Source organism: Acomys minous (genome assembly GCF_964271855.1).
Source record: "Acomys minous genome assembly, chromosome: 11".
Lineage (NCBI taxonomy): Eukaryota > Metazoa > Chordata > Mammalia > Rodentia > Muridae > Acomys > Acomys minous.
Window position 1 is genome coordinate 55,537,509 of NC_140492.1, and position 72,089 is coordinate 55,609,597.

Consider the following 72,089-nt stretch of genomic DNA (forward strand, 5'->3'; position numbering starts at 1 on the left):
AGATGGCTACTGAGCCACTATGTGGTTGCTGGGAACTGAACTCGGGACCTCTGGAAGAGCAGCTAGAGCTCTTAACCGCTGACCCATCTCTCCAGCCAGCTGCCTCTTTCTTACTAACATATTCCCATAAGAAACAATAATAGAATAAAGGAGGAAGAGCGTCATCGCAGGCCAGTAGGGTGCGCAACGTAAAACGTTGCTCCAGCTCCCAGAATTCCCTCTTGTCTGATTGACAGCCTGGGCCGTTGGGCCGGCGGCTGCAGGGGTGCTGAGGCATTGAGGCCCTCTCCTCGGACGCTGAGTGCTCATTTCGACTCAGTGGCTCCCTCTGCTCACCATGGCGGAACCTGGCGCTGGAGGACAACCCGCTGGTTCGAGACAGGTGGTTACCGAGCAGGGATCCCCGAGTCCAGGAGAAAGTGGGTTGGAGATGAATATCATGATTATAATGGAGTTGATGAAGATGATGCGGCAGACGATGGAGATGGTAGAGAAGGTCTTCTTCCAGCAAGACTCAAGAAGGTACAGCCCTAGCTCAGCGAACTTCTCTCCAATAAACGAAAGAAAACGAGCGTGTATTTCAGATGATTGTATGGAAACCGGCTCTGGAGAACGACCCGCTGGTCCGAGACAGGCGGTTACCGAGCAGGGATCCCCTAGTCCAGGAGAAAGTGGGTTGGAGATGAATATCATGATTATAATGGAGTTGATGAAGATGATGAGGCAGACGATGGAGATAGTCGAGAAGATCTTCCAGCAAGACTTAAAAAGATACAGTCCTAGCTCAGCGAATTTCTCTCCAGTGAACAAAAGAAGACGAGCATCTATTCCAGACGAGGTTATGGAAACAGTCGCAGAACAACCACCTGCTGGTCCAAGACAACCGATTCCTGGACAGGGACCCCTGAGTGTAGGAAAAAGTGAAAATACAGCAGATGATGATGTCATGGGGCAAATGGTGAGTGAAGAAGCTGCGCAGAGAGGCGGTGTGATCAGCAAACCGTTGGAGGATGAAGACAGACGTGCCAAAGCAGCCCCAGCCGCCGCCGCAGCCGAGCAAAGCTCAACTCAGGAAGACCAGACCGCACCTCTTGAAGATTTAAAAACAGCCCGAGGTCACTTTGACTGGGATAAGTATTTGAAAGAGACTGGGTCTATAAGTGCTCCTTCAGAATACTTCAAAACAGAGCCACCACTGCCACCCCTAAACAACTTTAAAGTCGGCATGAAGCTTGAGGCTGTCAATAGAAAAGATCCGCTGATGATCTGTCCTGCCACAATTGGCGCTGTGAAGGGCGATGAAGTTCTTATTACTTTTGATGGATGGGGTGGAATTCTTGATTATTGGTGCAAATATGACTCCCGGGACATCTTTCCAGTTGGATGGTGTTCCCTCACAGGAGATGTATTGCAGCCACCAGGAAATATTGCTAAGAGAACACGCAGGGCCAAAACAGTCAGCAAACGTTAGGAAGACTGGACAGCACCTTCTGAAAAAGACGACAAAGTCGCCTGAGGAAATTGATGGGAAAGGTCTACAACCACCGCGTAGGGCTGAAGCTAGGACCACCGTTAAAACTGTGTTACCACATTGAAAAGTTCAGAGACGCTAAATATAATTGAAGATACGCAAATTTAGTTTAGAGATTGGTCTTGGGGATGCTGAAAACATTTTATTTTAAAAGTTGTTTCCTTATCAGAAATGTTTTATTTCTGAGAAGGTTTCTATAAAAATGTTTTATCAAAATTGTACAATTATATTGATAGAATAATCTTACTCTTCAAACACCATTTAATATGTTTATCTTAGCATACTTAAAACTGTCTATTATTTATTACTTTTTTTGTTGTGTTTACAAGTATACTTAATGTAGCAAACAGGAAAATGTTTTATTTGGATTAGTCTTTATTAATCTTTATATCTGAGACCAAACAATTAAAACCCAAAAGGAAAGCTACCAGCAACTTAACCTCTATTACAAAAACATGAGAATTTTTCCTCAAAAAAGAATTTAAAGATGCACTTAAGCTCTCATCTCTGTCTCAGTTATTTTATATGTCTGATTTTACATATATATCATATGTAAATCATTTCCTTTCTGTCAGTGCCCTTGGAGTTGTATTTGCTCATACTAAAGGGGGAAAGCAAGTTTATAAGCTTACATAAAGCAGTCTTTGATATTTTTTCCAGATTTTAAAAATTCATTTTATTCTTTATTCATATGGATACTTAAGCATATTTATACACTATTCTATATCTGTGCGAATACACAGAGACCTTATGAATTTAATATGGAACTTTACGCTGCCACAGAGGTGATAAAGAATTCTATATAGATGTTTATTCCACAAAAGGCATGTACATCATTTTGTTATCACCAACACCTCTCAGAGTATTACTCAAGTGATAGGAAGCTCTCCATAGATAAAGAAGCTCTTTATCCCATGCACTGTTTCTAATTAATTTTTTTTTTAGTTCTGAGCCATCAACTCTAATTCTTACATTAGAGCTTCATTTTTACGAATGAGAGCTTTCATGGAAAATGGTGCTATACGTTATTGCTTCATATAGTGGTGTCATGCATATGAGCTTTGAGAATCAGTTACGCATGTGATAGATATTCGTTCTAAATGTCAACAAAACGTCCACCAGGACAAGAATGTACATTTTCTCTTTAGATACCAAGTGTGCTGTAGACAACAATGCAAATGTGTAAGAGATTACCTCACTTCTGTCACTTCAGGTACAACTAGATTCTGACATAAAGTTTATCTCATTGAAAATGTTTGTATGAAAATGCTATGTCCAGTTGAATGGTCCCCAGGTGTTTATAATACTGTTTTACAATCTTCAGCTTTTAAGAATATAATAAAGTTAAATAACAACAGCAATTTAAAACGAGAGAGGGAAGCCGGGCGTGGTGGCACACGCCTTTAATCCTAGCACTAGGAAGGCAGAGGCAGGCGGATCACTGTGAGTTCGAGGCCAGCCTGGTCTACAAAGCGAGTCCAGGACAGCCAGGGATACACAGAGAAACCCTGTCTCAAAAAACCAAAAAATAAAAAAATAAAAAAAATAAAACGAGAGAGGGAATAAAGGAATAACATCCTAATTAGCCTAAGAATAAGAGTTGGTTATGAGAGAATGAAAGACAGATTTACACAAGCTTCTTTTTAAGCTTTTTTAAATATATGGTTTTTATTTGTATTAAAAACAATAGCCAGATGTGGTAGCACATGGGGCTGGAGAGTTGGTTCAGCATTTAAGAGCACCCCAGTTCAGTCCAAGTACCTCATCTGAAACTCCAGTCCCAGAGCTCCAAGACCCTCTTCTGAACCCTGCAGACACCAGACCAACTTGTAGTGTACATACATACATACATACGTACATATACATACATACAGACATACAGACAGACAGACAGGCAAAATACACATACACATAAAAATTAAACATTTGAGTTCCCATGCCTGGCTTTAAATAATAATTGTTTGACATTTAATATCTCAATGTTTTAATATACAATTATAATCTGTACTGTTAGGGCTGGAGAGATGGCTCAGTGCTTAAGAGCGCTGTCTACTCTTCCAGAGATCCTGAGTTCAATTCTCAGCAACCACATGGTGGCTCACTACCATCTATAATGGGATCTGATGCCCTTTTCTGGCAGATAAGACACTCATACACAAATAAAGTACTTTTTTTTTTTCAAATCTATACTGTTGCCACCCTCCCTGCCCCGCCCCACCACATGCAATAGGCAAAGAGACAGCTTGGTGGTGGTGGTGTCTCGGGGCACAGCAGAGGGCAGTCCTTTGTTCTTCCTAGCTTGATGCCTGACTTGATGGCCAAAGCTCTCTTATGCTTAGGACTCATAAAAATAAAATCCAGGCAGTGCAGCACAGGAAGAGGAAGACAGACCTACAGACCACCGTGGCACCCACAGGCCTGCCCTCCAGTGCACAGCGTAGGTGAAGCGTAGACACCGCTTGCCCCACGCCAGCCTGAAGTGGAAGCCATGACAGTGTGCAATATGTAGTGGTGAGATGGGAAAGAAACACGTAGAACATGATGAAGCATTATGAAGGGAGATGGAACCGGAGGCTCCAGGGTGGAGAGAAATAGCCTGTTGTGAGTGGCTAGCCAGCTGGGGCCATGGTGAGGTCCCAGCCCAAGATGCTCCTGAGTGCCATGACTTGAGTCTATGGCTATGCAGCGGCAGAGGTCAGTATCGATGCCCTGGCTCGTGTTACCGCTAGAGAGCATGGCGCTGTCCCTGGTCAGAGCAGCCGGCTAGGACCACGTGGATGTCCAGGGGCTGTGCAGAACTGGCCCTGGGTGCCTTGCTCTGGAGATCTTGCCCCTTTTCTCACCAGCGGCAACACTCTGCGAAGGGCGGATATAAGGGGATGGAGAGATAAGAGGGGCTGGGGTGCATGATGTGAAACAAAGAACAAAAAGGACTTTTTTAACCTGTAAGTTTTAATACAGAAAATTAGTTTAAACGGTAGGTAGAAATCATAGCCAAGAGATCTGCCGCCATCTAGTGGAGCTTCTCTAAATTGCAGGAGAAGCCTCAGGGGAATCAAGAAATTCCTTCCAAGTTTTCCCTTCAGAAATTTTTATTTTGTACTGATACATAAAATTTTGACTTTTCTTGTTAGGATGAGACGAAAAGAGTAAGGAGAGGAAGGGAGTGGTAAAATGGGAGTAAAAAGAAACAATAATACACAAATGACATGAACATATAATTTGTCATTACGAGAAGAAACATCTGTATAGCAAACAGGTTCCTGTCCACTGTACTGTAAGCAGACTTCTACAGTCACTGCTCTGATTTTTTTTTTTTGGAGACATGATCGCTCTATGTAGCCTTAGCCATCCTGGAACTCAGTATGTAGAAGAGGCTCGGCTGGGTATATGGCTCCATAGGTAAAGTGGGCTCTATGCAAGCACGAAGGAGCCCTACTTTCTAATCTCTAGAACTCCTGTAAAGGCCGGGCATGGTAGCACATCTGTAATCCCACTGCCTCTCCGGGGAGATGGGAGCTTGCAGGCCAACTGGATCCCCTATTCTTAGAGGCAAAACAGCAGAGCGCTCACTAAGAACAAGGTGCAGAATCACCTCCAAGGAACTGAGTCTAAAAAGATCTATATCCTCTGTCCCTACCAACCTTTTTCTCCTACCTAAGGTCAGTGGGTTGGCAGGGAGGTAGAAGCATTAAAGAATCCTAAATAAAGTAAGTTAAAAAAAAAAAAACAAAGCCTATAGAGTCCAGCTTCCTGGATGAATAGCAGTTGAAGCAGAGGAAAGCCCCAGTTGCACATCTTGTGTTGGCATTCCTTTTTACCTGGCTTTGCACATAATAAAGTACGCATGTGGGCTTATTGTTAAAGAGGGGGAAAATCTGTTTTTGGATCTTGTTTGATAATTCTATGATAGCTCAGCTTGACAAAGATAAGCCAGATGCCACAGGCCACTTGTCGGCACTGCTGTCTATCCGAGCTCTGTGGGATAATCTTCAGTAGTAAAAACAGCCTGTTACTAGATTTGGACAAGATGCTCTTATTTGACAGCTCAGAAAGGGACTAAATGGCCTTTAAGGGAGTGTTCAAAGCAAAGTAAAAAGTATCTGGATGCTGGGTGTGGTGGGGCACGCCTTTAATCCCAGCACTTGGGAGGCAGAGACAGGCAGATCACTGTGAGTTCGAGGCCAGCCTGGTTTACAAAGTGAGTCCAGGACAGCCATGGCTATACAGAGAAACCCTGTCTCAGAAAACCAAAAAAAAAAAAAAAAAGGATATGACATTGGCCAAAAACAGTTGTGGAAGCAATCTAGACTATTCTATTAAGAAAGATCTTCAGAGCTAGAAAGTGCTTCGAGGGTGAGAATTTCTGACATCATAACAAGAAGTAAAGTTAACTTTAAAAAAAAGCCAGACTGGCAAACATGAAGTGCCTTCTACTGTGTAGCCACGGCTGAAACGCAGCACGGGAATAACTTTATCTGAAAACACCTCTCACCATCAGAAACTGGGCTTCTGTCAGACCTGCAGCCAAGGGAACAGTGTGCCTTGAGCCCACTTAAAACTAAACTCCACCTGTCTCCCCAGCGTGTGCTCAGTCTGTATAATCTCAGTGTGCCTTTAAGAAACAATGTGACCAACCTTACTATGCCTACACTTCCCATGTAATTGCTTTTACAGCCTGTGTGAAATGCATAGCTTTCATCCTAAAACCATGTACTTTTCTATGGCAGCGATCTATAACTGTGTGCATGTGTGTGTGTGCGTATGTGTGTGTGTGTGTGTGTGTGTGTGTGTGTGTGTGTGTTGATAGTCACTTGCTAAAAGCAGCCAACAAGTTGAAAGAAAGAAAACAAATATCCATAATAATGTTGGAAGCAACTTGTAGATTTGGGCGATCATATCTGCTTGTGATTTGGGGTACTGCCATGGGTCAGCTGGGGTCAGAAACTTCCTCTCTCGTAAAACTCTGTTAACATTTTTCTGGAGAAAAAAATTCCTCATCCCTTTCCCACACCATGATTTCTGTGCTGTTCAAGAAATACAAAACAGAAAGCCCTTCATTAGAGACAGACAGACGTCAGACATACACAACAGATGACCACAGATGGTAGACAGACAGAAGACAGGGGGAAAGAGATGGATAATTCAAAGTTAAGCTGGCTCATGGCCTAAGCTACTCAGTGCTCTGCCTGCATGTATGGCTGCACATATCATGTAGGTGCTGGGAATTGAACTCAGGACCTGTGGAAGAGCAACCAGTGCTCTTAACTTCACAGTCCCTCCACTACTGTTTTTTTTGGGGGGGGTGGTTTTGGTTTTTCAAGACAGGCTTTCTCTGTGTAGCCAAGGCTGTCCTGGACTCCCTTTGTAGACCAGGCTGGCCTCGAACTCACAGAGCTCCACCTGCCTCTGCCTCCCAAGTGCTGGCATTAAAGGTGTGAGCCACCACGCCCAGCCTTCACTATCGTTCTTAAAGGAATTAATTCTCCCCAGGATTGTTCTCACACAACTGAAATTCTAAACATCTTGCAGGTATTCAGAATTGAAATTTTCCAGGGGTAAACCCCTTCTCTTATTGTTGAAGAATTTGAGTTTTCTAGGAACTCCAGATGGGACTAATTAACTGACAGACTTCCCCGAACAGCAAGTTCCAGGTAAGACCTGTTCCTGGCTTCCCCTCTGCTCTGTCTTTCTACATGAGCACTTCTCAATCTGTGGGTTGCAACTGCTTTGGGGGTCAAAGGACCCTTTCACAGGGTCACCTAAGACCATTTGCCTATCACATATGAATCGTAGTGTATTATAGCGTATAACAGTAGCAAACTACAGTAGCAAAGAAGCAATGAGAGTAAATAATTTTATGGTTAGGGTTGTCACAACATGAGGAAGTGTATTAAAGAATCTCAATGTAAGGAAGATTGAGATCCACTGGTGGACATGATCAAAACGTTAAGTGTGAGGAGGACCCCGGGCCACACCTTGCTCTTTGTTAATGCCCGGCTGGGGCTCTAACAAGCTCCACGGTAGGGTCTCTGGGGCTGGATGGGGATGCTCTTCCAGTTTGCTTCATGTCTTGGGTGGCCAGAGCTGATGGCTCAGGTAACAGATCAGGATTGAAAGAGAAAAGAGGGAAGGGGGGGGAAGAGCACAAGGTTTCTTCTCTAGGGGCTGGCTACACTGCGGCAGCAAGGAGACCTTAAACTGACCACAAGTTTCCTATGGCTGAGGCTGTAAAAGCAGCTTTTGGCTAGAAACTGCACCGGGGTCATAAAAGGAGGCCTCCTTTGTGGAGATCTCCAGTAAGCTAGTGTAAATTTAAGCTTATCAGCCATAGAAGGCTGATGGCCCTGAGTCTGCTAACTTATTTGCAAATCTACAGAGAAATAAGAAGTAAGAGAGAGATAGAAAATAAACCACTCACACACATACATTCAAGAGAAAAGATAGATGGAATTTGGCATCTTGACTTCAACTGAAGTCAGGTTTCTCAATTTCAGCACATACATTCAAGAGAAGAGGTGGATGAAGTCAGGCATCTTAACTTCAACTGAAGTTAGGCTTCCCAATTTTCCATCTGGGTTTATTGTAGAAGACCGTACTTATACTTCTGAGAAAAGGGAGTTACCTCGTAGTCAAAAGAGTACAATTAACCACAAAGACAGATGAATTCTAAAATATAACAGGTTACATGTTTTAAATCTAAGCATTTCTTATCAATGTATCCATTACATAAGTTCATAGTGAGTTCAGTTCAGAATGATGAAGATTGACAGGGTCTAAGGTTAATAGGGTCTGAAACTTACAAGAGTATACAATTTATCAGTTAGGAAGGACCTGACAATACATTATCCAGCTATCTCTTAGTTCATTATGAGCTCAGGACAATAATTTTATCTGTCTTTCATTCTAAGAAACACAGTAAATTCAGACATCTTTAGGTAGCTTCATTCCACTTAGGTTCGTGTGAAGTTTAAACAAACTTGCCCATATTTATGGTGAAATACCAGGATTCATGGTGCCATACGGAGTGGAGGCTTATCTGAAGCCACAAATCTGCTACAAGACTATCCTTAGTGAGGCATCTGGAGGTCCACAAAGGTGTTTATTGCAGCCATAAACTAACTTTAACTTTTAAAGCTATTTGAATCAAATCAGGAATTCCATAATCAGGGATTAATTCGTCTGAATAACAAACAGTGCATCTTCAACAAAATCCTGTAGGAAGTTTGCTCAATCAGAGCTAGTCAGTGCCCAGAAAATAGCAGTTCACATCAATGCCAGATGTATTTGCTTTTGGTTTTTCAAGACAGGGTTTCTCTGTGTAATCTTGGCTGTCCTAGACTTGCTTTGTAGACCAGGCTGGCCATGAATGTAGCCCTGACTGTCCTGGACTTGTTTTGTAGATCAAGCTGGCCTTAGACTCACAGTGATCCACCTGCCTCTGCCTCCCTGGGTGCTGGGATTAAAGGCATATGCCACCATGCCTGGCTCTAATGCCAGATTTTAGATAGATGCAACAAAGCACAATTGACAGGGTAGTCAGAGGTTGGAAACAATTCTGGGGTACATCATGATACAGACCTTGCAAATACCGGATCACCTCCAGAGATCTCTCATGCCTACTGGACTTCCCCAAACCAATGGCTCCTGACAGCATGTCAGAGGCTGGAAGCAGTTTGAGGGTGCATCACAGTACAGACCTTGCAAACACCAGATCACCTCCTAGACAGCCCACATGTCCAGTGAGCTCCCTTGACAGGGTGGCTCTTGGCAGCTCTTCACCCCTGTTTGCCTGAGACAAGAGCTCCACCTTTCAACAGAGATCTGAGCTGCCCCACGGTACACGTGGGTGCAAAAGACACAAGAACAAGATGGTGGGAACGCACACTTCCCATGGGTGTGCAAAATACCTAAATTGTAGCCAGCTGGGAGGCAGTGGTGACCAGAGACAACACAATTCTTCAGAAGACGGAGGGACTGTAGATGACCACCTCCGCAGAGCATCCTTCACTGTTAAGGAACCTCCTTTGGAAAAAGATGCCCTGGATTTGGTGAGCACTGAGTGTCCACAGTGAGGTGGGCCTTGAAGCTTCTGACCACACTGCCTCCTCTACTGTGGACAAGGCTGATGCAGATGCCCTGGCTTTGCCGCCATCTTTGTTTCCTCCATCCCTCAGAGATGTCTGTACATCTGGCTGTTTCCTCCTCTTAATCTGAGAAAATAATTGCAAAGGCTACTGTCATTTCAAGCAGACCCCTTGATTGATGCCTTCCTCTCCGTCTTAGATTTAATGTCTTAAACAGAAATCAGAATGTCTTTCCAACTGTGCCCTCTTCAGTGAGGGCAAGCTGACCACAGGTGTGAAAGGAGAAAAGGCCACAAAGAAGTCTAAGTAAACAGTTTCAGGTTGTGAAAATATATCTAAGAACGCTAGCAATCAAAATAATGAAGACGATATGAACCATGCAATCACAATTTTATGCTAGCCAGACACAGTCCCTCAGTGTCATGAGCAGACTGAGCCCAAGACTTATGAGGATTCTACAATCTTTGGCTTCTCAAGACATATGAAATGACATAGTATTTGTATGTAACTTACATACGTCCTCCCATAGACATTTAATCATCTCTAGATTGTATTAATATCAAATGCAGTATAAATGTTATGTAATTTATGTTATTTACAGAGTCTTTGGTGGGGGTGGGGAGTTGAGATGGGGTTTCTCTGTGTAGCCTTGGCTGTCCTGGACTCGCTCTGTAGTCCAGGCTGACTATAGACTCACAGAGATTCCCCCTGACTCTGCCTCCCTGAGTACTGGGATTAAATGGATGCACCGCCACTCCCAGCTCAGAATCATAATTAAAAACAAAAAACAAAAAGCCTCTGCTTGCTCAGTACAGAGCTATGTTTTCCAAATATTTAATTGTGTTTGTATTTATGTGTGGGTCTACGCACCAAATTCATGCAATACCCAGAGAGGCCAGAAGAGGGTGTCAAATCTCCTCACTCTGCTGTGAAAGGCTTTTGTTCTGTGATGCCCAGTGTGGGTTCTGGAATCCAAACCTAGGTCCTCTGCAGGAGCGAGTGCTCTAAACCACCGAACCCTTTCTCCAGGCCCATTTCCAATTTTTTTTTTTAATCTGACATGTGTGTGTTGAATCAACAGATATGGGATCTGAAGACAGGGAAGGTGAACCGTACTTGGATACATTTTAAAAGTTTTTTAAAAGCTTTGTTCTTTCCATACTTTCATATCTATGCAATATACATGTTGTCTTCATAGTCTGAGAAATAAAGGAATTTGGGGGTGTTGTTATCGTTGCTGTTTTTTGTGTTCCCGAACTGTTTTATGTAGCCCAGGCTAGCCTCAATTTCAGTCTGTAGTCAGGGCCGATCTCAAACTTCTGGTCCTCCTGACTATCTCCCAAGCAGTGGGATGATGACAGGGCCACCTCACTTGTCATGCTGGGCTAGAGATTGGAAACATGGCTTTGTGCATGCCAAGCAAGCACTCTGCCAACGTAGCCTCATCGCTAGCCCCTAAAGGAATGTTATTTAATATTTTAATTGTAATCTAGTGGGCAGAGGCATTCATGCGCCATGACACATGAATGGAGAGGGCAAGCTCTCTCACCCACTAAGCCATCTCTCTGACCCCAAAGAAGTGTTAAACAGCTGACGTGACTCAGCAGGTAAAGGCATCTACACCCAAGTCTGATGACCTGACTTCAGCCCCCTGGACCACATGGTGGAAAGATAGAACCAGTTCATTCAAATTGTCCTCCACACTCCACTGGGTACCATGGCATGTTTGTGTGTGCACACTTGCATGCACACGTACACACATACAAATAAATAAGTATAATTTTTTTTTTAAAAAATCAATAAATACAAGGCTAAACATAGTTGGTCACGATGGCTCACATCTATAATCCCAGCCCTTGGGACGATGAGCAAGAACAATCATAAATTTGAGACCAGGCTATGTAACAGGATCAGAGTAGCCTGTGCTACATAGCCACAGCTCTGTCTCAGAATAAACAAAGTGGGGGCTGGAGAGATGTGTCAGCAGTTAAGAGCACTTACCACTCTTGCAGAGGACTGGGGTTCAGTTCCCAGAACCCACCTGGAGGCTCATAACTGTAGCTTCAATTCCGAGGATCCTGACGCCCTCCTGTGGCCTCCACAGGCAACACACACGTGGTACACTCATGTTCATGCAGACAAAAACACTCATACATATAAAATATAAGTGACGAAATCTTCAAAAATAAATAAGCAAACAACTAACTACCTGAAAGCACTTACAAGGTTATGATTTGTGCACTGTGTGTGCACACTGACCCAATCAAGAGCAAGGACCCATACGGCCATCATTAAGGACAGAAGCTACTCTAGAGACCATCTTAGGGTGTGGCTGGGCATCCTCGATCCTCAAATAAACCATCATAATTACATCTCCTGGTTGTCCTCGGAAAATTAATAAAAGCGTTTTGTAAATCACTAACATGTTAATTTCAGACCCAAAGGACACTGTGGCCCCTGTTGTCCTGTCTTCTCCCACAAGGCCACAGACCAAACTCTGTGTTTGATTGGGGGGGAGGGGGCTGTTTTGGGTTTGATGTTGTTGTTTTCTTTGCTTTACTTTGCTTTGTGCCGTTTAGTTTTAAGACAGGCTCTTACAGCCAGGCTAATCTCACTATGAGGCCCAGACTGGCCTCAAACTCAAGTGCTAGCATTAGAGTATGCCACCTAACCTAGCTCTGAATTCGCCATGCAGGCTGTTAGCATTCTGTCTTACTGAGTGACTCATCAGTCACCTGCCTGGAAATCTGGTGTGACTACTTACTCTGGATTTTAAAACTGCCTGGCTCCTCCCCGTGTCTCCAGGCTTTGGTCACACACCCCCACACCACCCTGTGGAAAGTCAACAGATCCCCTGTCTTGCTCGGGCTTGCAGGAAAGAGAAAATGGTGTCACTGTGCCCAGAGGGAGGCACAGCAACTGGTTTCCAACATAACCAGTAAAGGATTATGAGAACTCCCCATCACTGCTGGCAGCTTTCTTCTTCTTCTTTTTCTTCTTCTTCTTCTTCTTCTTCTTCTTCTTCTTCTCCTCCTCCTCCTCCTCCTCCTCCTCCTCCTCTTCCTCCTCCTCTTCTTCTTCTTCTTCTCTTCTTCTTCTGTATTTGAGACAGGGTTTTTCCGTATAGCCTTGGCTGTCCTGGACTTGCTGTTGAGTGCTGGCATTAGATGGTTCAGCGGTTAAGAGTCCTGGCCACTCTTCCAAAGGACCTGGGTTCAATTCCCAGTACCCACATGGCAGCTCACAACTGTCTGTAACTCCAGTTCCAGGGGATCTGACACCCTCACACACATACAAGCAGAACATCAATATACATAAAGTAAAAATAAATCACTTTTTAAAAATGACTCTCCTGCTGGGCACAGTGGTGCACTCCTGTAAATGGCAGCACTCAGGATGCAGAGGCAGGAGGATTTCTGTGAGTTCAAGGCCAGACTGGTCTATGAAGAAAGTCCAGCATCAGCTATGTAGCAAGTTTGATACTAACCTGGGCTACATGAGAGTCTGTGGCTGTCAACACAAAAACCATACCTAGAAATAAAAACCTGCTACTTTCCATGTGTGCAATGGTGCCCAGATGTGTGGTGCACACCACGTCACTACCCAACATAAATTTTCCACATCATTCTCACACCTGTGAGGTAGTTTTCATCATCTCCATTTTACAGACAGAGAAATGTGTGGTCAAAGGAAAAGGTAGCTTGCCAAGGGCTACAAAGCGGCACAGAACCATTAACTAACTGGGTTCTATTTCTGGTTTAAAGCTCATGTTATTGACCACAATGCTAGTGACCTCCAGCAAGCCTTCCTTTTGAGAACTGAAATAAATTTAAATCCATCAAATATAAGCCTTCTTACCCCCTCATATGTTTTCACTGAAAAAGAATTACGTATCCATAATTTTAAAAATTCTCACAAACGTAGGCTCCATGTAACCCTGTGAGGTTATTGACTTGAATCATATTACCAAACCCCCGACTTAAGTGAGACCTAGTACACAGCCGTTGGAGGCACAAATGTCCTTTCACCCACAGAGTCCAAGAAAACCAGGAATGTTAAATACACAAGGCCTCTCACCAATGAAGGAGATAAAATACCTGTTTTTCTGCCCAGAAAGCTGAGAGTGGCTTTGTTAGTGACCTGGTGGCTTTTTGCTATTTGCGGAGGAGACCTCACCCAAAGCCCCCAGAATGGTTATCCCAGACTCTCCCCTCCCTAGACCATTAACCATCCTTAGGGAGGTTGTCGCTTGTGGGTTGTGACTTGCTGACCTCTTTGCTATCGGTCAGAGACCACACCTCAGTCCAGCCCTTTAGCTGTAGAACCCACCCTCAGGGTCACATGTACTTTGAGAAAGAAGGAGTTTCTGTGTAGTCACACCTTCGGCTTTATTGTGCACCCGGTATTGGACTGGTTGTTCCCTGGAAACCTTCTCCTAACGTGTACTGAGTTTCATATATGCTGACAATGAACTGCCTGGCATTAGACACTCCCCCCGCCCCCTCCCCCCGACCCAACCCCCAAGTCTGATCCAGGTTGACAAAGTCAATCTGCATCCAGTTTTTATTTTCATCTCTTCATGTGGTTCTCTTTCCTGCCTGGATACCTGCAGGAACCCCCTCACGCAGGCTACCAAACTCACACTCCCACCTACAAGAACAGATGGCACATGCCTGTAATCTCAGCGTTTGACACTGAGGTGGGAGGATTGTTTCAAGTTCAAGGCCAGCTTGGGTTACACAGTGAGTACCAGGCCAGCTATAGCTGTGTAACAAGACACTCTCAAACATCAACCAATGAGTGCATGAACTGGCAGCTACGTCTAGGTTCAGTTCTCTGCCTGGCAAGTTTTTGTGAACTCTGATTCTAGGTTTTCTTGACTGCAAAATGGAAAACTTGACTAAAGCAAGTTCATCCAGTAGCCTTCAAGGACTCCAAATATCCACCTGGGCCGCCTTCGCCCATAAGACAGTGGTAGATCTGGGACTTTGCTCTCACGCTTGCTAAGCAACTGTGATGTTGATAATCTAGTAGCTTGGATGAGGTGACAACAGTCAAGACAGCAGTCTGCATGGAAGAGATTACAGTGAGTTCCTAGAGAGGAGATGTTACACGTAAGGAACAGAGAACATACAGGGATGACTGAGGTAATATATCTGGAGTTGGTCTTGTGCACTGTGTATTCAGATGCTGATGCCTGTGGGTGTCATTTCTATGAAGAATCTCATAGAAGGTTGTGTAACAGTTGTTATCCATCATCTCTGGTTGGTCAATACGGAGCTAATTGAGCCTATAGCTGGGCAAGAGAGGACAGGAGGCAGGACTACCGATCCAAGTCAGGGACCTCAAATAGGGACCACAAGGAAGGAGGGGGGAGGGGAGAGAAGACCGCCATGAGGCGTTCACTATGAGCACCAGCAGTTGGGGCGGAATCTGCCAAGGCGAGACTAATACGGCAATTAACTTGGGTCATATGACTGGGAAGTAGCCAGGCTAGTATAGACAGGTTAGAGTAGACCAATATCCGCCCAGCCGTAAAGCTATTAAAGCTTTTAATAAGCCTAATAGGTCTCTGTGTCATGATTTGGGAGCTGGGGCAGGTGACAGGAAAAGCACAGTAAGAGACATGCATGGTGTAAGCCGAGAACTAGGGGGAACCAGAGAAGGTATAGGAAATGTGAGTAGGAAAGCAGAATGGGATGTAAATTGGTGGAAAGAGGAAGGATGCCATCTTTAGGGGGCTGAGGGGTGGCCAAGGTGGTGGGGGCAAAGGTGAACCAAGGAAGGGGTAGGGTGCTAGGCCAGCTGGGAGGGATTTCTAAGAGACAGCTGGTTCAAAATGACCCTTGAGTATTTGAACTATATTCTCCGAATTTAAAATAGACTTGATGGGTAGCAGAAAGCATGCATCCATGGTAGACATAAGGTTACTGTGTAGTTTAAACTCTGATTTCTGTCTCAATGTTGTGTAAACTGCTCGCCAGTTGTTCTCTTGTATGCCAATAAAGCAGCTTACAGCCAATCACTGAGCAAGAAAGAAAATAGGGCTGGACTTCCTGCCAGCCATGGGAGGAGTTAGAGGAGGAAGTAGGGGATTCAGCCACAGGTAGAGGTGCGGGAGACTTGAAGAAGATTCACCTGGGACAAAGAAAGAAGTAAAAAGCAAGAAACTTGGGGAATTTGGCAAGGATGGAGTCAGGGTAGCATAGATGGTTAAGAACAGACTTAAACTATTCAAGATTGTGTTGTAAGGGCTGTATAAACAAATATAAAAGTCTCAATTATTTGTGCAATAGCTGGGTTAAGAGAGAAGCTAAGAAAACCAAACACAGTTTTATAAAAATAACTGCAACACATCATAGAGAGGACTATGTTATTTTTAAGTGTATGAGAATGTGTGTGTGTGTGTGTGTGTGAGAGAGAGAGAGAGAGAGAGAGAGAGAGAGAGAGAGAGAGAGAGAGAGGAGTTAAATAGGTGGGACGTGACCAGGGTGTATGAGCAAGGATGAGGAGGGAGTGGTGAACACTTTAAAGAAGAAATTAGCAAGAGGAGTGAGTGGGAAAGATCTTGTGAAACCAGAATTATTGATGAGTTTGAGCAGTTTCTTACAACCCTGCCCCAAGGTATCTGTGCAACAGCTTTGAAGTTGGAGGTTTCTAGGCTTTTCGGGGCATTATGCAAGCTCTCATCCATCAGGGCAAGGCAAGTCTCAGACTGCCAACGTTGGCAATCTTTGGAAGGCTTTCTGTGAGGATGCAGGGTGGAGAGAAGGAAAGAGAAGTCTGAATATTTAACTCTTGCCTTTCTTTCTCCCCATTGGCTGGGTAGGAGCAAAGGAAAAGGACCCTTCAGCGGGTTAATTTTGGAAAATGACACAGATACTACACTTGATCTTAGCCAAAAGGCCAAGAAGCAATTGGAAATGACAGAGAAGGTAACCACAGGCCATGGATTCAGAAACATATTGAGCAGACTAGCTTTTTATTTTTGACACATAGCATTGCATATACTTACAGGAACAACTTGGCTTCTAGGTGACAATGTGGCATTTCTGTCACCTTATTTACACCCTAATGATCACAGACCTCCACCTGTCTAGGCTCAGAATCCTCAGTTGGGACTGATCCCATGGCCCTGGGCTAGGGAAAACATTGGAAGGACACTGGACCATCACAAGAACCCAGAGCTGACTTATGCCCTCTTACAAGACTGGCACACACCACCAACATCTGTTTTAGCTCTTTCTTTGGGTTCTTTCCTGTGTTTCCTTTTTTCTGAAACAGTGTTTAATCTAAAAAAAAAAAAATATTCCCGGTTTCTACACTGTCACCCTACTCCTTCCACCACAGGCTTGGGATACCAAGGTGCGAGTTACGGGGCTTCAAGGAGTGATGCCTGTGAGAATCACAAGGCCTGGTTGGAATACACACTCTGAAGAGAGTACCATGGCAGCTCAGGAATCTGCCTTGAACCCAGCATCTCAGCTCACTCTGAGGTAGGTGGGCCCCACACAGGAACATACTGATCCATATAAAAACCAAACTCATAGATTAATTCTTATCAAGAAGCCTTTGGGCTGGTGAGATGGCTCAGTGGATACAGAGCATTTGCCTAAAGCCCGGTGAGCTAACTTCAATCTCTGGGACTCACATGCTGGAAGGAGCTGACTTCTGCAGTTTTTCCTGCGACCTCCACATGCACTCTGTGGCACATGTGCATGCACACATACAAAATAAAAGGCTTTTCAAATAATCTTAAGGAAGCCTTTGAGAGTTTCTCCTCTATATTCATTTACAAACCTTTAGGCCCATTTTCCCCAGAGTATAAACTGACGTGGTTATTTTGGGAAGTGCCTTCAACTAGGAGATTCACAGTCCTCTTCCAGCGATAGATCCAACTATGCCAGTTCCATAACTCCGCTCCACCCTGACGGTTCCAATTAATCATAAAAATTGGCTAATTCAACTTCAGTATGCCAGGCCTCTTGATGAATATCCATCAAGATGAATATCCATCATGGATTAGCTCACTTCCTTCCCTCATCAACTTGCAAAACACAGCTCAACTCACAGGTCAGGCTACTGAGCCAATGTCTAGATGAATCTCTGGCTCGCATAAGCTCCTGTGAATTATTGGGGATGCACTCAGAAACCAGGCGGATGGTTGAGACTACTGGTTCTATTGACCCGTGGAAAAGCAGAAGGAAAATACTTGCTATTGCACTCAGATTAACCTAAAGTACAATCAGGGAGATTGCCCAAAGATGAATAAGAGTGGAGCATGGGAGTGGACATATCAGGCATACAGTAAACCCCATGCACTCAAGGTGGAGGCAAGAGGGAGGTTTTTTTTTAAAGGCAACAGGATTATATTACTGATTTTGAAATGATAATTCTTGGTTACAAGAATCGGTAACATGGGTGGTGTCTGTCTGTCTTAGTCAGGGTTTTTACTGCTGTGAGGAAACAACATGACCAAAAAGCAAGTTAGGGAGCATTGTTCATCACTGAAGGAAGTCAGGACAGGAACTCAAGCACAGCAGGAAGCTGGAGGCAGGAGCTGATGCAGAGGCCACGGAGGGAGGGGTGCTGCTTTACTGGCTCAGCCTGCTTTCTGATAGCACCCAGGACCACCAGCCCAGGGATGGCACCACCACCCACTATGGCCCTCCCCCATCAATCACGAATGAAAAAAAAAATGTCTTACAGCCAGATCTTATGGAGGCATTTTCTCAATTGAGGTTCCCTCCTCTCAGCTCACTCTAGATTGTGTGTCAGGCTGACATAAGACTAGCCAGCACACAGGCATCGATAGATAATCCTTGTAGAAAGAAGTTTTTGTGGTAACCCCTGAGCAAAGTTATGGTTCTAGCATGATCTTATAAGCTTGGTTTTCTTCATCCAGTGCCTCCGAGCCTCAGTTATTTATTTGTTTAGGATTTAACAAAAGTGACTCCATTTTGGTTTTTACAACTTCTGCACTCCAAAGTAGGAAAAGCTACGGGTTGCTGGAATGTTGATGGTGGAAAATATGTGGGGTGATGAGATGACTCCCCTGTCACCAAGCCTGGGGACCAGAGTTCAGTTCCTAAACACGCATGGTGGAAGGAAAGAACCGACTTCCGTGACTTGTCCTCTGACCTACACATACACACACACACACACACACACACACACACACACACACACACACACACTATGGCACACGCATGCATATGACATGCACAATAAACACATTAAAAACATATATTTAAAAACCAAAATACTGAGCCAGGTAGTGGTGGCACACGCCTTAATCTCAGCACTTGAGAGACAGAGGCAGGCAGATCTCTACGTTCAAGGCCAGTCTACTCTACAAAGTCATTTCCAGGACAGCCAGGACCACATCGAGAAACCCTGTCTCTAAAAACAAACAAACAACAAAATACTTAACACTGCCAGGTGTAAGAGCACACGCCTTTAATCCCAGCACTCAAGGGCAGAGGCAGGTGGATCTCTGTGAGTTCAAGGCCAGCCTGGTCTACAAAGTGAGTTCAGGACAGTCAGGGCTACACAGAGAAACCCCATCTTGAAAAACAAAAACGAGTGGGAATGCAAACTAGTACAGCCACTTTGGAAATCTATCTGGTGCTATCTCAGAAAAATGGGAATAGGGCTTCCTCAAGACCCAGCTATTCCACTCCTTGGAATATACCCAGAAGATGCTCCAGCACACAACAAGAAAATTTGCTCAACCATGTTCATAGCAGCCTTATTGATAATAGCCAGAACATGGAAACAGCCTAAGTGTCCCTCTGTAGAAGAATGGATAAAGAAACTGTGGTACATATACACTACAGAATACTACTCAGCTATTAAAAACAAGGAATTCCCAAAATTTGTGGACAAATGGATTGAGCTAGAAATGATCATAATGAATGAGTTAACCCAGAAGCAGAAAGACTCAAATGGTATATACTCACTTATATCTGCATATTAGCCCAAGGGGCATGTCCCATGAAAGTCTTCACTTACCAGGAAACTGCGACAGAGAGGAGGGCATCCTATTGGGGCTCTAGATGAGAGAAGCATGGGAGAATAGCAAAGTAGAAGGATCCAGAGGGTCCTAGAAACCTACAAGTAGAACATTATGATAGGCAGATTTGGGCCCAGGGGTCCCGCTCAAACTAAGGCACCAGCCAAGGACAATACAGTCGGTAAACTTCAAACCCCTACCCAGATCTAGCCAATGGACAGAACAATCTCCACAGTTGAGTGGAGAGTGGGGTATGACTTTCACACGAACTCTAGTGCCTCACATTTGACCATGTCCCCTGGAGGGGGAGACCTGGTGGCACTCAGAGGAAGGATAGCAGGTTACCAAGAAGAGACTTGATACCCTATGAGCATATACAGGGGGAGGAAATCCCCCTCAGGAACAGTCATAGGGGAGGGGAATAAGGGGAAAATGAGAGGGAGGGAAGAATGGGAGGATACAAGGGATGGGATAACCATTGAGATGTAACAAGAATAAATTAATAAAAAAATTTAAAAAACAGAACAAACAAAATATTCAGATATTGCTATTTATGTGTCTATTAATGTACAATAGATACAGTTGTCATATAGTAAACTGTAGTAACCTAGAGTTTAAAGTTTGATCAGAATTAACAGAGATATTGACTTGTTCCCTATCATCATAAAATAACAGATTCTCTGCCATCCCTGAAACACACTCACATCTCTCTGGACTACTTTCTTGGGCAATTCTTTATCCAAATTTCATTTCCAGTCATCCAGTAACCTAGCATAGATTAACTTTCATTTTAAAAGAATTTTATAAAAATGAACAGAGTGTGAAAACTCTATGGTTTAGTTTGTATTTCATTCTGTATGATTATACACATGTCAATAACTTATTTTAATTTGGAACAGCATTCTATGTTAAATAAATAAATAACACAGTTGTTTAAAAAGAAAAGAAAAGAAAAACAAAAACGAAAACAAATAAACAAAAAAATCCAAAACAAAGCAAAAACCAAAATACTCAACATCCCAATTCAAAAAATGCCCCTCTACAAATGTCCACACCTGGCTTCCATCATTCATCCTTTGTCTCTCAGGACCCAGGAAGGTGCCTGGTGCAGACAGAACCACAGACTTGCTGGCTTTAGCAACTTCAATTCCCTCTTCACCCTCAGCTCTCCTGCAGGCGCCTCAGTTATGCTTGCCAGTCCAGAGCCCCACACACTCTTGTCCCCTTCTTTCCTTCAGTGCACCCCACCTCTAACCCCTGTAAATCCTAGGCTCTAGCCTAACGTCCAGTTTGTAACTCAGCTTCTGTGGAGCTCCTGGGCCTCACTTCTCACTGGGTCCACATGATGAGTTCCAGGGAAAAGCCAGAGCCCTCTGCAGACCACTGCCTGGGGCTGTCTAGGAGCTTGGTTACAGTTTTTTGTTTGTTTGTTTGGGTGGAGTTGGATTTTTTTGTTTGGGGGGTTGCTTTTTTGGGTGTTTTGTTTTGTTTTGTTTTGTTTTGTTTTGTTTTTCGAGACAGGGTTTCTCTGTGTAGTCTTGACTGTCCTGGACTCACTTTGTAGACCAGGCTGGGCTCAAACTAATGGTGATCCACCTGCCTCTGCCTCCCAGAGTGCTGGGATTAAAGGCGTGCACCACCAGACCCAGCTTTTGGTTACTACTTGCAATACAAAAGATTTTCTTGCAATTCCCGAAATCTCTGGTGGCCAAAGAAGTTCAGGAAAAAAATTTTTTTTCAAGGAAATTCCGAGTGCTCAGAAAGCCCTGGCGAAAACGTCTGATTATTAAGACATAAATTCCATCTGTGCTTTATTCTTGGGAGCGGGTAACCATCTACTCCAGGAAGAATCACTAATGAGGATTTTCTGTAAATATCAGCGTCTACATTGAGAACAGTCTAGAGATATTTTAATATAAATATTTGTAATTAGATGCATCTAGATGGATGCATCTAGATCCATTAGATGGATTTTCATCTTTTCTCTAGAATTATTTAACCCAACACGGGTTTCTCCACGTGTTAAATCTGCCTCCTTTCTCCTACAGCAACTTCTAAGTCTTCATCCTTGCCAGCTTCAGGCTTTGGGGATGGGTAGGGTGGGTGCCTGGAAGACACATAGGAAGAGTGATGCTTGTGGCTTATCAAGTTTTGAATCAAGAAAATACCGCTCTTCCTGTGAAAAGAGAGGCGGTTGCCTAAGTGCTGATGTCAGGGATGTCAAGAGCCCAGTTCCCAAATCACAGGATTTCTGCGTGACTCAGCACCTACTCCAGTCAAGTAAAAACCTACATGTATCCCATGGGGGTTTCCCTCACCTGTACGTAATGTTGAGTCACACAGGATCTCACGGGATTTCTGCATCCCTCAGCGTTTACTCCAGTCAAGCTACACATATTCTGGAGGGATTTTTTTTTTCTTCCCACTTGTGCATAATGCTGAGGATGTGCAAGGGATTCTCCCTCCATCACAGTTTAACAGCTGGGATGGGAAAGCAAGTGACCACAGACACCCCTAGGGAACTGGGGAAAATCAGAAACCTCACAGCTTTGTCCTCAGCAGCCCCTAAATCTGGCCTGGTGACAAGTCTGGCATTTCCACCTTTGTCAGGAGCCCCGCTGTGGGTGGGTGAGCAGGGGTAACCACACACTTGTAGAAGCCATGACTGTCTCCTTCCCCTTGCCCTACTCTGGATCTAGAGATTTCCTGGAAGGTTGTTTCCTTTTTCCCTTCCGGTGGGTCCTGGCAGGGGAGTAGGCACCAGACTACCACCCAGGTCCTAGGCCCACGATCTGTTTTCAGTGATGGCATTGAAAACACACAGTGGGAAAGAAAGCACTGGCTTTTGTCATTCTTTCCCTTTAAGTAAGCAGCCCTGGAGCATGGGCTAGCCTCCAAGACAGACACAACTGAAGGAAGACACTGCAGGCCTCTATGCATCGCAACACACACATGAAAATACACTCAATTTGAGCCGCACATTTACTGTAAAGGCTCAGACCAGACAGCGGCTATAAGAAAATGGATGAAAATGGACTTCATTGCAATCTAAAGTACAAAGTAAGAAGTAAGAAGGCAGAAGCTGGAGAGATGGCTCAGTGGTGAAGAGCACTGGCTGCTCTTCCAGAGGTCCTGAGTTCGATTCCCAGCACCCACATGGTGGCTCACAACCATCTGTAATGTGATCTAATGTCCTCTTCTGGTGTGCAGGCAACCATGATGCAGGCAAAACACTTGTATATGTAATAAATAAATAAGTCTTTAAAAAATTTAAATACTCAGAGGAAGAATAGCAGGCTACCAAGAAGAGACTTGATACCCTTTGAGCATATACAGGGGGAGGAGGTCCCCCTCAGTCACAGTCATAGGGGAGGGGAGTAAGGGGAAAATGGGAGGGAGGGAGGAATGGGAGGATACAAGGGAGGGGATAACCATTGAGATGTAATATGAAAAATTAATAAAATAAAATTTTAAAAATTTTAAATAATAAATACATAAATAAAACTTTTTAAAAATCTTAGAAAAGAAAAGAAGAAGATGAAGTAAGAAGACAAACAGTGACCAACAGGAAATGTGGTCACACACACTATTACCCAGCTTTTCATCACCATGACAAAGTACCAGAGACAATCGAGTTAAAGGGAGGAAAAGCTTGTTCCAGTGCACAGTCACTGGATCCTGTGGCTTTGGGTCAGTGGCTGCACAGTGGATCTAGGCAGGAGTAGTTCATGAAGCCAGGCAGGAATAACATGGCTCTTCACACCCAACTTCCTTTCCCTAGGCCCCAACGCCTATGTCCCCACAATCCCCAATAGTGCCACAAACTGGGCCAAGCCTTTAACAAATGGACCTTTGCAGACATTCAAAATTCTCTCTCTCTCTCTCTCTCTCCCTCCCTCCCTCCCCTGTGTGTGTGTGTGTGTGTGTGTGTGTGTGTGTGTGAGAGAGAGAGAGAGAGAGAGAGAGAGAGAGAGAGAGAGAGAGAGAGAGAACTATTACAAGTGGGCCTTTAGAGAATATTCGAAATCTAGAAAGAGAAACAGAGAGGGACAAAGAACTCATAGACAGAATTTTCCAATAGTACAGTTGGCCCTTCAGATCAGCAAGGTATGGGTTCTAGGACCCTGCATTGCTGAAATTCATGGCTGCCCAGGCCTTTTAGACTAAATGGCACAGTATCAGCACATTAGGTATGCACATCCTGCACATCCTCCTGTAAGTGCCTTGAGAGCACTTGTACTTCCTTGTACAATCCAAATACTGTATAAAAAGTTGTTGTGTTGTATTTAGAAAATCAAGATAAAACTTTTTCAAAGAGAAGTTGTTATGGAGGATATGGGCAACTTGTTGGGGGGAGGGGAGTAACAATTAAATAACTTTTAGATTCTGTCTGCTGCTATTGTTACTATTAACTTAAAAATAAATATCGTGGACCCACCATGTGATACGGCCTTTCTACTCCCAGGGAGTCACCTAAGAAATACAACTGATATATAAGGGCCCATAAGCATTTACAGCAGCATTATTTTTATAGCTAAAACCTGAAAACAACCTTTTTTCCTGTCCCTTGGCAGGTAAACCAACTGTGGTATAGCCTGTATTTAGTAAAATACTACAGGGGTAAGGAATGGAGTATTAATACAATCACTGACCAAGAAAACCCACAACATAGTTTGATCTTGGATCCCATAGTGGAAGTAGAGAGTCGGTTCCCCACAGCTGACCTCTGACCTCACCTGCATGCCCACCCCTTTCCCACACAGGAGTGATAAGTACATATGTGTTAAAGCAGCAAATGAAAAACTTTTAGCAGACTGCAGTGTCTATGATCATATGTAGATGTGTCCAAGTTACCAAAATCAACATTTTCCTGTAAGCCAATTCCATCTCAGTAAGACAGCTGTTCTTCTAAAAGTTTTCCACGATGACATGTTGAAGTGAAACTAAGTTGTCGGCCTCCAAGGCTCAGCTTAGCCATCTCTTCTTGTCCAGGGTTTTTATCCCACGCTATTTCTCACCCTGATGGGGGACATTTTCCATGCCTTCATCTTCCTTTCTGAACTGTGAGGTCCACTCAGGTGTAGAAGGCAAAGCGAGCTGTCATCTGTCCACTGGCTGATGTCCTCCCCTTACGAAAGACAAATGTCTGTGGCATCAGTAGGTTTACATGGAATGATCTAGAGGTCTCCAGCATTTCTGAGGGAAGCGCCAAGTTAGGTACAAATGATCAATAAGCAAACCTCACTCACCGACTCAGAACTCCTTGGTTTTCCGTGTCCTGGCAGTGAACACAGCAAGCCAGACTTCCCCCAGTTCATCGTCAGCCATCCTCCCAACAGGCCTGAGAAGATGGTGTGGGAAGAGGACTCACAGCCTCAGCTCACCTCATACTCTGCCAGCTCTGTCACTGGGAATATGTCACCTTGAGTAAAACACTGTCTCTCTTGACCTTGGTGTCTCTCTCAATCTGTGAAAGGACGGGCTTCATCTAAATCAGTAGCTTAATTGAAAAGAACTGGAGGGGAAGCCCACGGTCAGCTAATTCTAAAATAGAACTTCAGTGTATAAGGCCAGTAAGCGCTGCTCCAGCTGAAGTGACACAGGGAGCAGAGCCCATCGCTGCCTGCTCTCTGTCACCATCCTCTTTCCCAGCGAGAGCTGGAGGAAGCTCAGTCCCCGCTTCCCACAGCAGATGGGAGTTGTGTTGTGCAGACCTGCAGCCCGTTCCAGGTGGGGAGTGTGAGTGCAGATCTGTAGTCAGCAGGTGTTACTGCGTGTTTACATAGCAAAGGCCATTGTCCCAGGCACAGGACAGCAATGAGGAAAGTGCAGCCAGTGCTGCTCCTACAGGCGCTGTGTGCCCCTGTCTGATAGAGGAGGGCAGCCAGGGATGCAGTCTTTCACCAGACATACGTTGGTCACTTTTATGGCCTGTCAAGTATGGCCTCGGACTCAGATCTGGGAGATAACAGTTATCCCAAGCCACAAGGAGTAGAAAAACACCGATGTGAGCACGGCCTGTGATACCATAGAGAGCACTGGGAGGTGGGAGGAGTCCCCTGTTAGCAGGTGAACTTTCTGCTAAGATGCTGGGTAAGAACCCGAGAAGGGGCCTTCCTGTCTGCAGCTCAAGGGCACAGAGTGTGAGTGGAGAAGAGCTGACGCGTCCCATAAGAGCTGCATGAAGCAGGCACACCTGGAGGGCACCAGCAGGGAACCACATTGAGGTGAGGCCACAGCTAGACAAAGACAGGGCCTCAAGGCTTCATAGTCAGCCCAATGGGGTTGTGCTCTGTTCCCTCCCTCTCTCTCTCTTTCCCTCTCTCTCTCTCTCTCTCTCTCTCTCTCTCTCTCTCTCTCTCTCTTTCTCTCTCTTTCTGTGTGTGTGTGTGTGTGTGTGTGTGTGTGTGTGTGTGTGTGTGTGTGTGATTTCTCCTCTTAAAATAGTGAGGGCAAGTTCATATGAATTATACAGAAGTATGAATTCATTCAGTTTATACTTACAAAAGGTCTCATGTCTACCGTAAGAAGAACGAAAAACACATAGTAATTTTTAACAAGACAGGGCATATTTTTCCCATGGGTCAGTTTGGAACTGAGACTGTATGTAGGAGCCTGTAGCTTATGGACTGAGCTGCTGGGTAGCTGGCAGTGCCCTTAATCAGGCAGGAGGCGACTCCAGTGGGGACAGTGAATCAGTCAATGGGATAAAAAAATACATAGTAAAGTCCTTATTGGGTCAGCTTGCATTACAACTGCAACATCAACCGAATCACACCTGAGAGGCTGAAAACAAAGTGGCAGCTTGGTTCTTGAGGCTGGTTTGCCTCGGCAGTCAGAGTAGGCCCACAGCAGCTGGAAGTCCTTGCTGGAGAGGCCAGCGAGTCAGTCAGTCCATAAGGCTGGCTGCCTCTGCTGTCCAGCTCTGGCACCAAAAACCTGGAAGTTTCCTAAAGAGCCTCTTGAAGTTAGTCAACCTGATGGAAGCCTGGCAGCACTGGCTCTGCTGTCAGTGGAGGAATCAGCAGCAGCAACAGAATAAATGGACGTGAGGGCAGCGGGAAGCTGAAGCAATCAAGAGGCGCGGTGTCTGCCTTCTGCTGTGGCTCCCATGAGAAGCTGCCGCCAGCAATGAGATGGTGGTTATGCAACCAATGCAGTTCTTCAGGGACTGCTCTCTCTACCCATGGTGATTGATTCCTATCCAGGGCTATCTCGCTTTCTAGAGTTTCTAGATTCCAAACTGATATTGAAACCAACATAAATACTGAGTCGGTTAGGATGCAAGGAGGAGTTGCCAAGGCAACAGCTATGACCAAACTCAGAAAACACTTCAGAACCAAAGCCACAGCTTTTGGACCAGGTTAATGGCCACAAACCCAAATCACTCCAGCAGCTTTTATGGCTTCTGAGTCTGGCCTCTTACCTGACCCGACTGTGGGACCTCTGTGTGCATTCATTGATTCATTGATTCATTCATTCATTATTTATTTATTTATTTCCTGCCTCTTTCTCACTCCCTCATCCTTTCTTTCTTTCTTTCCTGTCTTTCTTTAAAGCAACTGTTGGAGCAACGCTGCCAAACCCCCCTCACTCGCTCCATACCCCAAAATGATATCTTCCTCCTTTGTGTCCCTGCGAGTTAGACTGTTGGAGTGTTGACTGATCCTGTTGGCTTGATCTTGTGCACAGTGGCCTTGTCACACCCAGAAGACAGTGTTTTACAGCACCCCCTACTTGTTCCCCATTGATTTTCATCTTCAATATTGTATTGTTCTCAACCATCTCTCTTCCTCTGTCACTCTCAGGAGGAGATTGTGTCTTGACTCTTACTGCACTTGCTGTCTTTATTGTATGGAAAACTACAGAGAAACAAGTTGTTGACATTCAAAGGTTGTCAGTCCCTCATGGGGGCACACACCTATAATCCTGGCACTTGAGAGGCAGAAGCAGGTGGAGTTCTGTGAGTTTGAGGCTAACCCAGTCTGCATAGTGAGTAGCCAGAGCTACACAATGAAACCCTGTTGAAAAAAAAAACCAAATAATCCAATTTAAAATGCGGTACAGCTGGACGTGGTGATGCATGACTTTAATCCCAGAATTCAGGAGGCAGAGGCAAGAGTATCACTGTGACTTTGAGGCCAGCATGGTCTACAAAGTGAGCCTAGGACAACCAAGGCTACACAGAGAAACCCTGTCTCAAAACACCAAAAAAAAAATGGGGTACAGAGCCAAACAGAATTCTCAACAGAGGAATATCAAATGTCTGAGAAACGCCTGAAGAAATGTGAAACATCCTTACTCATCAGAGAAATGCAAATCAAAACATTTGAGATTCCATCTAATACCTATCAGAAGGGCTAAAAAAAAAAAAAAAAACCTCAATTGACAGCTCATGCTGATAAGTATGTGGAGAAAGGGGAACACTCCTCCATTGCTGGTGGAAATGCAAACTTGTACAACCACTTTGAAAATCAATCTAGGGCTTTCTCAGAAAATTGGGAATAGAGCTATCTTAAGACCCAGATCTACCACTACCAGGCATATACCAGAAAGATGCTCCATCATACAGCAAGGACATTTGCTCAACTGTGTTCATAGCAGCTTTATTCATAATAGCCAGAATCTGGAAACAACCTACATATCCCTCAACTGAAGAATAGATGAAGAAATTGTGGTATATTTACACCAATTAAAAACAAAGAAATCTTGAAATTTGCAAGCAAAAGGATGGAACTAGAAAAGATCATCCTGAGTGAGGTAACTCAGAGCCAGAAAGACACTCAGGGTATATACTGACTTATAAGCGGATATTAGCCACACAATACAGGATAACCAGAGTACAATCCATAGACCTAAAGAGGGTAAGGAACAAGGAGGACCCCAGGGAGGATGCTTAACTCTCATTCAGTGGGACAAATAGAACAGACGCCAGAAGTGCTTGAAGAGAGGGAACAGACTGGAGCCTACCACACAGGTCCTCTGAGAGACGACACCCAGACGGGATTGAAGCAGATGCTGAGACTCACAGGCAAACTTTGGGTCAGAGCACAGGGAGACTTATGGAGGAGTGAGGGATAGAAGGACCCGGAGAGCACAGGAGCACCCCAAGAAGACCAAGAGGCCAGGCATAGTGATGTACCCCTATAATCCCAGCCCTTGGGAGGCAGAGGCAGGAGGATTGCTGTGAGTTCAAGGCCAGCCTGGTCTACAAAGTGAGTTCAGGACAGTCAGAGCGACATAGAGAAACCCTGTCTCAAAGGCAACAACAACAAAACAAAACAAAAAACAAAAAGAAGACCAAGAGAGCCAACAAATCTGGGCCCATCGGGGCCTGCGGAGACGGATGCACCAACCAAGCACCATGCATAGAGAGAACCCAGACCCCTGGCTCAGATGTAGTCGATAGGCAGCGCAGTCTCCATGTGAGTCCCATAAAATGGGGAGTAGGGGCTGCCTCTGCCATGGCCTCTGGTGCCCACTCATTGATCTCTTCCCCTTGCTTGGGTGGCCTTGCCAGGCCACAGAGGAAGAGGATGTAGGCAGTCCAGATGAGACTTGATAGGCTGGGGTCAGATGGTAGGGGAGGAGGGCTCCCCCTTTCTGAGGACTAGGGAAGGGAGGAGGGGGAGGGGTCAAGAGTGAAGGATGGGAGAAACTTGGAGAAGATGAGGGAGGGGGCAACAACCAGGATGTAAAGCAAATAAATTAAAAATAAACAAATTTTTTAAAATTAAAAAAGTCATCTGGGCATGGTGGCAAATGCCTTTAATCCCTGTACTCAGGAGGCAGAGGCAGGTGAATAACTTTGAGTTTGAGGGCAGCCTGGTCTACAAAGCAAGTCCAGGACAGCCAAGAGTACACAGAAAAACCCTCTCTCAAAAAACCAAAACTAAATAATTTTTAAAATATCTTTTTAAAGAAAGGTTTATCCTACTGCACTAACCAAGGACAATACAAGTAGTAAACATGAAACCCCTACTCTGATCTAGCCAATGGACAGGACATTCTCCACAGTTATGTGTACAGCGGGGACTGACTCTGACATGAACTCTGGTGCCCCATATTTGACCACCTCCCCTTCGTGGGGAGCCCTGGTGGCACTCAAAGAAAGAATAAGCAGGCTACCAAGATGAGACTTGATAGCCTATGACCATAAAGTGGGGGAGGAAATCCCCCTCAGTCATAGACCTAGGGGAGGGGAATAGGGTGAAAGAGGGAGGGAGGGAGGAATGGGAAGATATAAGTGATAGGATAACCATTGAGTTGTAATCTGAATAAATTGATTAAATAAACATTATAAAAGAAGAAACGTTTGTGAAAGAAGCAGGTCAGACTTTTGTCTCAGTGCAAAAGCGCTCATTCTCATGGTTTGTCGTGTAGGAGCATGTAGCGAGTACAACCCACCCTCCTCATTTTAAGGTTCACAGTCCTATGACAGAAGACAGCATACAAAAAAAGCCAGGCCAGTTTATGTAATCAAAGCCTTACACGACACAGGAAACTTTAGAAAGGAAGACCGAAATACCCAGGAACAGCTATCTGGTCTTAATTTGGTCCAAAATAGACAGCTAAATGCAGATGTGATTGGACAAAGAGTTTATGGCCTCCTGATGGAGGACTGGGTAGGAGAACCAGAAAGGCTGGTCAGGTCAGATTCTTGGTCGACCTGTGAGGCAGTTCCTCTCTATGGTGCTGGGCAGACCCCTCCTAGAATGAAGATTTTATGACCTACTTCAAGGCAAGGCAGGTTTGACAACTGCTCCTACGCAAAAGGGCAGGGGAAGGTTTGAACAAGGTTTCTAGGTTTTATGCATATCTTCAAGGGAACCGGTATGGTTCAATGATCTGCCTTGTGAAAGAATATTTTTTCTGGGTGTTATTAGGGATTGAACCTAGTGCCTTGAGCAAGCTTGGCATAGAGCTCTCTACCACTAGGCTATATCCCAGACCTTAATGTGTCATTTTCTGAGTCTGAACATCAGCAAAGAGGTTTACAAGAACAAGCCATTTAAAATCAGCAGATGTTAGCACTAGACACAGAGATAAGTGCTTATAATCCCAGAGTTTGAGAGGTAGATTCAAGAGGGTCCTGAGGTCAAGGTCAAGATGGGATACATGGGGAGTTCAAGGAAAGCCTGTGGGACATGATAGCAAACCCCTGTCTCTAACAAAAAACCAACTTCTAGACTCTAGTTGACCATCATGATGATCAATCCTGTCAATTTGATGGCATTTAGTTAGAAAGACCTTGGAAACAAACCTCTGGCACCTCACTGAGGAAAGTTTTAGATTGGGTCAACCGGGTTGGTAGACCCACCCTAAATATGGGGGACACCATACCATGGTCCTAGGAAGTGAGCTGACCTCCAGCATTCATTCTTCTTGGCCTCTTGACTTGAGACACGTGAGACCAGTTACCACACACACACACACACACACACACACACAGAGAGAGAGAGAGGGGGGGGGGGCACCATTGATGACCTTATCCCAGAACCATAAGCTGAAGTTTGAACTGTTACTGAAGCGCTGGCTCCTCACTGCTTGAATTCAGTGTTTATGTGATGAGAGCTGCCTGAGTGTCTGCATCATTCAGGGCACATAGCTTTGTTTTCCTCTTCTCCAAACATCAGAACATTTCAGTAGACAGCAGCCTCTCAAGCCAAGTTGAATTAACTTTTCTTTAGACAGCCATATTGCTTTGTTTGTCTTATTTTGGGTTAAGATAGGTTTTCTCTGTGTAGCCTTGGCTGTCTTGGATTCATTTTGTAGGTCAGGCTGGCCTCGAACTCACAGAGATACACCTGCCTTTGCTTCCCCCAGAGCTGGATTAAAGGCGTGCACCACTGCTCCTAGCTAGAGAACCCTATTTCTTTTCTGTAAATCAAACCTCACAGAAACCTACAGGTTGCATCAGTTGATACACAGGATTAAAAGAAAAAGTATAAGACTCTGATGTCATATAAAGATTACCAGACTCTCTGGTTCTTGTAAATCTAAAGAAAGGTTATTTGTCAGTTATTTCTTTGTGACTTGTTTTTTGTTACTGTTGTTGTTTGTTTGGGTTTGTTTTGTTTTCTTTTTAAGACAGACTCTCAGCCCACTGGTAAGAAGGATTTTGGTTGTTTCTACAACTGTTCAAAATACAGATGAACATAATAAAATAACCGACATCTATATTTCCATCACTCAGAACTGAACATGTCTACCCCTTTCTCTCTCTCTCTCTCTGGTGGAATTGCCCCAGTGGGCAGGCATTGGTGAGCAACAAGCCTCTGTCCCTTTGCTGTGCCCTATTCCCAGTTATCCCCAGAACTTCCTTCTTGACACCCAGTTATTCTAAGGAGATTCCCTACCTTTTAAGTGGTTGGGCTGGTAACTGATAGATTACCTACTGACTGCAATCCCAGCACTCTGCAGGAGAGTCAGAGGTCCAAGGCTCATAGTGAGTTCCAGGTCAGTCTAGGCTACATGAAATCCATTCTTAAAACAAAACAAAACAAAACAAAAACAAGAAAATCAACAGCCGCAGAAGAAATGAAGATGTTTGCCATTTTATTCTTTGTGTTTGGGGATAAACATTTAGAAACTATAAGTAAAAGCCCTCTGTGGACAGGGTTAATGTCTTTATCAAGTTGGGCGGATTCTAAGCAACCAGCCTTGACATTATTAAGTATTCTCTCTTCAAAGAACTCTTCAGAGTTTAACATATTTGGAAACTCTGGTTACACATATCTTTCCTCACATGACACAAAGACACAACAGGATGAAATAATTGACACATAGAGTACAGGGAGGAAACTATACCACACCCACTGCCCCCACCTCATTTGCCTATGCCATACCCACTTGCTCTCTTCCCCCCCCCACCACCACCACCCCCTCATTTCCCCCCAACTCCACTCAGCTTTTTCCTCCAAGGCTGACAATCAGACTTGCCTGAGGCCACACTCATTATTGTGGGAGGTAATGCATTACATAGGAGGAGCTTATGGGCACCTTTAAAACCCTGAGTCTCCCTGGTTGCTTGGTCACTTCATCTCAGCATCCTGCTCAGCAAAGACCGCTCACCAGAATGGTTCCTGGAGGCTTGTCAGAGGCCAGACCTGCCACACCAGAAATCCAGGAGATTGCTGACAAGGTGAGTCGATGCACTTCAGGAAAAAGCTTGATCCCGAATCAAGCTTTCATAACTTGATTCATAATTTGGCCCTGTATTAAGAGTGTGAGAAATCACAGAAACCAGGAATCTGTGGGTTTTATTCAGACTTGCATACAGATGACAGTGGAACACTAAACCTTTCAGTGAAATTCCAGCACTCCAAGAGTAAAGTCGGCCAAATCACATTGTTTACTGCAGCCTCAGTCTCCCAATTTGCTGAAGGTGAATTCACACTGGCTTGTCTCTAAACCTTTTACTTAGATGTGTGATCTTAGGAACTTGAATCCACTTATGGATGGAGTTTTGCAGTTTGACAAGTTGAAACCAATGTCATCTCAGGTTTTAAGGGTGCCTGCCTTGACTCTAAGATGCTATGTCCACCAAACCATCACAGTCAATAGAACTCAATGTTTTTTAGCAAGTCAATACATCTTGCTTAACTATCATCTATGTAATCAAAATGTACTGTGTTGCATGGTTTATAAAGGAGAAATACATGCAAATTGTAGGTGTAAGTTTGTAATCTGTCATCTTATTTTCATAGATCACTTTATTTGCCTCCCTGAGATATTGCGTCCTCCTGGCAGACAAGATCAGCCTTGTTTGTTGTTTGTTTGAGACATGGTGTTGGTGCTATGTAGTCTTGGCTCGCCTAGCAATTATGTAACCCAGGCTAAGCTCAAACTCATGACAATCCTCCTGCCTCAACTTCTAAGTTCTGGGATTATAGGTACGTACCACCATGCCAGGCACCATTGGTTTCTATGAGCCAAAGAGATGGGAGCCTTCATGCTTAAGACACAGAACATTCTAGACAGGGGTCACAGGCCTAAAATTCAGTGACCACGTATGTAAGACTGAATAGTTCTCACTCATGGCTTTATTTCTCTAAATATCTAGGGGCACTTTATTTTTATCTCCATTAGAAACCTCACATCAAGTTGGTGTCCTCCAACTTGAATGTGCACGTGAGTCCCCTACTGCTCTAGATAAAACACAGGTCTGACTGAGGAGGGCCAGACAGGCCTGCAGGTCCACAGTTCTTCCAGGCTCTCACTCTCTGTGGTTGCTCCTCCCCCTGGCTTTGCTTTCCTGTTGGACCAGATACACAGCATCACAGGAGGCCTCAGAAAGATAGGTTTAAAGTAGGATACAAAAAAATAGAAAAAAAGAAAGAAAGAAAGAAAGAGAAAAGTCCTGCATTTCATTTTCAAGAAGAAAGAGCTTAAGGACTAACTAAAATAATGTGCAGAAAAATCATCTCAAAAACCAATATGAACCAATAAGGCAAAGTTGCTGTGTATGTATGGTGCCTGAAAAATCCCCAAGATGTCCCAGGAAGCAGAGCTGTAAGAGATAGACAAGGGAATATAGTTATTGGAAATATAGAAGATAGAGCAGGTTTTAATGATTTCTAATAGTCTAGATATCACCTGGTTATCTAGAACAATTGTTCTTTTTTAAAAGGATTTATTTATTTATTATTTATCTAATATCCTGCCTGCATGTATGCCAGCTGGCCAGATGAGGGCACCAGATCTCATTACAGATGGTTGTGAGCCACCATGGGGTTGCTGGGACCTTTGGAAGAACTGCCAGTGCTCTTAACCGCTGAGGCATTTCTCCAGCCCATTTGTTTTGTTTATTTTTTTTTGAAATGGGGATCTTGTTGTTCCTCAGAGTGATCCTGACCTCACAGGTTAAGGTAACCCTCCTGCCGCTAGTCTCCCAAGTACCTGGGATTACAGGAGTGTGCCATCCTGCCTGGCTAGGATAATTCTTAAATATAATATTTTCACTAGTTCCATAAGAAGTTCATATATACACACAATGTATTTTGATCATATGATTTTTAAAACTTAAGGAGCTACCGGAAGGGCTTACCTTGCTAATGACGCCATCTGTGGGTCACATCTTCAGTAATAAAATTAATTTAGAAGTATGTTCTTGCCACTTTCAGAGAAGTAGAATGAAAAAAAAGGATATTGACCAAGTTACTTCACCAGGGGAAGGAACTTTGCTGTGTCAAAAGCCTTGACTTCCACCCCACACTCACGTGATCTTCAAAGCCCTGGGGCAGCGAGGAAACATTACATCTGTATTTAGATCATGAAAACAAGACCCAAAATGCTTGGAGCATCACCCAGCTAAGAAACTGGCCTGTCCTTTCCACTGCACAGCCTCAGCACCCTGGGGGAGCTTTGTAGGTATGAGAGGAGGGGGTGCAGCAAACTTGCCTTCTCCATGGAAGCCATGGCCTCAGGTTTATGCATCTCTGTGCAAGATGCAAAGCCGTGAACCATTTCATCACAGGGGCATTTCCTGAGTCTACCACCAGGCTACAAACTGTAAAAGCTACATAAAGGGGAATAAGGCATGGCCTCTGTGTGCCAAAAATTAACAGTGTAGAGGAAGTCAAACTATCTAGAGCATATTATAAAATAAAAACTAAGTACTTTTTCATAATCATAGTTTTAAGACCGAAAAAGACTTTGGGCATCGCTGTCAACCCTTTCCTGTTAGGTGAACAAGTGCAGTATGGTGGCTCGGTCCCCAGACATCACTCATCTGTCCTCTCTTGCAGGAGACAGCCTTGGGGGACAATTCCCAGTTAAGAGCTAGGAGGCAGAGAAGCAGGCAGGAAAGTGTATTTGAGGAGGCATTTTCCCAACTACGGCCAGCCATCACTTCCCCCTCCAAAGAAATCTAGAGGCAGATGCTAGAGAAAACCCTTGTAAAGCAGAAAAGTCAATCCACCCCTCCAAGATTATGGTCGGTTGGGTCCTGACAGTGTCAGGCCAGAGCGGGTATCACATCCCTAACGTGATTGAGGGGGTCCCAGAGAAAATCTCCACTACCTGTTATTTACTTTGTACTTTTCTTCCTTACATCTTTAATATATGTTTTACTTAAAAAAAAAAAAACTACACTGTTAAATGGTCTTAGAAGAAGAGAAAACTATTGGCTGTTCACAGACTCCCAGTAGGGAGGAGGGAAAGGAGGAAAGACAAAAGGCCCCCACGGAGAGAAGAGAAAGTTACCACAGAGATATGGCACCTTCACTTCATGACCCCGGGGAATTAAGCATCAAACCCACAGAATGGCAAGCAGAGGCTCTGGGCTTGGGAGGATGTGAGAATTTTCAGGGGAGCTGAGTATTAAAGTTTGTCATTTAGAAAACACTGGTTATCAGGTAACTAGATGGCTCAGTGCAGCAACCCACCTGATGGAGTTGATTATTGCCACATGGCAGTAGTGGCGCAAGCCTTTAATTCCAGCACTCCGGAAGCAGAAGCAGGTGGATCTCAGGGTTCAAGGCCAGCCTGGTCTACAGAGTGAGTTCTAGGACAGCCAGGGCCACACAGAGAAATCCTGTCTCAAAAAAAACAAAAAGGAAAGAAATGCTACTTATGTAGAGAGCTCTATCAGAGTTGCTAAGCAGGAAGGAGGCCATAAGATGGCTCCTGCTCTCAGGAAAATGTACAAAGTAGCTGGGAAGTAAGACTGTCACATAATGAAACGAAGAGGCATAAATATTCCCATCCTTGAAAAGCTGGTAACATGTGCAATGAAAAACCAAAGAAAAGGACGGCTCCAACAGCAGCGTCAGATGGCAGTTGGTGACCTTTTATTGTATGTGCAGGTAGCCACTCGATGAGAATTCCAACTATGCTCATCTAAGGGAAAGAAATGTTATTGTAATGATTATTTTTAGAAGCAAAGGCTATGATTACATATGCAAATGTCTGCCCACACTGCGCATGCTCATCTTCACATCCGAAGCTTGGTTGCTAAGCACCATTCCAGGCTGGCGAGCACACTAAGTATGAGTTTCGTTGGCTGGGACACCACGCCAATACCTTCTCACCACAATTGGACACACCCTGGGCTTTACCAAGTCATGGCTTCCATTGCCCTCATCAACAGACTTTGGTCCTCTATCCAACCTAGGCTTTCTGGTCAGTCACTTCTGTGGTCCATGCCCGGAGAACCTGCCATTCATCCACATCAGAGTTCTCAAGGCACCTACCCTCCCTCCATCCATCAGAGCATGCCTAGATCCTCTTGCTCACTCGTCCATGAGGGATGTTTTTCATATACTCCTCCACTCTGATTCCCACGATCCTTTGAGCTGTGACACGTTCCAACGTTCAATTAGAGACCACTCCCACTGCCCTCACTTCCGCCTCCTTCACACCTGCTCCAGGAAGTCACAGAACCACAGAAAGCTCATCACTCCAGTGTGATGAATGAATGCCCATGTCACAGCAGGACCCTGGGGACAGCAGAGCATCCATTCAGTTCTATTTGTTGTTTTTCTAGAAACCTATACCTTTGCCATGCTGTCTCCCACCCCACCCCCTCCTCCCATGGTCTCCCAGGCAGGTTTCTCAGTTCTTATTCAGCTTAGAAAATTGCTCGCATTCGGCAGAGGAAACACCCTAGGTTAGCATATCGCTTCAGGTCAAACCCCTCCCTTCAGGCCTACTCTGTCTCTCCCTCCATTCATAGTCCAGTGACTTGGTTTTCTTGTGCCCTGCATGCTTTTCTTCTTACTTCCTTCAAAACATAACAGTTGACAAATGTCCGTAAGAAATGTCCTATAACCTTAACATATTCTCATACTGTTCCCTGAATTCTCTTTTCTGATTGGACATTTTCTTAAATACTGACATCGTCTATCCATCCCCTGAAGAATGACAGGAGAATGGGGTAGTGTGCCGCTGTTGGATGCCCCCATGGCTTAAATCTTCTGAGCCTACATAGTGGAGGGGAATAAGGGGAAATGGGAGGGAGGGAAGAATGGGAGGATACAAGAGATGGGATAACCATTGCGATGTAACAAGAATAAATTAATAAAAAATTAAAAATAAATGAATAAGGGCCGGGCGTGGTGGCGCATGCCTTTAATCCCAGCACTCGGGAGGCAGAGGCAGGTGGATCGCTGTGAGTTCGAGGCCAGCCTGGTCTACAAAGTGAGTCCAGGACAGCCAAGGCTACACAGAGAGACTCTGTCTCGAAAAACAAAAAACAAAAAAAAACAAAACAAAAAAAATGAATAAAATAAAAATGTCATGGATAATAAAAAAAAAATCTTCTGAGCCTAGAAAATGGAACAATCCAGCAAGAGTCACAGCAATTGAACAGCTGGAACAACTTTAGACGATGTGCCACACGACCCTCTCTCTGACAGAGGACAACGTGACGAAGGCAGAGTTTCCAGCCACCATCAGACACCGTAGGCTATGAAAGGACAAGAGCACCTGGTACAACACAGGTTCTGTCTGACACACCAGGCTCCACAAGGACGTCCCCAGCTGGCCTCAGCCTTCTGGGTTCCTTCCTGGAGGTTCTCTCAGTGCCAAGCTACTTTCTGAATCTGAAAGTTTCACTAACAATCTCCTCACTCACCTCTTCCCCTACTTCCCAATGGCCCATCATCACTCAGGTCCGTGGAATCCCACATTAAAGGATGCGAATCTGCCTCACCACAAAGGGAGAGAGGCTGCATCTTCCACAGTGCTTGTGGTACCCGTGCTTGTTAGGACACAACCCAGAGTATTTGAAATCAAGTCTCTCATGGAAAATTCTGGACCTAGGTGGAAATACACAAATACAATGAAGAAAATACAATTGGGATCCATTCATGGGAGAGATAGAAATTAGAACTCAGTCTGCAGACACCTTTGGAAATAGTTCTCACAGTCAACTGAGGCACCAGCAGAGAAGGGTTGAGAACATCTCCCCACTGAGGGAAGGATTCAGGGGGCCTTGAGAGAACTCTGGTGCCCTGGAGGCCTGACTGAAGTTGGCCGTGTTTACATGCTTCAGCAGAGAGCAGGAGCCAACTTCTCAGTGGAGCGCCTATCTTAAGACAGAGTTAGTTTCCTCCCAGGGACAGGAAAGGGTTGACGGGGTTGAACCCATTATTAAGGTCACCGGAAACCAGCAGACACTGCCTGAAGAACAGGAACAGAAGAGAGGAGATGGAGCCTGGGAGTCGGGGAGGTTGAAGCTGAGCCGTGGAGGGCAGGGCTAAGCCTAAGCAAGAGACTCATATGGCTCAGCTGTGTATTCGATTGCTAATGGCTGGCATTGGCATTGTGAGGGCAGGACTGAGTCAGGAGACCAGGGCTCTGATGGATGTGTATGACCAGCAGCTAGCCCACCCCAGCCTTCCCCTCAGCATCCTCCATCCTGAGCTGCTGCCCCTTCTCAGCCCTGGAGCTTGGCTGCTAGCAGAAATGGACCCCAAGTGATCGCAGAAGACTCTAGCATGTCGGGTCTAGCTGAGCACCTCAAGAAGGGTGGCACAGAACACTGAGGAAACGTTTCTGCACTGAGTGTGAGACTAACTCCTTTCCGCAGTGCCAGCACCTAGCTTCTTCCATCCCCTGCCACAGACAGAAGGATGGCGCCCTAACAGCATCTGCATTTAGTCCCTGGGACCTGTGAGTATCCTGTAGCCTCACAAGGCAACAACAGTTTTCAGACGTGGTCAGATAGAAACAGGAAGATGATGAGCCCACAGCACTCACAGCGTCTGTATGAGAACTGGTTGCACATGCTATATTTTGGTTTGTAAATGGATTTTAAGGGGATTAGATGTGAAACTCTTAAGCTGTCTTATGTGTACGCTAGAACTGATTAACTACATCAATACATTGTGAATGGAAGCAGGCTTCATCCTCCATGACAGAGAAAGGAGTTACAGCCGGGCATGGTGGCACAGGCCTTTAATCCCAGCTCTTGGGAGGCAGAGGCAGGAGGATCCCTGAGTGTAAGGGCAGCTTGGTCTACAGAGTTGAGGTCCAGAAAATCCAAGGCTACACAGAGAAACCCTGCAGGAGGGTAGGGGTGGGCATTGAGAGACAACTGGAAACCTTTATAGACACCTTAGTGATAATACGTCATGTTAAAGTTCGTGGTTCTGGAATGGGTGTGGTGGGTGTGTAAGATGGAGACATTAGTGCAAACTACCACTGCTCTAAATCAGTGCAATATGTTATTTTCACCATTGACTGTGCAATCAGTTTAAAACAATAAGGAGTAATTACTGCTGTCGTGTTTTCACTTACTAATCAAGAATACATGTAATTATTGGAGCCCTCCATTGCAAACTGGTGTGTGTGTGTGTGTGTGTGTGTGTGTGTGTGTGTGTGTGTGTAGACCACAGGAAAATTTGCAGAAGTTCATTCTCTCCTTCCACCAGGTGGGTCCCAGGGATGGAAGTCAGGTTGTCATGCTCTCTTGGTGGCAAGTGACTTTACCTGCTGAGCTATTGGGCTGTCCCTAAATTATGACTGTTTCATAATACCACAGTGATCTGATATTAATCCAGCCCCATGTAATATGATTTGACTCTTTAAACTTGTGTTATGGTCTTAAGGTATTTTCTATGGGAGGAAAAAGGAGTGTATCTTCTTTAGTTTGTGGTTTTATTTTGAGTTTTGTTCCAGGGTCTTAATCTGTAGCCCCAGCTTGCCTGGAGCTTTCTATACAGCCCAAGCTGCTCTTGAACGACATCCTTCTGCCTCAGACTTCCAAGTTCTGGGCTTAGAGGCTGAGTTGCCACTGGGAGGCTCATCAGCACCTCTGAGGAGTCTCAGCAGTATGAGGGTCCCAGACTTGTAAGTCAGGTAAGCTGAGTCAACACAGCTCTAACATTGTCTCCCCTTTCTCTTCATAAGGTCAGAGCACAGCTTGAAGAGGAAACCAATGGGAAATTTGAAAAGTATGAAGCCACTGAGTATAAATCACAAGTGGTCGCTGGAGTCAATTACTTCATTAAGGTTAGAATCCAGCCTTGGTTTAGCACTGCCGCCATGTTTCCTGTTGCCCAGATGGTACCTTAGTTTCTATCAGTTGTCTTTCATTAAGACACCTGCAAGTGGAAGATCCCAAATCCATCAAAAGATAGGCTATTTCCACTGTTTTTCCCTGAGAATGTAGGAAGCTTTCTTATGTGCTTCTTAATTTCTAGAAATGTACAGAAAAAGATGGTAACCGCTCAGGCCTTGGTTGGCCGCCATGGCTATTTCTTCTGTTAGGTGATGGGGAGGCTACATATTAGGGTAGAGAGTTGACCAGTTAAATGCACTTAAAGGACTTCAGTTATTAGTGGAAAGAATAACTCAAGCCACTTTCAGCCTTTTAATAAGTGGTTACTTATATAATGTAAGTAATTCTTTTTTAAAAATTATTTATTCCTGTATTTGAGTGCTCTGTCTACATGTATGTCTGCATACTAGAAGAGGGCATCAGCCCATGATAGATGGCTATGAGCCAGCAGTCAGAGAGCTGACTCCTCTGGTCTCCAAGGACACTTGTTCTTATGTGTGCATACTCAAACACAGACACACATGAATATATTTAATTTTTAAAATTAAACAACTTTTATAAATTAAATTATTAAGTTCTAATAGAAAAAATCCTTTGATATCCTTATGACTTCAAGGGAACCAATTCACAAACTCAGCTGTGGATAATAAATAGGAGCTGGGTTTCTCTTTGTGTATGAAACAAAGATGATCCTGGCTCCACAGAGAACAGATATTCAAGTGCCTTTACCTACCCTGAGTTGCCACTGGACCAAAAACACAGGTGCCCTCTGCTCCTGTTCCAGGCATCATGGAAATAAAACGTAACTCTGGAATGAGATTTGTGATCCTATTCTAATGAAAAGCATAATAAATTAAATGCAGATGGAGAGATGGCTTAGTGCATGAGAGCACTGGCTGCTCTTGCAGAGGACCTGGCTTTGGGTCCCAGGCCCCCCTCTCCCCCCCCCCCCCCCCCGGGCAGCTCACAGCCGTCTCTCCCTGCAGCTCCAGGGCAGCTGACACACTCTTCTTACATCTTCAAGGCATCGCATTCACACGATGCACTTACACACGAGCAGGCAAAACATCCATACAAATAAATGGAATAAAATCTTTTTCTAAAAGGTGTTAAGAATAAGTCTAAGAAATATGTGTCCTGCCATCCTGTTAGTTGCTCTTTCTCTTAACAGAAGGGTTGATGGGAGCTCTGTTCATGGTTGGTGCCTTGGGCCAGAAGTGAGGACAGCTTACCACAGCAATTCTTTACAAGAAAGATTTGTAATACGATGGAAACCCATGTGAATAATATCCCTCCCTCCCTTTCTTTCTTCCTTCCTTCCTTCCTTCCTTCCTTCCTCCTTTTATGTCTTTCAGGTGGATGTAGGAGGTGGTCGTTACCTGCACGTGAAAGTCTTCAGAGGTCTTCCAGGACGAAATGAGGATTTGGTACTTAGTGGTTACCAGGATAACAAATCCAAGGATGATGAGCTGACCTACTTCTAAGCAGCAAATTCTAAAGTGACCTGCTTCCTGTCATTGTAAAGAGACGCCGCCATCAGTAAAGAACCATTCTTCCAATAACTGTTTTTGCCCATTCTACCCATGTATTATATTGACCTTTACTTTCTAGACAATAGTTCTAAATATAGAGCATTTCAAAAGCTACATGTCATCCTTGGACATGGGCCGTGCTAATCTCTGCATCATTCCAACTTTATTATATACCCTGTCGAGGAGATCACAGTGTTAATGTTTTGGAGTACAAATTCCACAATAAAGGATACTGACTAGAGAATTTATAAAAACTAAGGCTCAGGTGCAATTCCACACAGGTTAGTGCTGCCCCACCCTCACGGCAGGTGCATGTGGAGGTCAGGCAAGCACATTCCTTGTTTCCTGTGGTTCTCCAGAAAACAGATGTTGGAGGAGGTGGCTTCCTAAGGTCACAGCTCATCATGTCTGGATGGCTGTCCAAGCTTAGTGCAAAATGAAGGACTCCCTCCCCCGCATCAGGACCCCCTATTCTCTGCCTGACTTTATCTGGAGATGGTCTCTAGGCACAGATGCCTGACCCTAGCTGGAGTATGGCCTTTGACACACTTCCCTGCTAACACTCTCCCCTGCCACCCATAGGATAATAAAGTACCGTGTTCCCATCCATGTGACAGAACTGTGCTGCCAGGTGCAACTAAAGCACACTGTGGGCACCTGTTAGGTGATGCCCCAGCTACTGTCCCTGCCCTATACATTCCCCTCACCTCCCTTGAATAGAGTTGAGCTGTCTCACTGCAGCTGTTCCTGGAAGTCATTCCATCATACTCACGAGAAGTCTGCACCCTGCTTCCCACTTCTGCTCCCCTTGTCCTCATGGGCCTGTGGCCAAGGACCCCTGGGGAAGAGGAGCTCCACACCCAGCATGTCATTTCTGCTTTCATGTTTGAAAATTACATGGCTACTTTACAAGATGTGCTTTGAAACCATCCTAAACTTACAGAAGAGCTGCACTTTCCCCTCCCTACTCTCCTGTCACACTTGAGAGTTAGTTGCAGTGATTTCCCAACAACAACAAATGCCTCCTGGCACACACTAGTGCAAATAGCTGTGCAGACAACAAGGACATTCTCCTGTGCAGGGAAAAAACAATGAAGATCAGAAAATGGACACTGTTGCCATAGTAACGTCCAAGTCCCCAGATGCCATTCCAGTTTGTCAAGTTGTTGCAATAATGTCCTTTATTAGAAAAGGTCCAGTCCAGAGTCATGTGCTCCATCTAATTTCTGTCTTCTTTTAAAATTCTTATTTCATCTATTTGTTTGTTCGTGTGTGTGTGTGTGTGTGTGTGTGTGTGTGTGTGTTGTGTGTATATGCGTGTTTGTCTGTGGTGTGTGTGTGTGTGTGGGTGTGGGTGTGTGTGTGGGTGTGGGTGTGTGTGTGTGTGAGTGTATGCACTCCACAGACCCCTTGTGGTCAGAAGATAACTTAAGGAAATCAGTTCCCTCTTTCTACCATGTGAGTCCAAAGCTCAAACTGAGATAATTAGGTTTGGTCAGAAATGCCCTCACCCACTGAGCCATCTCACTGGCCCACTAAATACGTTGTTGAATAACTTATATTCCATGAATACCATGCGATTCACATATTTCAATTGTTCTGTTTAGGGGCTTTTAGTATATTCACAAATGTGTGCAAACACCACCATGTCCATTTCACAAGATTTTCCACACCAACCAAGAGACCCCTACAGCTGTCAATCCTCCAGGCTCCTCCCTCTCCCCTCACTCCTCACTGCTAAGCAGCCGTTACATCCTTTTCTGTCTGGATTTGCCTATGCTTGACATTACACATGTATGTACGTGTGTATACACACATATGGAATCATTTCTTGGAACATTTGTAATTGGCTTTTTTATGTGAACAGTTTTCAATGTTCATCCATGTAGCATCATTTTATTTCTTTTTTGATGTTTTGTAGGGCAGTTTGTATCATAGTCTATAAATACATATGTAATTAATATATTTGTGTACTATGTTTGGTTTGTTTGTTTGTATGTGTGTTTGAGACAGATGGATGCTATGTAGCCTGGGTTGGCCTTCAATTCAATATGTAGCCCAAGTCAGCCTCTGACTCATGATCCTCCTGCCTCAGCCCACTTAGCGTGAGATTGCAGACACTTTACCTGGCCCACATTTTCATGATTTTTATTAAATCTGAAAAAATACATATATATGAAGTATAAAGTGATGTTCCCGTTCTGAATGCAGTGTGGGATACTTAAATCAAGCAAGTTAATCCTTGTGTCACCTCAAATACTCAATATTTTGAATGACAACATATTAAAATTCCTTTGATGTTACACTGCTGAGATCTCAAGTATTAGCTAGATCCAATGCTTTGCACAGTGCTTTCACCAACAGTTCATTCCTCTACTAGAGGAAACTCCATACAGTTTTCTGCAACATTCCCTCCACCTGTACAGTGTCCCCTCCTCTCCAGCCTTATCAGTACTTATTGTGAGGTGACACCTCACTGCCATTTTACCTAGTGGCTTTAAGCATAATTTTCATGTCCCTGTCAGCCACATGCACAGGGCCAGCTATTCGGTTCTTTTGCGCATTCCCTCAGTGGGATGTTTGTTTTTCTGGAGGATTGAGCTCCTTATATAATTTGCAAATTAGTCATTTATCCAAGGTGCATCTGATATAGATTTTCCCTCAACCCATAGATGCCTGACACCATGTGGAACTCTTTTCCTGTGCTCCCATTTGTGCAGTGTTTCTGTGGCCTGTGTTTCTGGGGGGCACATCTAAACAACACCCCCAGGCTAATACTGTCACCCCTGACTATTTTTTCTAGTTGCTTTTTTGTTTTACTGGAGTTTGTTGTTGTTTCATTTTGTTTTAAATTTGAGAAGGGGCCTCATTAAGTTACCCAGGCTGCATCTGAATTCACTCTGTAGCCAGCTGGCTTTGGACTTTCAATCCTCCTCAGCCTTCCAAGTATTGGGACTGCTTGCTTGTGCCACCAGGCCTGACAGATATTTAAATTTTGACTGATATTAAGTTTACAAATATCCTTGGGTGATCAGACCATCTAAACATTAGTGTTTCCAGTGCATGCAGAAAATATTATATTTTTCCATGTAGCTCTTTGAGTTTTTGATATTAGTTTTGGAAGTTCAGGTGAACTTACCTCTCTGACCAAATTTCCTCCTAAGGGTTTGGTTGGGGCGGGAAGCTGTTACAATGAAATTTTTCATTTAACTTATCTTTCAGAGATGCCATTGCTAGTATGCGGACTCTACAGGTGGTTGTTTTGTTGTTGTCTCATTTTTCAGTGTTGTTTTTTTGGTTTGGTTATTCGAGACAGGGTTTCTCTGTGTAACAGCTCCGGCTGTCCTGGACCTCACTCTGTAGTCCAGGCTGGCCTTGAACTCAGGAAGATCTGCCTGTCTCTGCCTCCCAAGTGCTGGGATCAAAGGCATGTGCCATCACCACCTGGCCTTGTTTTTATGCAGTGTCACACTGCAGCCTGTGGGTGGCTTGGACATCACTGTGTACACAAGGCTTGTTCAATGTAATTAATTGGTGAGGCCATCAGGGCTGACGTGTTACATTTTATTTCTCATTTAATCTCCATGCATTTCTTTATTCACCTGTGCATATTTCCTATTTTTTCTTTGTTTGGTGTCAGTAGGGTGTAAGTGTTGTGTGGGAATTCCACGTGGGTTCTATGTGGAGCATATGTTGTTTAGCATTTTACAGTGCTTCATATTTCTTTGGTAGCTGCTGTAATGACCCCACTTTGTCTGTTTAAAATAGCACAATGGGCAACACAGTTGTTGTGGTGGTGCTTTTTAAAAATATTACATCTTTGTGGAACTAGATGTTTGTTTAGTAGATGCAGCCAGATGCACAGGGCACACAGCAAGTAGGCCAGGCAGCTGTGCTTTCTCAGTTTTTAAGTGTTTCCTGGATGCAGCCTCAACCCTGTGTCTGTGTCTTTGTCCACTGCCTAGGCCTCTGTTTCAGTCTTGCTTTTTCATCAGGCAGTGATGGAGTCTCCAGATGGTGAACTTGATAAAATAGCCCTTGACCTTCCCCTGATATTCCGAGTTCCTTGTGTGCTCTTTTGTACAATTGCTCAGGGTCTGAGTAGCTTTGAGCTTTCTATTTGTTTAGCACATGACTGCAGACCTGTCCTCCACTGTCAGGAGCGGCCACTCTTTCCAACTAACCCACAGCTTAGCCAGTGGAGGAGGAAAGGGACACCGCGGAGCCTTCCACATCGGCCCAGTGGATCCTAACCAGCAGTGGTGTGAGCATGCGGCAGCCGTGTCACCCTCACACCCTGGCTTGTGTTCAAGATGTTGACAGTGTGTGGGCAGGATGGCTAAGTCATGTATTGAAAAGTCAGAGTGGAGCTACCCTTGAAGTGAAGGGCAAAGGTCAGCTAAGGCCTGGGATTGGGAGTGACTGTGTCTCTATTTACTCAGCACTCAGATCCACCCTTTTGCCCTTAGTGCCTGGAAGGTGTGCAGGGAGGGGGAGGGGCATAGGAGCCATCAGTGAATAAGTGGCAGGCTTGCTTCCCAGGCAGGAAGGGCAACTGTGAGTAGCCTGTAGCCAGTGCAGCAATGGCTGCTGGTCTATCTTCCCAGTGTGGTTATGGGATCTGAAAGTGAGTCACCTTGTGCAACCTACTCAAGTCTTTTATATGTTAGGGTTCTGCTTTGTTTTCATCTTTCCTATTTAGGAGAATTCCTCCTTTTTTTTTTTTTTTTAACCAGCTTTGGCTGTCCTGGACTCAGTCTGTTGACCAGCCTGGCCTTGAACTCACCAAGATCCCCTTGCCTCTGCCTTCTAAGTGATGGGATTAAAGGCATGTGCCACCACACCTGACTCATTTTATCTTTTACTATATAAAATCCATTTTTTCCTAAAACATTCTTATTCTCACCGCCACCCCCTTTTCAAATATGAGCTAGTTTGTTCTGGAGCCAAATATGAGTGAGCATGGCCTGGGAACACTGAGCTAGAGCACCCCAGGTCCAGGTTTTATCATGGAAGCAGTTCCATGGAGGTTTTATAGTAATAGAACAAAGGAAGCTCTTTTAAACTTTTTTTTTTAACCAAAATTACCTCCTATTTATCACCTCCTTAACATCATTCTTACCTACCTACTGTTTTTCCTTTAAATAAGAACTTAATTCAAATTATGGCACAGTGTAGCAGACTATCTGTACCCTAGTGACATCACATTTTCTGTTTTTCTTTTCATTGCATATCTTAGGCGAACTTCCTAACATCTCGCATTTTTCTATTCTCACCTCCAGGGCCAGGGGTCACACAGAATTTGAGAATTAGAGAAGTTTTACATCCCATCACACAGCTACGGAGACGTCAGTGACCTTTAGCAGCAGCACTGTTTGTGGACAAGAGAGGCAGGACAGAGCTGAAAGCTTGTTTTCCTGCTAACCTGTAACTGCAGTGTTAAGTAGAGAAGATGCTTCTTCCTGTTGACCTAGCAGTGGACATGTGGGAAGCTGGATTCTATGGGTGCATCCTCAGTCCTCCCCCCCCAGGTCTTACCGTCATCGCATTAGTAACACCATTGAATTGGGTGCTGGAAGTCTCTAGCAGGACTCAGCTGGGGAGAGCTCCCCACTAGGAGTCAGGCAGAGCAGTGTCCCCTCGGAGTAACCGACTGTATCAGGTGGATCTGCACACAGGCAGCAGGAGCTGACTGACAAGTGGAGGCAGTCAGCTGGAGTTTCCAGTGAGCTCTCTCCCCATGGGTGAGCTTCCTACAGCTGAACTTCCAGCTTCTCCTTCCCCCTGGAGGCACCTTTCTGTCCTGATACAAGTAATGGCGCATCCATTACAAGCGCTTTGCTTTCTAGTCGTTTTCAGGCAAACTTTCTACTTTGGGGCTAGTTTTGCTGTTCTTTTCCCTCCCTGTCACAAAGTTAGTAGGGCCAGCTCATCCCTAGACACAAGTCCTTGGAGGACACCTTGAGACAGACATGTTTGGGTCTAAATTGTGGAGAGGCAGTGCTTCCAGGACCAGTGTCTCAGAGAGCTCAACAAAAGGGCAGCTTATTACTATAATATTACATAGGCTTTTAAAAGTTTACATTTATTTGATATTGTATGTGGTGTGTGTGTTGGGGTGGGGGTATGGTTGTCTGTGCTGGTGAGATGAGGCCAGAGGTTATATTGGGATGTCTTCCTCAATTACTTCTCCACCTTATTTTTTGAGGCAGGGTCTCTCGCTGAACTGGAAGCTTGCAGCTTTGCCTAGATTGCCTGGCCAGCAGGTCCCCAGGATCTTCCTGTCTCCACCTCATCCCCATTCCTCAGCACTGGGGCTGTAGTTCAGAATTTCTGTTTTTCTCTCTTTCTTGCAGTTGAAATGGATGCAATCAGAGCTAAATGTCGAAGAAGTGGTAAATGACAGGAGCTGGAAGGTAGGAAACAATGGTGGTTCTCACAGAGAAATACGGAACTGAGCAATCAAGGGGCAACGGGGAGGGGCCAGGAAGAGCAGGCAGGCTTGGAGAACAGAGCCCAGCAAAAGGCTGAGGGTGGTAAGTGTTGCTAACCTCTGTTGGAGCATCATGGCCTTACAGGCACAGGGAAGATTCTGTGATCCACTACAGAGTGAGGTTGAATACAAACTTTGTATTGTCTAACACTAATTATGGGCATATTTGGTTTTTACTATAGTTAACTGAGAACTTTGAAAGAGTTTAGTTGTTGAAATTAGCCTTTTGTGGCCAGATGTAGTGGCACATGCCTTTAATCCCAGCACTGGGGAGGCAGAGGCAGGAGGATCTCTGTAAGTTTGAGACCAGTCTGGTCTACAAAGTGAGTCCAGCACAGCCAAGATTACACAGAGAAACCCTGTCTTGGGGGAAAAAAAATAGCTTTTTGTATAGTTACTTTTAAGAAACCAAAGTTGCTAGCAGTATTTTGCAGTGGTGTCAGTTAGCAGTCATTGAGTCTCATTAAATGCAGTTACACAGGGCACATAAGTGGAGAGGAAACACTCAGATAAGTAAGTTCCAGCAGGAGGAAAGAACAGCAAGCTTTCTCCACCCTTCTCCGCCTGGATCTCCTTGGGTTGAATCTTAGCTGCTGGGCACTGACTAATTCTGGTATTTAATAACTGTTTGTTTATTCAGGAACTTTTGTTGCAGAATTAATTTTATTTCAAATTTTTAACAAAAAAGGAAAGAAATGTATTCATTAAGCAGAGGTGATGCTGGTGTCTTGGTGTGTGACCTTCCAGCTTTTGTATGCTTCTTAACTGTTTCTTAACATTGTAAGTGAAGCCATGTTCTGCCTATTTGTAGCCAGCTTATTTCTTGTGTTATTAAATAACTACATCCATCCTTTTTTTTAAAAAAAATACTCATAGCATGAGAAGGAGTAAATAAATTACAAACTATGAACTGAGTGCCGGTGGCTAGAGAGATGGCTCAGAGGTTAGGCTTACTGACTGCTCCTCCAGAGACCCTGAGCTCAATTCCCAGCAACCACACGGTGGTTCACAACCCTCTATAATATAATCTGATGCCTTCTTCTAGCTTGCAGGTGTACATGCAGGCAGAACACTGTATATCTAATAATAATAAAAAAATTTTTAAAAATCGAGTGCTTTATGGCATTTCTTATCTTGTCTTCCTTGCCAAAATGTAGCCTGCACTTGCCCTTGCATTGGCTTAGGGGCTGTGGTGCTTGAAGGCTTTTTGTCTATTCATTCATTCTCTGAAGAGGTCATAATTTATTCTGGGACTGTGGCGGGAGAAGGGTTTGGTGACTGTCTGGCTTTTGGGAGCCAGTCCAGAGGATGTTGGTACATGTAGAGCATGGTAGAAAGAGTGGAACAGTGTTGGATGTGACATCCCAGGTGCCCTTCAGTATGATGGGATGGCATCCCCAGTAAAGCTGTGTTCTCAAGACACCGACAGTGGATGACACTCAGAGAGTACTCTTCTGTGCATCATTAGCCCACGGAAAGTGAAAACATAGCCAGGCATGGTGGCCTGTGACTCAGCACTGGTGCTGAGGCTGGTGCAGGAGGAGTGTGAGTTTGAGGCCAAGACAAGCTACATAGCAAGTTCAAGGCCAGTATGAGCCACAAAGCAAAAGCCTGTCTCAAAATCCAAACTGAAAACAAACACAGTGTATAGTGAACATCTGCCTCATACTGTGAGGTCTTGCACATGTAGGGGAGGGTGGGCCTTCAGACACTCATGTGTGTTTCTCCTTAAAGTGAATTTTTCCTCTGTTCATAAATAGAAGTTCTGTGTGTGGGGGGGGGGTGTTCTTTAACATACATCAGAAATCTTCTCACATAAGAATGTTAACAGCTCCCTTATTTTTATGCCTTTTACTCCTATGAAAGCTTTATGTAGCGTAGCCGCATTTAGTCATAGGGCATTCTTTTGACATTTATATGTTGTTTCGATTTTTTAAAGATTTTTTTATTATATGTATACAGTGCTCTGCCTGCACATACACCTGCAGGCCAGAAGAGGGCATTAGATCACATTATAGATGGTTGTGAGCTGCCATGTGGCTGCTGGGAATTGAACTCAGGGCCTAAGGAGGAGCAGTCAGTGCCCTTAACCTCTGAGCCATCTCTCCAGCCCATGTTGTTTCAAATTTTAGGACACAAGGTGAACAAAACAAGAAATACATAAATTCACGTAATTTAGCAGAAGACAGGTCTAGCCAGCAATTGGGCGCTGAAATTGTCTAGTGAATGTCACCAAGGTGCACATCATGCTGAATTTGGTGTGCTAAAGAAACTTCCTTTTCCCTGAGCCTGTTGACCTAGATCTGTTGATCTGAATTTATAGCGAGGCCTGATTTATGTAAGATGACTGTATGACTTTTGTTTCTGTTTGAATATCTTAGGTGTTTAATGAGCGCTGCCGAATTCACTTCAAGCCTCCAAAGAATGAGTAGAGAGGTTTTTTTAAAGAGACTCCATCATCTCATCAGCTAAGCATGACAGATGTCAGCAGCGTGGACTTCCGAGGATGGTGTCTGGGCCCGCAGGCCAAGTTCTGTGCTTGGTCCAGTCCCATTTAGCCAAGACCTCAAGTCTAATTCTCATAATTATAAAATAATCAATTGCTATTTTATACTGATTCTGTAAAAAAAATGTTTTGTAACTATTAAAATATTTTCTGACTGGTGTACATATATATTTGGTGGATTTGCAAGTTGAGACATCAGTTTTCTAAGAGTTTGCCATTTCCATGTCATTTACCTACTTGAATTTTAAAAATCATTGCTATAGATGTGGCTCTTTCTGGTCAGAGATGAGTTTCTCTTTGTGGGTTTGAGATGGTCAGTGGCTAAGAGCCCTGGATGCTCTTAAGAGGGAAAGTTTGGTCCCACTACCCACATGGCAGTTCATAACTATGTAAAACTCTAGTCCCAAGGGATCTGATATACTCTGCCTTTACGGGCACCAGGCACACATGTGGCACACAGACAACATGCAGGCTAAATACCCGTACTTATAAAAATAAAGGGAAAAAGATAAATGACACAATCAGCTGGTTCCTATCCAAACTCTCTGATTTTTCTTTTTAAAGGTGAGTGAGGTGACAGCGTGCCTGTAATCCTGTTACCTTGGGAGGCTGAGATGGGAGTGTTACAAGTTTGAGGTCATCCTGGGATATATAGTGAGAATCTGTCTCACAAACATCTATCTTCAACCAGGCTGTGGTGGAGCACACCTTTAATCTCAATACTTGGGAGACAGAGGCATGCGGATCTCTGAGTTCAAGGCCAGCTGGTCTACATATGACAGCCAAAGCTACACCAAGATACCCTGTCTCAAGAAAAGAGCATTTACCTGTTTTTACATACAAAACTAATTTAGATTGGGATTGTTTTCTAGACGGTTTTCCATGGATACCGAAGGGAAGCATACGCTTTAGAAAAGGGAAAGAGATAAGTGACTATAAAACAAGAGCCCTGCTGTGAATAGAGGGTTCCTCCAGGGAAACAGCACTGCACTGTGAGGCATCAGCTTTCTGTGGCCGCAGAACAGACCATCACAGGTCAACTGCTTAGTGTCGTACTATTAATATTTGCCGTGTCACCGTCCTATGCTTCCAAAGTCCACACAGGTTAGACTGGACTCGGGATTTGAAAGCTGAGAGGCAGCTTAGAGTGAGCCTGGCTTTTGTCTGCACCCTGAAAGTCAAGCTTGAGTTCACTGAGCCTGGTGGCAGAATTTAGACTAGTAGATTGTAGAAGTGAAGTCCCTGTGTGCTTGCTGCCTGTGCAGTACCATTCTACTGAAGGCCACCTGCATTTCCCAACACATGGCCCCTTCCATCTTCACTCTGGCAGGGGTGTATTCAGTCTTCTCGCTGCTGCAGTCTCCCTGACTTCCTTTCCTGCTGTAAGCCAGACCAGCTGCATCCAAAGGGTTGTAATTAGCTACCATCCTGCGGCTTGCTTTTTGTTTTTTGCTTTTTGTTTTTTTTCTGAGACAGGGTTTTTCTGTGTAGCCTTGGCTGTCTTAGACCTACATGTAGACCTGGCTGGCCTTGAACTAAGAGATCTGCCTGCCTCTGCCTCCTGAGGGCTGGGACTACAGGCCTGTGCCACAATGCTTAGCAGATCACTGATTCACATAGATGGGCTGCCAGCAAGCCCTAGGCTCCTGCCTTCATATCCCCAGCTGGGAATCAAACAGGCTTTCTTCTTGTAGAGCAAACATTTTCTTTTTTTAAAAAGATTTATATATTTACTATTATGTATACAGTGCTCTGCCTGCATGTACACCCACAGGGCAGAATAAAAAATCAGATCATATTTTAGAAGGCTGTGATCCACTATGTGGTTGCTGGGAATTGAATTCAGGACCTTTAGGAAGAACTGACAGTGCTCTTAACCTCTGAGACATCTCTCCAGCCCAGAGCAAACACTTGCAGCTGAACCATCTCCTTAGCCTCTGGGACTTTAATTAGTAAGGGTTTAGGGTGTATCATTTTTACATTACCTATTTATTGATCTTACCATATTTTCTGTTTTCATCAACTTCAGTGTTATAGAAGTTTGTAGTTCTGTACTTCTAGGTCAGTGGTTCTCAACGTCCCTAATGCTGAGACCCTAATGTTGTGGTGACCCCAACCATGAAATTATTTTCATTGCTACTTTCCTTGTAGCCTGGAGAGCAATCAAAGTTTTGAAGTAGACGCAGAAGCTTACAGGGAGATTTCTCAATGTCTTCTACAGTGCTAACGGCACTGACTGCCCTGTTCTCATAGCCTCCACCTTCTTTGTAGACGTCTACAGAACAACCAGAAAACAGCCATGTAAGTCAGTACTGTCAGGAATTACACTGAATGTAAGGGCCTTATATTCTCCAATGAAAAGACAGTGAATGAGTGGATCAAAAACCAAGATCCAACTATAATATATGTTGTAGCCGTTGTGGTCTCTTAAGGGCGCATAAGAGTGAGACTAAAAGGACAGAAGAAGGCATTCCACAAGAACGCAACGTAAGAATGGTGGTGCTAAGCCCTGCGTCAGACAGAGGGGCTTGAGATTTAAAGTGGCAAAAGAGGCCATAAACGTCCTAATGAGGAGCTCACTTTGTCAAGAGGACACAATAGCTGTTGCCACCAACAGTGTAGCACTTAAATAATTAAAGCAGATGTTAAAAGATTGGATCGATCAAAATAGAGAAATGGTGCAGTACTGGGGCTGGTGGCACACCACTGTCCAGCATGCAGAAGGTAGAGGCAGGAGGATCATAAGTTCCAGATCAGCACAGGCTGTAATGAGACCCTGTCTCAAAACAGCATCAACAAAAGAAATACCATAAATTACCAGTAAGGGACTTCCATATACCATTTTCAGTATTGGACAGATTATCCAGACAAAATCAATAAAAAAAAAAACTCTGGACTTGACACTATTGACCAAATCGACCTAACAAAATAAACAGAACACTGTCCGGATTGTCCTACAGCAGACCATAAGACAAGTCTAGCAACTGAAAAAGACAGATAGATGAGGAAGACATGTAAATATAATTTTTTATTTTAGTATTATCTTCCTAATTTAAAAAAAAGTTTATTTTATGTATATGAGTTCTGTCTACATGTAGCCTTGAACACCAGAAGAGGGCATCTGATCTCATTATAGATGGTTGTGAGCCACCATGTCGTTGCTGGGAATTGAACTCAGGACCTCTGGAAGACTCTTAACCACTAAGCCATCTCTCTCCAGTGCCCCCAGCCCCTGCTGACATTTTTCTTAACATCACAAATTTGTAAAATGAGAAATCTCTACTAAGAAGAATTTGGAAATCCACAAGCACAGAACAATTAGGTAATATGCCAGAACAACTAAGAGATCAATAAACGGCTTTTGAAAGAACCTAAAAACGAAGGCAGCAAACACTGAGAAAGAGCACACTGAAACGTGCAGGACGGAGCATGTGCCGCTCCAGGAGCAACAAGGATCACAGTACGGCTCACAACCCAAAGATCGCAAATGAGCTGCCTAGTGTTGGGACTGGAGTAGGAAGGGTCAAGCTGCGCATGCGTTAACAACCGGAAGGGGAAAGATAGGAACCAGGGCATAAAAAGACAGAAAACATGAACAACAGACTCAGTGTTTCAAAAGATTGAACAGTAAATCATGCTTTGCCTACACTGAACACAAAATTGAGAACTACATCAAAATGGAGACATTACAGCAGCTACCATAGAAATACGAAGCATTGTAAAATGTTATTATGAACAACTTATGTCCCACATAGAACCCAGGAGGAATTCCAGATACGTACACCCTCGCGACACCAAAGGATAAAAAGAATAGGAAATATGTACATGTGAATAAAGAAATGGCTGGAGATTGATTCAGAAATAGGACATAACATCTCAGCCCTGATGGCCTCACCACTTAATTACATCAAACTAGCCTTGTCTACAGAGTGATGTCCAAGCCACCCGCAGGCAAAACAGCAAGGCTGGGCGGTGGTGGAGCACGCTTTTCATCCCAGCACTTGTGGGGCAGAGGCAGCCAGATCTCCATGAGTTCGAGGCTAGCCTGCTCTACAAAGCATGCCCAGGACAGCCAAGGCTACAGAGACAAACCCTGTCTCGAAAAACCAAACCAAACCAAAAGAAAACAACAACAAAACAACCACCAGTAGTGTTTCTCACACTAGCAATGGCCTCTCAGGAAGATAAATTAAAAGAAAAGTCTCACTGTAACAGCTTCCTGCCCCCACCGAACCCTTACCCTTAAGACTATATTTGGTCAGGGAGGTAAGGGCACCTGAACTTCTAAAACTAATATCAAAACTGAAAGAGATAGAAGGAAAAAGATACTATTTTGTGCATGCGATGGAAACACTAATGTTTAAATGGTCTGATCACCCAAGAATATTTCTAAACTTAATATCAGTCAAAATTTAAATATCTGTCAGGCCTGGTGGCACAAGCAAGCAGTCCCCACTACTTGGAAGGCTGAGGAGGATTGAAAGTCCAAAACCAGCTGGCTACAGAGTGAATTCAGATGCAGCCTGGGTAACTTAATGAGGCCCCTTCTCAAATTTAAAACAAAACGAAACGACAACAAAACCCAGTGAAACAAAAAAGCACCTAGAGAAAATACTCAGGGGTGACAGCATTGGCCTGGGGGTGTTGTTTAGATGTGCCCCCCAGAAACACAGGCCACAGAAACACTGCACAAATGGGAGCACAGGAAAACAGTTCCACATGGTGTCAGGCATCTATGGGTTGAGGGAAAATCTTTATAAGATGCACCCGGATAAATGACTAATTTGCAAAATGTATAAGGAGCTCAATCCTCCAGAAAACAAACATCCCACTGAGGGAATGCGCAAAAGAACCGAATAGCTGGCCCTGTGCATGGGCTGACAGCGACATGAAAATTATGCTTAAAGCCGCTAGGTAAAATGGCAGTGAGGTGCCACCTCACACAGTAAGTACTGATAAGGCTGGAGAGGAGGGGACACTGTACAGGGGGAGGGAATGTTGCAGAAAACTGTATGGAGTTTCCTCTAGTAGAGGAACGAACTGTTGGTGAAAGCACTGTGCAAAGCATTGGATCTAGCTAATACTTGAGATCTCTGCAGTAAAATATCAAAGGAATTTTAATATGTTGTCATTAAAAATATTGAGTATTTAAGTGACACAAGGTGACACAAGGATTAACTTGCTTGATTTAAGTATCCCACACTGCATTCAGAATGGGACCATCACTTTATACTTCATATATGTAGCTATAATTTTCAAATATAATAAAAATTATGAAAATGTGGGCCAGGTAAAGTGTCTGCAATCTCACGCTAAGTGTGCTGAGGCAGGAGGATCATGATTCAGAGGCTGACTTGGGCTACATATTGAATTGAAGGCCAACCCAGGCTACATAGCATCGATCTGTCTCAAACACACACACAAACAAGCAAATCAAATATAGTACACAAATATATTAATTACATATGTATTTATAGACTATGATACAAACTGCCCTACAAACTATCAAAAAAGAAATAAAATGACATTACATGGATAAACATTGAAAACTGTTACCATAGAAAAGCCATTTACAAATGTTCCAAGAAATGATTCCATATGTGTGTATACACACGTACATACATATGTAATGTCAAGCATAGGCAAATCCAGCCAGAAAAGGATGTAACGGCTGCTTAGCAGTGAGGAGTGAGGGGAGAGGGAGGAGCCTGGAGGATTGACAGCTGTAGGGGTCTCTTGGTTGGTGTGGAAAATCTTGTGAAATGGACATGGTAGTGTTTGCACACATTTGTGAATATACTAAAAGTCCCTGAACAGAACAATTGAAACATGTGAATTGCATGGTATGTATAGCATAAAAGTTATTCCATAAAAGTATTTAATGGACTGGTGAGATGGCTCAGTGGGTAAGGGCATTTATGACCAAACCTAACTACCTCAGTCTGGGCCTTGGACCCACATGGTAGAAAGAGGGAACTGATTTCCTCAAGTTGTCTTCTGACAAGTGGGCTGTGGCGAGCACACACACACACAAATACAATGAAATAACATTTTGAAAAGAAGACAGAAATTAGATGGAACACATGACTCTGGACTGGACCTTTTCTAATAAAGGACATTATGGCAACAATTTGAGAAACTGGAATGGCATCTGGGGACAGGACATTAACATGGCATCAGTGTCTAATCTTGATTGTTGTTGTTGGTTTTTTTTGTTTGTTTGTTTTTTTGGTTTGTTTGTTTTTTTTTTTTTTGCCTGTGCAGGAGAATGTCCTTGTTGTCTGCACAGCTATTTGCACTAGTGAGTGCCGGGAGGAATTTGTTGTTGTTGGGAAATCACTGCAACTAACTCTCAAGTGTGAGAGGAGAGTAGGGAGGGGAAAGTGCAGCTCTTCTGTAAGTTTAGGATTATTTCAAAGCACATCTTGTAAAGTAGCCATGTAATTTTCAAATGTGAAAGCAGAGATGACACGCTGGGTGTGGAGCTCCTCTTCCACTGAAGTCCTTGGCCACAGGCCCATGAGGAAAGGGGAGCAGAAGTGGGGAGTAGGGTGCAGATTTCCCGTGAGTATCATGGAATGACTTCCAGGAACAGCTGCAGTGAGACAGCTCAACTCTATTCAAGGGAGGTGAGGGGAATTCGTAGGGCAGGGACAGTAGCTGGGGCATCACCTAACAGGTGCCCACTGTGTGCTTGCACCTGGCAACACAGTTCTGTCATATGGAAAGGAACACAGTACTTTTTTATCCTATGTTTGGCAGGGGGAAGGTGTTTGCAGAGAAGTGTGTCAAAGGCCATACTCCAGCTAGGGTCAGGCATCTGTGCCTGGAGACCATCTTCAGATAAAGTCAGACAGAGAATAGGAGGCCTTGCAGGGGCGAAGGAGTCCTTCATTTTGCACCAAGCTCAGAGAGCCATCCAGAAATGAACAGCTGTGACCTTAGGCTGCAAAGTCCTACAACATCTGTTTTCTGGAGAACCACAGGAAACAAGGAGTGTGCTTGCCTGACCTCCACTTGCACCTGCCATGAGGGTGGAGCAGTACTTACTTGTATCCAATTGCACCTGAGCCTTAGTTTTTATAATTGTTCTAGTCAGGATCCTTTATTGTGAGATTTCTACTCCAAACCATTAACAATGTGATCTCTTCGGCAGGGTATATAATAAAGTTGGAATGATACAGAGATTAGCACAGCCTTTTGCAAATTCATGAAACACTCTATATTTTGAAATATTGTCTAGAGGGTAAAGGTCAATACAATACATGAGTAAGATTGGGGAAAAAGCAGTTATTTGAAGAATGGTTCTTTACTGATGGCGGCAGCTCTTTACAATGAGAGGAAGCAGGTCACTTTAGAATTTGCTGCTTAGATGTAGGTCAGCTCATCATCCTTGGTTTTGTTAACTTGGTAACCACTAAGTTCAAAATCGTCATTTTGTCCAGAAAGACCTCTGAAGACTTTCATGTGCAGGTAACGACCACCTCCTACATCGACCTGAAAGACATAAAAGGAGGAAGGAAGACAGAAAGGAAGAAAGGAACATTATTCACATGGATCTCCATTGTACTGCAGGCCTTTCTTATAAAGATTTGCTGTGGGAAGCTGTCCTCATTTCTGGCCCAAGGCACCAACCACGAACAGAGCTCCCATCAACCCTTCTGTTAAGCGAAAGAGCCACTAACAGTATAGCAGGATGCATATTTTCTAGACTTATTTTTAACATGTTTTAGAAAAAAATTTTATTCCACGTATTTGTGTGGATGTCTTGCCTGCTCGTGTGTAAGTGCATCGTGTGGATGCGATGCCTGGAAGATGTAAGAAGAGTGTGTCAGCTGCCCTGGAGCTGCAGGGAGAGACGGCTGTGAGCTCATTATTATGCTTTTCATTAACATAGGGTCACAAATCTCACTCCAGAGTTACGTTTTCTTTCCACGATGCCTGGAACAGGAGCAGAGGGCACCTGTGTTTTGGTCCAGTGACAACGCAGGGTAGGTAAAGGCACTTGAGTGTCTGTTCTCTGTGGAGCCAGGATCGTCCTTGTTTCATACACAGAGAGAAACCCAGCTCCTACTTATTATCCACAGCTGAGTTTTGAATTGGTTCCCTTGAGGTCATAAGAATATCCAAATAGCTCTTCTCTTAGAGCTTAATATTTTAATTTTTAATATGCTATAAAGTTGTTTAATTTTAAAAATTATGTGTATTCACGTGTGACTGTGTATGAGTACACACACACAAATGTCCTCAGAGACCAGAGGAGTCAGCTCTCTGACTGCTCGCTCATAGCCATCTATCATGGGCTGATGCCCTCTTCTAGTATGCAGACATACATGTAGACAGAGCACTCAAATACAGAAATAATTTTCTAAAAAGAATTATTTACATTATATAAGTAACCACTTATTTAAAAGATGAAAGTGGCTTGAGTTATTCTTTCCACTAATAACTGAAGTCCTTTAAGTGCATTTAACTGGTCAACTCTCTACCCTAATATGTAGCCTCCCCATCCACCTAACAGAAGAAATAGCCATGGCAGCAAACCAAGGCCTGAGCGGTTACCATCTTTTTCTGTACATTTCTAGAAATTAAGAACCACGTAAGAAAGCTTCCTATATTCACAGGGAAAAACAACGGAAGTAGCCTATCTTTTGTTGGATTTGGGATCTTCTTCTTGCAGGTGTCTTTGGTTTTTCGAGACAGAGTCTCTCTGTATAACCTTGGCTGTCCTGGACTCACTTTGTAGACCAGGCTGGCCTCGAACTCACAGCGATCCGCCCGCCTCTGCCTCCCGAGTGCTGGGATTAAAGGCGTGTGCCACCACGCCCGGCTCTTGCAGGTGTCTTAATGAAAGACAACTGATAGAACCGAAGGTACCATCTGGGCAGCTGGAAACATGGCGGCAGTGCTAAACCAAGGCTGGGTTCTAACCTTAATAAAGTAATTTGATCCAGCGACGACTTGCAATTTATACTCGACAGCTTCATAGTTTTCATATTTCTCATTGGTTTTCTCTTCGAGCTGTGCTCTGACCTTATGAAGAGAAAGGGGAGACAATGTTAGAGCTGTGTTGACTCAGCTGTGTTGACTTACCAATCTGGGAACCTCATATTGCTGAGGATCCTCAGAGGTGCTGATGAGCCTCCCAGTGACAGCTCAAGCCTCTAATGCCAAAACTTGGAGGTCTGAGGCAGGAGGATGTCGTTCAAGAGCAGCTTGGAGCTTTCTATATGAATCCCCCACAGTAAAAGTAAAAAAAAAAAAAAACCACAAATTAAAGAAGATACACTTCTTTTTTCCTCCCACAGAACACACTATAAGAACATAACACAAGTTTAAAAGTCAAATTATATTGCATGGGGCTGGATTAATATCAGATAACTGTGGAATTATGAAACAGTCATAATTTAGGACAGCCCAATAGCTCAGCAGGTAAAGTCACTTGCCAACAAGAAAGCATGACAACCTGACTTCCTTCTCAGGGACCCACCAGGTGGAAGGAGAGAAGGAACTTCTGCAAGTTGTCCTGTGGTCTGCACACACACATACACACACACACACACACACACACACACACACACACACACACACACTAAATACAAAAGGAAAAACAGTTTGCAATGGAAGGCTCCAAAAATTACATGGATCCTTGACTAGTAAATAGAAGCAAGACAGCAGTAATTACTACTTATTGTTTTAAACTGATTGCACAGTCCATGGTGAAAATAACATATTGCACTGATTTAGAGCAGTGGTAGTTTCCCCTAATGTCTCCATCTTGCACACCCACCACACCCATTCTAGAACCAAAAACATTACCATGAACTAGTATCACTAAGGTGTCTACAAAGGTTTCCAGTTGTCTCTCACTGTTCCCCCATCCTGCAGGGTTTCTCTGTGTAGCCCTGGATATCCTGGACCTCAACTCTGTCCACCAGGCACTCCTTACACTCAGGGATCATCCTGCCTTTGCCTCCCAAGAGCTGGGATTAAAGGCCTGTGCCACCATGCCTGGCTGTAACTCCTTTCTCTGTCATGGAGGATGAAGCCTGCTTCCATTCACAATGTATTGATGTAGTTAATCAGTTCTAGCGTACACATAAGACAGCTTAAGAGTTTCACATCTAATCCCCTTAAAATCCATTTACAAACCAAAATATAGCATGTGCAACCAGTTCTCATACAGACGCTGTGAGTGCTGTGGGCTCATCATCTTCCTGTTTCTATCTGACCACGTCTGAAAACTGTTGTTGCCCTGTGAGGCTACAGGATACTCACAGGTCCCAGGGACTAAATGCAGATGCTGTTAGGGCGCCATCCTTCTGTCTGTGGCAGGGGATGGAAGAAGCTAGGTGCTGGCACTGCAGAAAGGAGTTAGTCTCACACTCAGTGTAGAAACGTTTCCTCAGTGTTCTGTGCCACCCTTCTTGAGGTGCTCAGCTAGACCCGACATGCTAGAGTCCACTGTGATCACTTGGGGTCCATTTCTGCTAGCAGCCAAGCTCCAGGGCTGAGAAGGGGCAGCAGCTCAGGATGGAGGATGCTGAGGGGAAGGCTGGGGTGGGCTAGCTGCTGGTCATACACATCCATCAGGCCCTGGTCTCCTGACTCAGTCCTGCCCTCACAATGCCAATGCCAGCCATTAGCAACCGAATACACAGCTGAGCCATATGAGTCTCTTGCTTAGGCTTAGCCCTGCCCTCCACGGCTCAGCCTCAACCTCCCCGACTCCCAGGCTCCATCTTTTCACTTCTGTTCCTGTCCTTCAGGCAGTGTCTGCTGGTTTCCAGTGACCTTAATAATGGGTTCAACCCCGTCAACCTTTTCCTGTCCCTGGGAGGAAACTAACTCTGTCTTCAAGATACGTGCTCCACTGAGAAGTTGGCTCCTGCTCTCTGCTGAAGCATGTAAACACAGCCAACTTCAGTCAGGCCTCCAGGGCACCAGAGTTCTCTCAAGGCCCCCTGAATCCTTCCCTCGGTGGGGAGATGTTCTCAACCCTTCTCTGCTGGTGCCTCAGTTGACTGTGAGAACTATTTCCAAAGGTGTCTGCAGACTGAGTTCTAATTTCTATCTCTCCAATGAATGGATCCCATTTGAATTTGCTTCATTGTACTTGTGTATTTAGACCAAGGTCTGGAATTTTCCATGAGACAATTGACTTCAAATACCATAGTTGTAATCTTATAAGCACTGGTGCCACAAGCACTGTGGAAGATGCAGCCTCTCTCCCTTTGTGGTGAGACAGATTCACATCCTTAATGTGGGATTCCATGGACCTGGGTGATGATGGGCCTTTGGGAAGTAGGGGAAGAGGTGAGGCTGTGCAGTGGAAAGGACAGGCCAGTTTCTTAGCTGGGTGACTCTGCAAGCATTTTGGGTCTTATTGTCATTGTCTAAGTATAGGTATAATGTTTTCTTGCTGCTCCAGGGCTTTGAAGATCATGTGAGTGTGGGGTGAAAGTCAACGGTTTTGAAACAGCAAAGTTCCTTCCCCTGGTGAAGTAACTTGGTTAACATCCATTTTTCATTCTACTTCTCTGAAAGTGGCAAGAGCATACTTCTAAATTAATTTTATTACTGGAGATGTGGCCCACAGATGGCGTCATTAGCAAGGTAAGCTCTTCTGGTAGCTTCTTAAATTTTAAAAATCATATGATCTAAAAACATTGTATGTATATATGAATTTCTTAAGGACCTAGTGAAAATATTATATGTAAGAATTATTCTACCCAGGCAGGATGGCACACTGCTGTAGTCCCAGGTACTTGGGAGGCTAGTGGCAGGAAAGTTACTTTAACCTGTGAGGTTGGGATCACTCTGAGGAACAACAAGATCCCCATTTCAAAAAAAAAAAATAAACAAAACAAATGGGCTAGAGAGATGCCTCAGCGGTTAAGAGCACTGGCTGTTCTTCCAAAGGTCCTGAGTTCAATTCCCAGCAACCCCATGGTGGCTCACAACCATCTGTAATGAGATCTAATGTCCTCATCTGGCCTGCTGTCATACATGCAGGCATGATATTATATAAATAATAAAGAAAGAAACCTTTAAAAAAGGAACAATTATTCTAGAATACCAGGTGATTATCTAGACTACTAGAAATCACTAAAATTTGCTCTATCTTCTGTATATGCAATAACTATATTCCCATGTCTATCCTCTACAGCTCTGCTTCCTGGGACATCTCTGGGAATTTTTAGGTACCTTTCACACACAGCAACTTTGTCTCATCTATGCATATTGGTTTTGGAGATGATTTTTCTGCACATTATTTTAGCTAGTCCTTTACCTCTTTTTTTTTTTTTACAAATGAAATGGAGGACATATATATATATATATATATATATATATATATATATATATATATATATATATATATATATATATTATTTTAAACCTATCTCTCCCAGGCCTCCTGTGAGGCTGTGTATCTGGTCCAACAGGAAAGCAAAGCCATGGGGAGGAGCAACCACAGAGCGTGAGAGCCTGGAAGAACTGTGGACCTGCAGGCCTGTCTGGCTCTCCTCAGTCAGACCTGTGTTTTATCTAGAGCAACAGGGGACTCACGTGCACATTCAAGTTGGAGGACACCAACTTGATGTGAGGTTTCTAATGAAGATAAAAATAAAGTGCCCCTAGATATTTAGAGAAATAAAGCCATGAGTGAGAACTATTTAGCCTTAATTATCTGGTCACTGAATTTTAGGCTTGTGAACCCCCATCTAGAATGTTCAGTGTCTTAAGGATGAAGGCTCCTATTTCTTTGGCTCATAGAAGCAAATGGTGCCTAGCATGGTAGTATGTGCCTATAATCCCAGAACTTAGAAGTTGAGGCAGGAGGATTAGCATGTGTTTGAGGCCAGCCTGGGTTACATAATTGCTAGGCAAGCCACAACTACACAGCAGCAAGACCATGTCTCAAACAAACAAACAACCAAGCTGATCTTTTCTGACAGGAGGATGCAATGTCTCAGGGCGGTAAACAAAAGGATGTGTGAAAATAAGATGACAGATTACAAACTTACACCTACAATTTGCATGTATTTCTCCTTTATAAAACATGCAACACAGTACATTTTGATTACATAGATGATAGCTAAGCAAGATGTATTGACTTGCTAAAAAACATTGAGTTCTATTGACTGTGATGGTGTGGTGGGCATAGCATCCCAGAGTCAACACAGGCATCCTTAAAACCTTAGATGCCGTTGGCTTCAACTTGTCAAACTGCAACACTCCATCCATACATGGATTCACTCCTGGGATCACACATGAAAGTAAAAGGTTTAGAGACAATCCAGTATGAATTCACCTTCAGCAAACTGGGAGACTGAGGCTGCAGTAAACAGTGCGATTTGGCCGACTTTACTCTTGGAGTGCCAGAATTTCACTGAAAGGTTTAGTGTTCCACTGTCAGCTGTATGCAAGTCTGAATAAATCCCACACATTCCTGGTTTCTGTGATTCCACACACACTCAACACAGGGCCAAATCATGAGTCAAGTTAGGAAAGCTTGATTCGGGATCAAGCTTTATCCTGAAGTGCATCGACTCACCTTGTCAGCAATCTCCTGGATTTCTGATGTGGCAGGTCTGGCCTCTGATAAGCCTCCACGAGCCTTTAGGGGGGCTGTCTCCATTGCTGGGCAGGATGCTGAGAAGCAATGATCAGGCAAGCAGGGAGACTCAGGGTTTTAAAGGTGCCCATAAGCTCCTCCTATGTAATGCATTACCCCCACAAAGTATGGCCTCAGGCGAGTCTGATTGCCAGCCTTGGAGGAAAAGCTGAGTGAAGTTGAGGGGAAATGAGTGAGGGTGGGGGTGGGGGTGTTTAGGGAATTAAGGAAGTGGGCGTGGCATATGCAAATGAGTTGGGGGAGTGGGTGTGGTATTGGCTCCTCCCTGATCTCTCTGTGCCAACTGTTTCATCTTGTTGAGTCATGAAAGGAAGGAGTTGTGTAACCAGAGTTCCCAAATATGTTAAACTTTAAAAAGTTCTTTAAAGAGAGAATACTTAATAATGTCAAGGCTGGTTGCTTAGAATCCGCCCAACTTGATAAAAACCATAACACTGTCCACAGAGGGCTTTTACTTGTAGTTTCTAAATGTTTATCCCCAAACACAAAGAATAAAATGCCAAACATCTTCATTTCTTCTGCTGCTGTTGATTTTCTTGGTTTTGCTTTGTTTTGTTTTGTTTTGTTTTGTTTTGTTTTGTTTTAAGAATGGATTTCATGTAGCCTAGGCTGGCCTGGAACTCACCATGAGCCTTGGACTTCTGACTCTCCTGCAGAGTGCTGGGATTGCAGTCAGTAGGTAATCTATCAGTTACCAGCCCAACCACTTAAAAGGTAGGGCTGCTCTTTCAAATTACTGAATGCCAAGAGGGAAGTGCTAGGGAAACTGAGAATAGGTCACAGCAAAGGGACAGAGGCTTGCTGCCAACCAATGCCTGCCCACTGGGGCGATTCCACCATAGAGAGCGGGAAAAGGGCAGACATGTTCAGTTCTGAGTGATAGAAATATAGATCTCGATTATTTTATTATGGTCAACAGTCATCCGTCCTGTTCCCTCTCTTCAAGCACCTCTGGCGTCTGTTCTATTTGTCCTTCTGAATGAGAATTAAGCATCCTCCCTGGGGTGCTCCTTGTTCCTTACCCTCTTTAGGTCTGTGGATTGTACTCTGGTTATCCTGTATTGTGTGGCTAATATCCGCTTATAAGTGAGTATTTACCCTGAGTGTCTTTCTGGCTCTGAGTTACCTCACTCAGGATGATCTTTTCTAGTTCCATCCTTTTGCTTGCAAATTTCAAGCTTTCTTTGTGTTTAATGGAGTAGTATTCCACTGTGTGAATGGACCACAACTTCTTTATCCATTCTTCACTGAGAGTCATGCACATTGTTTCCAGATTCTGGCTGTTACGAATAAAGCTGCTATGAACATAGTTGAGCAAATGTCCTTGCTGTAAGGTGGAACTTCTCTCTGGTATATGCCCACGAGTGGTATAGTTGGCTCTTGAGGTAGACCTATTCCCAGTTTTCTGAGAAAGCTCCAGATTGATTTCCAAAGTGGTTGTACAAGTTTGTTCTCCAACCAGCAATGCAAGAGTGTTCCCCTTTCTCCACATCCTCGTTAGCATGTGCTGTCACCAGAGGGTTTTTTTTTTTTTAAATCTTAGCTATTCTGACAGGTCTAAGATAGAATCTCAGAGTTGTTTTGATTTGCATTGCCCTGATGACTAAGGATGTTGTAACATTTCTTCGGGTGTTTCTCAGCCATTTGATATTCCTCTGCTGAGAATTCTGTTTAGCTCTGTACCCCATTTCTTCTTTGAGACAGCCTTTCCCTGTGTAGCCTTGGCTGCATTCAGGACAGGCTGCCATCAAACTCACAGTGATCCTCCTGCCTCTGCCTCCCGAGTGCCCGGCTGTACCCCATTTTTTAAGTGGATCACTTGGGGATTTTTGAGACAGGGTTTCATTGTGTAGCTGCAGCTGGTGTGGAACTCACTATACAGACCAGGTTAGCCTCGAACTCACAGAGCTCCACCTGCTTCTGCCTCTCAAGTGCCAGGATTAGAGCTGTGTGTGCCCCCATGCCTGGCTGACAACCTTTGAATGTCAAAGGGGTTTCTCTGTAGTTTTCCATACAATAAAGACAGCAAGAGCAGTAAGAGTCAAGACACAATCTCCTCCCGAGAGTGACAGAGGAAGGGAGATGGTTGAGGTCAATACAATATTGAAGATGAAAATAAATGGGGAAGTGCTGTAAAACACTGTCTTCCGGGTGTGACAAGGCCACTGTGCACAGGATCAAGCCAACAGGATCAGTCAACACTCCAACAGTGAGGGGGGATGTTGGAGGGGTTGCTCCAACATGGTTGCTTTAAAGAAAGAAAGGATAGAGGGAGAAAGACAGGGAGAAAATAAAGAAATAATGAATGTGTGAATAAATACATACATATGGAGGGACCACAGAGGGGCCAGGCATAAAAGCTTCGGGAATGACTTGGGTTTGTGGCCATTAAAACCTGGTCCAGAAGCTGTGGCTTTGGTTCTGAAGTGTTTTCTGAGTTTGGTCATAGCTGTTGCCTTGGCAACTCCTCCTTGCATCCTAACCGACTCAGTATTTGCGTTGGTTTCAATATCAATTTGGAATCTAGAAACTCTAGAAAGCTAGACAGCCCTGGATAGGAATCAATCACCATGGGTAGAGAGCGGTCCCTGAAGAACTGCATTGGTTGCATAACCACCATCTCATTGCTGGCCGCAGCTTCTCATGGGAGCCACAGCAGAAGGCAGACACCGCTCCTCTTGATTGCTTCAGCTTCCCGCTGCCCTCACGTCCATTTATTCTGTTGCTGCTGCTGATTCCTCCACTGACAGCAGAGCCAGTGCTGACAGGCTTCCATCAGGTTGACTGACGACAAGAGGCTTTCCAGGAACATTCCAGGTTTTTGGTGCCAGAGCTGGACAGCAGAGGCAGCCAGCCTTATGGACTGACTGACTCGCTGGCCTCTCCAGCAAGGACTTCCAGCTGCTGTGGGCCTACTCTGACTGCCGAGGCAAACCAGCCTCAAGAACCAAGCTGCCACTTTGTTTTCACCTCTCGGGTGTGATTCGGTTGATGTTGCAGTTGTAATGCAAGCTGACCCAATAAGGACTTTACTATGTATTTTTTTATCCCATTGACTGATTCACTGTCCCCACTGGAGTCGCCTCCTGCCTGATTAAGGGCACTGCCTGCTACCCAGCTGCTCAGTCCATAAGCTACAGGCTCCTACATACAGTCTCAGTTCCAAACTGACCTATGGGAAAAATCTACCCCGTCTTGTTAAAAATTATGAAATGTTTTTTGTTCTTCTCACGGTAGACACAAGACCTTTTAAAAGTGTAAACTGAATGAATTTATACCTCTGGATAATTCACCTGAATTTGCCCCGACGTCCACTGATTTAAGAAGACGAATGAGAGAGAGAGAAAGAGAGAAAGTGATGGGGGAAGGAGAGGGGAGGGACAAATAGGGAGAGGGAAAGGGGGAGAGAGGGAGAGAGAAACAAACAAAAGCCAACCCCATTGGACTGACTATGAAGCCTTGAGGCCCTGTCTTTGTCTAGCTGTGGCCTCACCTCAATGTGGTTCCCTGCTGGTGCCCTCCAGGTGTGCCTGCTTCACGCAGCTCTTATGGGACGCGTCAGCTCTTCTCCACTCAGACTCTGGGCCCTTGAGCTGCAGACAGGAAGGCCCCTTCTCGGGTTCTTACCCAGCATCTCAGCAGAAATGTCACCTGCTAACAGGGGACTCCTCCCGCCTCCCAGTGCTCTCTATGGTATCACAGGCTGTGCTCACATTGGTGTTTTTCTACTCCTTGTCGTTGGGATAACTGTTATCTCCCAGATCTGAGTCTGAGGCCATACTTGACAGGCCATAAAAGTGATCAACATATGTCTGGTGAAAGACTGCATCCCTGGCTGCCCTCCTCTATCAGACACGGGCACACAGCGCCTGTAGGAGCAGCACTGGCTGCACTTTCCTCATTGCTGTCCTGTGCCTGGGACAATGGCCTTTGCTATGTAAACACGCAGTAACACCTGCTGACTACAGATCTGCACTCACACTCCCCACCTGGAACGGGCTGCAGGTCTGCACAACACAACTCCCATCTGCTGTGGGAAGCGGGGACTGAGCTTCCTCCAGCTCTCGCTGGGAAAGAGGATGGTGACAGAGAACAGGCAGCGATGGGCTCTGCTCCCTGTGTCACTTCAGCTGGAGCAGCGCTTACTGGCCTTATACACTGAAGTTCTATTTTAGAATTAGCCGACCGTCGGCTTCCCCTCTAGTTCTTTTAAATTAAGCTACTGATTTAGACAAAGCCCATCCTTTCACAGATTGAGAGAGACACCGAGGTCAAGAGAGACAGTGTTTTGCTCAAGGTGACATATTCCCAGTGACAGAGCTGGCAGAGTATATGTCATCTGAGCCTGTGAGTCCTCTTCCCACCATCTTCTCAGGCCTGTTGGGAGGATGGCTGACGATGAACTGGGGGAAGTCTGGCTCGCTGTGTTCACTGCCAGGACACGGAAAACCAAGGAGCTTTGAGTCAGTGAGTGAGGTTTGCTTCTTGATCATTTGTACCTAACTTGGCGCTTCCCTCAGAAATGCTGGAGACCTCTAGATCATTCCATGTAAACCTACTGATGCCACAGACATTTGTCTTTCGTAAGGGAAGGACATCAGCCAGTGGACAGATGACAGCTCGCTTTGCCTTCTACACCTGAGTGGACCTCACAGTTCAGAAAGGAAGATGAAGTCATGGAAAGTGTCCCCCATCAGGGTGAGAGATGGCATGGGATAAAAACCCAGGACAAGAAGAGATGGCTAAGCTGAGCCTTGGAGGCCGACAACTTAGTTTCCACTTCAACATGTTATCGTGGAAAACTTTTAGAAGAACAGCTGTCTTATTGAGATGGAATTGGCTTACAGGAAAATGTTGATTTTGGTGGCTTGGACACATCTACATATGCTCGTAGACACTGCAGTCTGCTAAAAGTTTCTTCATTTGCTGCTTTAACACATATGTACTTATTACTCCTGTGTATGGGAAAGGGGTGGGCATGCAGGTGAGGTCAGAGGTCAGCTATGGGGAACCTACTCTCTACTTCAACTATGGGATCCAAGATCATGCTAGGTTGTCAGGTTTTCTTGGTCAGTGATTGTATTAACACTCCATTCCTTACCCCTGTAGTATTTTACTAAATACAGGCTATACCACAGTTGTTTACCTGCCAAGGGACAGGAAAAAAGGTTGTTTTCATGTGTTAGCTATAAAAATAATGCTGCTATAAATGCTGATGGGCAGCCCTTATATGTCAGTCATATTTCTTATCTGACTCCCTATGAGTAGAGAGGCTATACCGCATGGTGGGTCCATGATATTTATTTTTAAGTTAATAAAAAGCAATAGGGCCCATGGTGCTATTTTCACATATAGATGTAATCGCACTTGGCTCTTCTCCATCCCTACGTGTTTACAGTTTAAGGAACTTACACCTTATTTTCCAAAATAGTTCCACCATTCTATTTTCTCACCAGTGTTTGAGAGTTCCAGTTTCTCTCATGTTGGCCAATGAAAAAGCTCTAATAGTAACAGAACAGACAGAAGCTAAAAATTATTTAATTGTTACTCCCGCCCTCCAACACATTGCCCATACTCTCCAACTTTCTTTTTTTTAATCTTCATTTTATAAATACAACACAACAACTTTTTTTTCTTTTTTCTTTTTTACTTTATTAATTTATTCTTGTTACATCTCAATGGTTATCCCATCCCTTGTATCCTCCCATTCTTCCCTCCCTCCCATTTTCCCCTTATTCCCCTCCCCTATGACTGTTCCTGAGGGGGATTACCTGGTGCCTACTCCCCTGCCAGGACCCACCGGAAGGGAAAAAGGAAGCAACCTTCCAGGAAATCTGTAGATCCAGAGTAGGGCAAGGGGAAGGAGACAGTCATGGCTTCTACAAGTGTGTGGTCACCCCTGCTCACCCACCCACAGCGGGGCTCCTGACAAAGGCGGAAATGCCAGACTTGTCACCAGGCAACATTTAGGGACTGCTGAGGACAAAGCTGTGAGGTTTCTGATTTCCCCAGTTCTGTATTCACATGCTTTCCCATCCCAGCTGTTAAATTGTGGTGGAAGGAGAATCCCTTACACACCCTCAACGTTAAGTACAAGTAAAAAAAAAAAAACCACCCTAGAGGATATGCGTAGCTTGACTGGAGTAAATGCTGAGTGATACACAAATCCCGTGAGATCCTGTGTGACTCAACATTAGGTACAGGTTAGAAAAAAAAACCCATGGGGTACGTGTAGGTTTTTACTTGACTGGAGTAAGTGCTGAGGCATGCAGAAATCCTGTGATTTGGGAACTCAGCTCTTGACACCCTGACATTAGCACTTTGGCAACTGTTTCTCTTTTCACACTAAGAGCGGTATTTTCTTGATTCAAAACTTGATAAGCTACAAGCATCACTCTTCCTATGTGTCTTCCAGGCACCCACCCTAGCCATCCCCAAAGCCTGAAGCCAGCAAGGATGAAGACTTAGAAGTTGCTGTAGGAGAAAGGAGGCAGATTTAACACGTGGAGAAAACCGTGTTGGGTTAAATAATTCTAGAGAAAAGATGAAAATCTAAAAGATGCATTTAATTACTACAAGTATTTATATTAAAATGTCTCTAGACTGTTCTCAGCGTAGACACTGATATTTACAGAAAATCCTCATTAGTGATTCTTCCTGGAGTAGATGGTTACCCCCTCCCAAGTATAAAGCACAGATGGAATTTATGTCTTAATAATCAGACTAATCAGACGTTTCCATCAGGGCTTTCGAAGCACTGGGAATTTCATTGAAAAAATAATAATTTTTTCTGAACTTCTTTGGCTACCAGAAATTTCTGAAATTGCAAGACAAAATTTTGTATTGCAAGTAGTAACCAAGATCCAGGCATGGTGGTGCACATCTTTAATCCTAGCACTCTGGGAGGCAGAGGCAGGTAGACCATCATTAGTTCAAAATCAGCCTGGTCTACAAAGTGAGTCCAGGACAGTCAAGGCTACACAGAGAAATGCTGTCTTGAAAAACCAAAAAAAAAAGAAAAGAAAAGAAAGAAAGAAAGAGAAAAAAAAAGAAAAGAAAGAAAGGAAGGAAGGAAGGAAGGAAAGAAAGAAAACGAACAAAAACAAAACAACCACACACACACACACACACACACACACACACACACACACACACACACACATGAAATTGTAACCAAACTCTTACACGGCCTGAGGCAGTGGTCTGCAGAGGGCTCTGGCTTTTTCCTGGAACTCATCATGTGGACCAGGTGAGAAGTGAGGCCCAGGAGCTCCACAGA

General features: G+C 44.3%; 2 protein-coding genes across 2 annotated transcripts; one reads left to right on the forward strand and one right to left on the reverse strand.

The window, feature by feature from the left end:
• Positions 1-32,620: 32,620 nt before the first annotated feature.
• Positions 32,621-42,405, forward strand: LOC311609117 (cystatin-A-like). The gene is made up of 3 exons (XM_084801897.1): positions 32,621-32,777; positions 40,490-40,591; positions 41,996-42,405. The coding sequence occupies exons 1-3, from the start codon at positions 32,628-32,630 to the stop codon at positions 42,122-42,124; spliced, it is 381 nt and encodes a 126-aa protein (XP_084658023.1). The 5' UTR covers positions 32,621-32,627; the 3' UTR covers positions 42,125-42,405.
• Positions 42,406-58,369: 15,964 nt separating this feature from the next.
• LOC311608157 (cystatin-A-like) lies at positions 58,370-64,960 on the reverse strand. Its single transcript, XM_084800484.1, has 3 exons — positions 64,730-64,960; positions 60,103-60,204; positions 58,370-58,668 (listed from the first exon to the last, which is right to left on the reverse strand). Exons 1-3 carry the CDS (start codon positions 64,811-64,813, stop codon positions 58,540-58,542), a joined length of 315 nt encoding a protein of 104 aa, XP_084656610.1. The 5' UTR covers positions 64,814-64,960; the 3' UTR covers positions 58,370-58,539.
• Positions 64,961-72,089: the final 7,129 nt, after the last annotated feature.

Excerpts from the sequence above, each read along its gene's own strand:
- LOC311609117 (XM_084801897.1), top strand. The coding sequence starts at position 32,628 with ATGGGCACCTTTAAAACCCTGAGTCTCCCTGGTTGCTTGGTCACTTCA. Across the intron at positions 32,778-40,489 it reads TCCAGGAGATTGCTGACAAG|GTCAGAGCACAGCTTGAAGA; the intron begins GTGAGTCGATGC and ends TCTCTTCATAAG. Across the intron at positions 40,592-41,995 it reads GAGTCAATTACTTCATTAAG|GTGGATGTAGGAGGTGGTCG; the intron begins GTTAGAATCCAG and ends TATGTCTTTCAG.
- LOC311608157 (XM_084800484.1), bottom strand. The coding sequence starts at position 64,813 with ATGGAGACAGCCCCCCTAAAGGCTCGTGGAGGCTTATCAGAGGCCAGA. Across the intron at positions 60,205-64,729 it reads TCCAGGAGATTGCTGACAAG|GTCAGAGCACAGCTCGAAGA; the intron begins GTGAGTCGATGC and ends TCTCTTCATAAG. Across the intron at positions 58,669-60,102 it reads GATCAAATTACTTTATTAAG|GTCGATGTAGGAGGTGGTCG; the intron begins GTTAGAACCCAG and ends TATGTCTTTCAG.